The following is a 71,774-nucleotide window of genomic DNA, read 5'->3' as shown; positions in this document are numbered from 1 at the left end:
GACTCCAAAACCATTCAGTTTGCTGACAACACAACGGTGGTAGGCCTGATCACCGACGAGGATGAGACAGCTTATAGGGAGGAGGTCAGAGACCTGGTGGTGTGGTGCCAGGACAACAACTTCTCCCTCAACGTCAGCAAGACAAAGGAGCTGATCGTAGACTACAGGAAACGGATGGACGAGTATACCCCCATTTACGGGGCTGTAGTAGAGCAGGTAGAGGATTTCAAGTTCCTCGTCCACATCACTAAGGATCTATCATGGCCCACTCACACCAACACAGTCGTGAAGAGGGCACAACAATACCTCTTTCCCAACAGGAGGCTGAAAAGATTTGGCAATGGCCCTCAGATCCTCAAAAGGTTCTACAGCTGCACCATTGAGAACATCTTGACTGGCTGCATCACTGTTTGGTATGGAAACTGCCAAGCAGTTTCCATACCAAACGGTGATGTAGTTTCAAACCAAACGTTGATGCAGTTTCCCTCGGCTCACCTGCATCTACTGCTGCAAGTCCTTCAACCAGAAGGGCAGCCTGGACCGCCACATGCGGCTGCACATGAGCATCACACCTTCGGTTTGTCGCATCTGCGGCGAGAAGTACACCGGAGATGTACTGCTTAAGTTCTCAGGCTGAGAATTGTCTGCACCTGCTGATAGTCACGCAGCATCAAGGCGGAGATAGTAGAGTGAGAAACCACAGTCTAGACATGTTTTTATCATTTTAGATACTTTGTATCTAATTCAATGCAATAATGTTACGGTATGATCGACGGTAGGTTGTTCACACCACTAGTATAAAGAGCGTTGTCTCCTGTTTCGTCACACAGATCTTTACTATAGACTACTGAGGTATCTCTGTAATTGCATTTTATTTCTAAAGAGTTTTATACCAAGGTTCCTGTGTCTGTGTCATCTATCAGGAAGACTGATTGTTAAAGGAAACTTACATCACACCATGCAATGGACCACCCAACATTTGGCGAGCTTGCCAGGAGAGAGTGACTACGGTACTGCGTCTGGATGATCTTGTTCCCAATGTGCAGCGCATCAAATTACAAGGTAATGTTAAACCAGAAGTCTGAAATTAGAAAAAGCACTGTGTGGTTGATGACTCTTTCCAGTATGTAAGTGGCACCTCACTCATGGGGTTGATAATTACAGGAACAGTCAATACCTAAATGTATGTACAAACCCGTAATAGGATGTATATGTGATAAATGACACAGAATCCCAGGTGTAATAGTTAGAAATTCCTGAGGGTCTAATGGAACCTTGTGTCAGGAAGTTGGTTATAGATTAGGATGAACCAAGTCAGTACTGAGGTACTGGGTGACAAGTGATTGAAAGTGTTATATGCGCATGGTGTTCTTACCTGAGGGAAGGCACAGGTTTTATGTATGGTGTTCTTATCTGAGGGAAGGCACAGGTTTTATGTATAGTGTTCTTATCTGAGGGAAGACACTGGTTTTATGTATGGTGTTCTTACCTGAGGGAAGCTATTGGTTTTGTTTTGATATATGTATAATTGGTGTGATTATAGATTTGGTGTGGAACAATTGTTGTATGAGTTGAGTGTATTTGATAACAGTGAATGAAAGCTAGTCAATATCAAGAATTTCTATGTACTGAAAAAAATCTAGACTGGTACAGACAACAAATCTTTAAGACTAGTACAAGAAGGGATACATTTGCGAATTGCATATTGGGAAAGACATGTTGTGAGTTTACTCTTCCATTACATCCACAAGGGAGGAGAGAGGGAGACCCCTGTACTGAAGTTAAAATACAATTGAAGCCAATTGTGGTTATTTACCACACATATGTGGAACCATTTACAGTAGTGTGGTTAGTGAATAAATGTACTGAAACTAAAGAAGAAGAGGGGTTAGAGGAAATAGAACTGCGTTCGGTGTATCATCCTATGTTAGGTCCTACTACCCGTATACGGGGATAGAACTGGGTTTTTCTACAGTACCATACAGATAAGTCACTCAGTCCACATTACATAGAACCTGATTAAAACAAAATCACGGGGCGCCATGACAGATTCAACCAAAGGCAGTGCAGAGACAGTGGGTCCCACACCAATGAAGGCTGGGCCTGACCTCTCTGACACTGGCCTGACTGATGCTGGAGCTTTTCGTTGACGGTTCTGCATATATGGATCAAACTACAGGGAAGAAACATGCAGGGTTTGGTATTGTGACAGTTGATAGAACCACTCACATACAACAACCATTACCAGATACTTTCTCAGCTCAACAGGCTGAACTTTTGACACTAACCACTGCCTGTAAAATGGGAGAAGGGAAAGGGTTACAATTTTCTCTGATTCTGCTTATGCAATAGGTCCCTCCTGGTGTGGTGTCTGGAGGAGCAGGGGTTTCCACAATGCTAGTGGAAGTCCTATTCGGAATAGAACTATGGTTTTAGATCTCTTGGAGGCTATGATGCTGCCCTCTGCTTTGGCTATTGTGAAGGTTGCTGCTCACACTGGGGGGGAAATGTTGTGAGTATGGGTAACGCCATGACAGATGAGGCTGCTAAATTGGCTGCCTCCAAGTGTCATAGCCACTCTATGTTCTTCTCTGCTACTGTTGGGAAAGACACTGATGATTTGGCATCTTGACAGGCTTTGGATGCTGGTTCTCATTTGGTATGGCAACAGCGGGGTCATTTCCCTACGCCAAGAGGACCATTTGTCCATCTTGCCATGGATTTTATAGATCTTGCAGAAAGAAAAGAAAGGAAAAGGTACTGCTTAGTCCTTATTGACAGGTTCACCAAGGTGGGTGGAGGCATTTCCCACAACACACTGTGAAGCTAAGACAGTAGCAAAGCTACCAGTGAGGGAGATTATACCTAGATTTGGTGTTCCTGGGGTTTATCTGCAGACAATGGTACCCACTTCACTTGTGATGTAGTGAAGCTGATAGCCATAATGATGGGAGTGGACCAGAAATTTGTGTCCATCTACCACCCCCAGAGTAATGGGGTTACCGAGAGAGCTAACCAATCCATTAAACAAGGGTTAGCTAAGGCATGCCACTCCACCAAGAAATCTTGGTTGGATTGTTTACCAATGGTGTTAATGAAAATGTGCAGCTATGTTAATAAAGACCTGGGGTGTACACCAAATTCAATTTTGACAGGATATCCATGAATGTTTCCGCCCACAGACCCATGACTGACAGACATATAGACCTCACTCTAGCTGAAGGAGTACATGAAAGAGCTAAGTACTATTGTCAGATCTCTCCACTCTCACACTAGGAAAGCTCAGGAGGAGGTACCAGGTGAGGACCCCGACTATCTGCCTGTGGAGGTTGGAGACGGGGTCAAAATCCGGGTCCACAAGAGAAAATGGAACCAACCAAGATGGATGGGGCCATTCAAGGTAACCATGACAACACCAACCACAGTCAGAGTTCAGGATAGGTCTGACTGGCCCACCTGCCAGAAGTTGTTCACCCCACAGGAGATGATGGAGCCAGACACAGCCTAAAATAAGAGGCAGAAGCAGATGTGAGTCGAGACCAAAGACTTGAAAAGATGAAGGGCAAGACCAAAGCCATGAAGAACCAACTGTTTTACATGATCAGCAAGTTTATGTTGAAAACCCTTGGGGGTATAAGAGAGGGAAGACAACAACATGTGGTTGTTGGTGGTTGACTGTGTTGGCTCTATCCACACTACTTGTTTGTGTGGGTGATGCTGGACCTGTCAACACGTGGGTAAAGTTTGTTCGAGACTTAGGTAGAAAAGTGTCCCCAAACGGGACTGTGGTGTTAATGTTGTCTAAACCCAAATCCATGAGTGAGTTGTTTGTTCAATGAGTAGACCAATGGCAGAGACAGATCAGGCCTGTGGAACGTTGTATTTTATGAGGAGGGCAAAATAAAAGCAGAGCTGGGAAATTTGGAAATGTTATATTCCAGATTTGAATGGGTATCTTATCATTTGTAGTTCCTGTGTTGATAGGCTTTTGCTGTGTTTTGATTTTTTGTTGTCTTGGTAAATGGGCAGTGAAGAAGACCATGCCTGGTTTAACAGTATTGGCTTCACCTGCCTCATATGATGAACACTTTGGTGAATCCACTGGTGTTGACCCCAACTATGACCCTCTCGCTTGCCCAACTGACCCAGAGGATTATTACTATACTACCTATATGTGAATGGTTCCAGATGTCTAACGTCGATTTCTGTACATGGTTATATGAGACTAGGTAGTCTCAAAAGGGGGAATTTTGGGGGTTACCTTGGGGGTCAGGTGTGGGGCTACACCAATGCCATGATTACTGCATATATGTGATAACCTTTGTATGCTTGCAATGCGCAATGATGGAAAATTGAGATGTACTGCTTTAGTTCTGAGAATTGTCTGCACCTGCTGATAGTCACGCAGCCTCAAGGCGGAGATAGTAGAGTGAGAAACCACAGTCTAGACATGTCTTTCTCATTTGACATACTTTGTATCTAATCTCTGTCTGCAATTGCATTTTATTACTAAAGAGTTTTATACCAAGGTTCCTGTGTCTGTGTCATCTATCTGGAAGACTGATTGTTAAGGAAACGTACATCACCCCATGCAAGGACCACTCAACAGTTCCATTTACTGCCTTTAATGCCACTACTGCAGACAGCCAATGCCTCTCAGTCTGGGACAGGAAAGGAAAATGATTGCTGAGGCCATCAACAGCAGCAGTATTTCCAATCAGATTTGTACATACCTTAACTGTTGGGTTGTTTGTCAAGTAAAGTGGCATAAAAAGTTATACTGTGGAAAATTATATTTAGTATACCAATTAAAAAGACAAACAAACAAAGGACATGTTGGATTTTTTGTTTGATCTGTGGAGTAGTTTGGAAGTGTGTACTTAATGAAGTTGGTGGAGAGTTTCAGTCTTCTATGCTGACTCCTGAAGTCCAGAAAGCACATCAGACTGAACAGGCAATCGAGGGCAACATTAATATAAAAGACATGGATGGGGAAGCAGATGGTGAGGGGAAAGAAAGAGCAGTGTTTTAAATTACATTTACACCCAATAAACCAATTTTTCTGCCCGTAGTTGCATGATTATGAACTATAAACTAAATGCCATAAATTCTTCCTTAGAGGATTATTTGTCTGCCCCCCTTTTTATTATATCAGAAAGTCAAGTTATGAAAGTGATCTTTTCAACATCCTCAACTTTCAATCAATCAACTTACAAACTAACAAGCAAGAAGAGATAGTCTACTGCACTTTTTTCTCATTTTTGCTACTATAAGTAAATAAATACATCAGGAACTACAAGCACCATAAACATCTGTTTGACTTCAAAGTAATGCATTCTGGGAACAGATGTTATTTTATCGAGCGTCTTCTCTGTTCTCTGAGGGCTTGTCAATGAGAAGAGAACATCAATTCCCATCATGCAAATGAACTTTTTCCCTCGAAATTGTCCCGTCTGCCGTATCACGAAATGGGAAAATGAGAGCTACGAAAGGAGTAACCAGGCAGATGAAATTGAACATAAGTTAACGTGCACATAGACACATTAAATATGGAACAGTACCGCAGTTGTATTACGACGGTTCGTTATGACATAGAAGTTGTACGGTGTTCTGTCTTTCTTCGTTTTTGTTGTTAGCTACATGGACGTTGAACTAGCTGGCTAACGTTAGCCACCTCCCTGTCGCGAGCAACGCCGGGGTGGATATCTTCGTTTAGGCTTCGGCTCATCACCGTACTGCAGTATGTTACAGTGGCTAAAAAGAGGGCCAGGGCTCGGTTATAGCATTTGAGCGTTACCGCTGTGCAAAAACAGCGTCGGTTCAAACCATTGGTCAAAAATGCACAACCCTTTGCAAGCTATAATTAATTCCATATTCTATGCAAGTTAGCCAGCCAGCTTAGTCAGTAGTTAATATGATGGTGCAGTACAGAAATTAATTGCAAGTAACGTTTCAGTGCCCGTGGTACAGTGCTGCCGTTGTATTCCCGAAAAGGTAAGAAAAGTTGTCCTCTTTTGCTAAGTAAGCAAAGTTTCTTGGTTAGGTTATCAAACAGTTAATCTCCAAGATATCTGTCCACTAGTTTCCAACTTGGGGATCATACAAGGCAGCATGGAGCGAGGAGACACCATGGAGCGAGCTGGCAGCATCCAACTGGACATCCCTGACTTCAGCAACTCTGTGCTGTCCCACCTGAACCAGCTGCGTATGCAGGGGCGGCTGTGCGACATTGTGGTGAACGTGCAGGGCCAGAGCTTCCGTGCTCACAAGGTGGTACTGGCTGCCAGTTCCCCTTACTTCCGAGACCACATGTCGCTGAGCCAGATGAGCACCGTATCCCTGTCAGTCATCCGCAATCCCTCTGTGTTCGAGCAGCTCCTCTCCTTCTGCTACACCGGGAGGCTGTGCATGCAGCTGGCGGACATCATCAGCTACCTGACAGCTGCCAGCTTCCTGCAGATGCAGCACATCATCGACCGCTGCACCCAGATCCTGGAGGGCATCCATCTGAAGATCAGCCTGGCGGATGTGGAGGAGGAGCTGGGTGCCGGAGTGAGGCACAGGGGGGCTGGGAGCTTGGAGGCCAGAAGAGGAGGAGGGGGGTTAGGAACATCAGGGGGCTCGCGCTCCCTTAGCCCGCGCCACAGCAGCCCCAGGGTTCTGGGCCTTCGAGGAAGCAGTGCTGGAGGGGCCTTGGATATCCGGGAGGTGGGAAGCCCAGCGGGGGAGTCCATGAGCCCCCAGATGGTGGAGCACAGCGGGCTGGGCCCAGAGGGGCTGGCTAGGGGGGTGGTAGTGGGCAGCAGGCTGGGGAAGGAGCCCATACTGCGCATCAATCGGGCTGGCCAGTGGTACGTGGAGGCCGAGTCAGAGAGAGGGAGTGGTGGTGAAGAGGGGGAGTCAGTGCGGGTGGTGGACGGGTTGAGGATAAAGACTGAGAGGTTGGAGGAGTGGATGGGGGCCGATACCCAGGAGGAAGGGAGCGGGGCGGAGGAGGGAGCAGCCATGATGATCGACACGTCCGGGCGCAGCTCATTGGTGCAGGAGGGTTTTGTCACGGGGGCCAAAAGCTCTCAGCCCTCCAGCAGCTTCAGTGAGACAGAGAGGTGGGTACAAGTTCCAGGGAAGCAGGCCCTTCATGGTTTCATCTATGCCTTTATATAAAGGGAGAGTGTGCATGCAAGTTTTGAACTGCAGTCAAATTCAGTACGAAGTACCTCAGAAAAGCACTTTGGGTAACATTTAAAGTTGAGTGAAAATTCAATACAAAGTAGCCTACTATATGTATTACTAATGGAAGATGGGGTGCTAAGGTAAATGGCAAGGTGGAGCTACTCACTGAACTGAGGTTTACGGATCCAGTATCTCTATCCTGTTAGGTTTAGTCCTACTGGCAGTGTGGTGGTGATGGCCGAGAGACAGAGAGCCAAAAGTGAGTCACCCAGCAGAGCGGACAACCAGCGCCACACCAGCTCACAGGTATGTGTCACCCTCATCGACTGGTATTCTACCCTGGTGGTCAGCACTATGCATTCCCAAAGTCCACCATACATCGCTAGTCCTGTGGTTTGTTTGCCAGGGGGAGGAGCAGGCCGTGTTCGACATGGGTGGTTACGAGGAGTACCTGCGTGAGCAGGTGGGTGACCGCTGGTTCCGCTACAACCCTCGGCTCACCTGCATCTACTGCTGCAAGTCCTTCAACCAGAAGGGCAGCCTGGACCGCCACATGCGGCTGCACATGGGCATCACACCTTTCGTTTGTCGCATCTGCGGCAAGAAGTACACCCGCAAGGACCAGCTGGAGTACCACATTCGCAAGCACACAGGAAACAAGCCCTTCCATTGCCACGTCTGCGGCAAAAGCTTCCCCTTCCAGGCCATCCTCAACCAGCACTTCCGCAAGAACCACCCGGGCTGCGCCCCTCAGGAGGTGGCCCACAGTGCCTCCCCAGAGACCACCACCGTCTCCTCCCGGGGGGGCCAGAACGAGGAGGAGTCGCCCAGCCAGGAGGAGCCAGAGGGGGGTAGCAATGGAGGAGGGGCCTCTTTTGGAGAGGGTGCCCAAGCCTCGGTCTCCACCACTGGGCCTGATTGACTCAGTGGACCATGGAGGGAGATGGTTGGGGTATGGGAGAACAGGGTATTAGGTTTTTTTTGGGGGGCAGGCAGGCAGGCAATTAGGCTGTCATTTTGTGCTCTCCTGCCAGGCGAAGGAATATATATCTTGAAGTTGCTTCAAAGGAAAGGATGGAAAGGGAGTAGGTGATTTCAGAGGGTTTCAAGTCCATCCAGGGTGTTATTTTTATAAGCATTTTTCAAATCCCTTCAACTAAACAGCAGGGACGGGAGTTCCAGAATGATGCAAAAGAGTAGTTTGATAGGGCACTTTGTATTATATAGTTATTTATAAGTGATATGTCCGCTTTAAACCACATCTACCTTCATAACACAAACTGAACAGATAAATCGAACACATGAAGAAATGCCACACTCTAATAACTTCATACAACACTGAATGCCCATAGTTTTTATTTGACTGTCTATTTTCCCATGTTACAGTTTTATACTTTTGTATTACCGGTTTACAGGTTCAGAATGCAGAAAAATAGCAGGCTGAACTGGTCACAGTTTGGTCATATTGTATTAATATTGCCAAAACACTGTGCCAGTATAATAACTACATACATACATACATACTCTCCATCTTTTTCCTTTTGCCTTGAGACAATCTTGAGCAGTTGGGGGTCAATGATAGATAATCAGACTCTTCATATATGCTCATTTTAAGTGCCAGAATGGCTTTAAAAAATGCAATTGCACATGAATAGTAGACATGGCCCAGTGAACAAAAAAACTGTTAATTTGGTAGTAATAAGTGCAATGATGAAAATAACACAACCTTCTTGACAGATGTCAAGAAGACCGAAGGGTCAACATGGCTAAATGCTTTCGAAAGTGTAACATTATTTAATCAGTACAACAATTTTACAGATGTATTGTGAAAGAGGACTCTTGATCCATCTGTAATTTGCCGTTTAAAACCTCATATCTCTACATACTTCAACTAGCTGCTGAATGCATACTTATATACAGGAATGCAAAACACAGGAAACTCAATGGTCTTCAACCTCCGATAAGCTACAATAAAACTCAGTTACCTCTCACACATCACTACGCAATACAGGTCTGCTCCAAGCAGATTGGTCGATACACTCAGCAGAATTTACCGTATGTAATTGTTTTCTCATTTTTCTATGTTGTGTGTCCACGTTAACTACTTTTTTTAATGATTTTTTTTTAAGTGACAAGATTTTTTCCCCCGCATAGATCTCATGTCTTTCGGAACATTTTTGTATCTAGCTCTGACAATGTATCTGGAGGACATAGAGACGAGACGGGATTGTAATGGGGGACACTCGTATCCCTATCGGGGGACTCCTAAGGAGGAGCAGGATGGGAGACTAATAAGACCTTGCGGCTGTACTGTAGTACCACCCAAGAGAAAGCAGGAGGTCACTGACTGCCACGGATGGCCTGTCACCAGAGGATAGACACGCAGCCTGCGTGCTTGCTACAGTAGAATGTGCTCCTTTGGCAATCCATAAGAGGCATCCTGGCAACCAATGGAATTGAGAGGATAAGCCAAGGAACTTATCCCCCCCCCCCCTCGCATGGAGGCCAACATTACTATGCCAAGCACTTAAAGGAGGGGTTTGAAAGGATAGCATTTAAGAATTATGTAAAAGGTATATATCGCATATGCATATTTAAACACATTTGTTGCTATATAAGAGTAAAGAGAACCTAAACTTTCTAAGATTTTGAACACAGATATAATGGTAGCATAGTGGATTGGCTGTTCTCCCCCCCTTTTGGTTTTACAGAGCTGTGAATCATTTGTGGTTGTGACAGGAGTTTTTATGAATGGGTGTATGCAAGTGAAAAACAGCTACTGATTTGTCCACTGGTTATTTCTTATCCGGATTGAGAATGCATTACACATCACCACAATACACCTCAGTCTAGATTCGTCAGACAAAAACAGGTCAACATTTGTTCCAACAAATATCAGGTATTTTTGTTTACTGTTTTAAAGTTTACTCTCTTTGTAAGTTACGTTTAATATTATGGAGTTTAAAAAAAAAACATGCTTGGGCTAACTGCAGTGATATCTTACAGCAAGCTTTATTTAGCAAGTGTGCAAAGCTTAAATATACATGTTTTAATAAAATGAATCATATTTTATTGTGTAAATGAAAATGCCATTATGGCAGTAGCAATGCAGCTATTATCTTACGTCGAAACTAGGGATGCACAAATGTGGAAATGAAACCGGTTGCTTAGGGCCCAAGCCGTTAGAGTTTTTAGGAACTCTGTTGGGGTCTCAACTTACAGTTTTGAAATTTAGTTGAGCATCAGCTGTTTTTTCTCTTATGTCAGTCAATTATTGAGCGTGCACGAAGGGCACATGCCCAGGGGCCTCCCATTGATTTTGCCAGTCACTCTCCCTCAGATATCATATTAACGTGGCGTAAGTCATGGCAAAATCTGTAGAATTGCAGGAAATATGGTGTAAAAAGGAAGAAGGAAATCTCCACCCAATGGCAAAATGAGTGGAATAGCGTTGAAATTAAATAAAATCGCAGTCTTCTCTCTGCACCATGGCAAAATGTGTAGAATTGTAGCAAACTTGCTTTAAAACTGCTATATTTTCTCTGCGCCCAATGGCAAAAACAAAAATGTATTGCAGGAAATTCACTCAAAACATTTTTGTTTTCTCTACACCATCAAGAGGGTCCACTAAAATATTTTTATCCTGTGAGGTGGGGGAGGTGGGGGGGGGCCTCCCAACAGAATGTTGCTTAAGGCCCCCAAAAGGCTAGGGGGGAAATCTTGGTCAGTAACCAATATCTTTTTGTCCATGATGACTGATATAATTTCTGTATCAGCCATCATGGGAAAAATGGTATTACAGAAATTGTGTCAACAACTAGCTATTTATCAAAAGGCCTTTTTCATAATTGATAAAATACAATTTTTTGTAAAGGTCCAATATAGTTTCACCTAGAGAACACCAATCCCTGGGTGTTGGGAGTTGTAAAAGGTGAACAGTGCACCGTGTCATTTTATTTTAGCTCAGATTTAACACCATATAATATTGGTGTAGAATATTGTTTTTTTCAGCCATATTTGTCCTACACTGATATGAAGTCAGATATGTTTAAATTAGGGATGCATGATATAAGTATTTTAATACTCAATATTATGCTTGCAGCATGAAGATTCTTAACAATGAGATGGCTTCAGCTAACATTTTTTAAAAATGTGTCACGCTCACAGATCATGCCTCTAAGCCAGTGGTCACCAACCTTGGTCTTGGAGAGCTACAAGGTGTGCCGACTTTGAATTAAAACATTCCAGTGCGTACATAGCATTCCAAAGTAGAACTAAAGCGGAATCGTTTGAATTGACAGTTGATTTACATTAGATTTCAATCATCTTAGAGATTACATTACAGTTACAAACCTTGATGCCGGAAAACCTGGAATCCAGATAGGAAAGTGTTCCTGCATTATGTGTTAAAAAAAATTTTAAAAAACGATTTGATTTTTAAACAATTACTATATGAAAAAAGAACAAGACTCAATGTTTGGTTTTACAAGATTTTTTCCCCAGCAGGTACCAGGTTTGCCGGATTTCAATTTAGTTTGAATAGTACTCCCAGGCCTTTTTGGGGATTCGACCAAGATTGATTGTCATGCTGTTTTCTTTGTCTATTGCTTATAATTCAAATGGCTTTTGTTACTTTTTTAATAAGCTTTAACTGTGCAGAGGACATGTGTATTTGCAGTGTAAATATGGTTATTGAACCCTTGTATATGTATTGTTACTGCTGAATGTGGATCAATGACAGGAACAAGCCATCTCGTGTAGCCTCTCCAGTTTCAGCAAACAGATCTATGTCGTCTCCACTTACCTCGGTATGTCGTGTGAAGATTCTTACTAAGCTAGTGCGAGGGTGTCAATAATGCAAATATAGTTGATTTAAGTACTGCTCTGGAAAGTTCTGTTTTGACCCATCTATCCAACTGTGAAAAACAACATCTAGCTAAAAATGTTAAGATGTCAAAATCAGGAATCCAAACATTTCAGTTACTTGAATGAATTGTCAAGCTGAGGCCCTATTTAGCATCAATGCATGCCATCTTTGTCATAGGTTTTCAATGCCAAACTTGGGAAAGTTTCTTTATCAATATATTTGCTCCAAAACATGCCAAATAATGTTATTAGGTGACATTTAATATATTCTACATTTTGTGCTATTATGTCTTGGTCTTGCTGATCCATTGTCTTGATTCATTGTTTTTTTAAATATTTTTTTTACAATTGTCTTGTGTGAAATGTCTATACACAAATGCATACATGCAGTATATCCAATATGATTTTGACTGCAAAATGCTTACTCCAACTAATTATTAGGCTATGTAATTAATTGGCAAAAATATTTAATACTTAAGGCAAAATATTATTTGACGTAAAAAATATATTCATAAACAAAGAATATCTCAAAGGAAATGGAATATATTAAATGACGATATTTTACATTTTCACTGTCAAGAAATGTACAAAACCAGCTGTGGTCTTGCAAGATCTTGCAGGTTATATGTGAAGTTCCCTTTTTATTTTATTTTTTGCATGGTCCTGTTCCTGAACAAGAAACATGTCTTGATTATACTGTAAAGGGTAATGCTTTGGGTTGGTGGTATGAAGGGGGTTTGGTTTATTGCTTGGGGTCATTTGCAAGGCCAAAGGTTGATTTGTTAATTGCTTTTGATAATGTGAAAAAGGGTTACTTCACAATAACCACTATATCATTTTCATTATTAAAGTACATTCTCTTCAAAGGAAATAAAGCACTTTAAGTGTTACTGTGATTGGCTGGTTTTATTTTTAGTAAGGTCAGATTTAGCAGTTTGCGTACATGTGACAGGATGAGTACATGTGTGAATGGATGTGTACCTGTATGTAGAGGTCGACCGATTATGATTTTTCAACGCCGATACCGATTTTAACATGAGTCTTCAATATTCCCAGGTAAGTAGTTTCAGGTTGCAGTTATAGGAATTATAGGACAATTTCTCTCTATACCATTTATATTTCATATACCTTTGACTATTGGATGTTCTTATAGACACTTTAGTATTGCCAGTGTAACGGTATAGGTTCCGTCCCTCTCCTCGCTCCTACCTGGGCTCGAACCAGGAACACATCGACAACAGCCATCCTCGAAGCAGCGTTACCCATGCAGAGCAAGGGGAACAACTACTCCAAGTCTCAGAGCGAGTGACGTTTGAAACGCTATTAGCGCGCACCCCGCTAATTTACTAGCCATTTCACATCACATCGTTACACCAGCCTAATCTCGGGAGTTGATAGGCTTGAATTCATACAGCAGAGCTGCTGGCAAAATGCACGAAAGTGCTGTTTGAATGAATGCTTATGAGCCTGGTGCCCACCATCGCTCAGTCAGACTGCTCTATCAAATCATAGACTTAACACAGAAATACGAGCCTTAGTTCATTAATATGGTCAAGTCTGGAAACTATCATCTCGAAAACAAAACATTTATTCTTCCAGTGAAATACGGAACCGTTCCGTATTTTATCTAACGGGTGGCATCCATCTGTCTAAATATTCCTGTTACATTGCACAACCTTCAATGTTATGTCATAATTACGTAAGATTCTGGCAAATTAGTTCGCAATGAGCCAGGCGGCCTAAACTGTTGCATATGCCCTGATTCTGCGTGCAATGAACGCAAGTGAAGTGACACAATTTCACCTGGTTAATATTGCCTGCTAACCTGGATTTCTTTTAGCTAAATATGCAGGTTAAAAATATATTACTTCTGTGTATTGATTTTAAGAAAGGCATTGGTGTTTATGGTTAGGTACACGTTGGAGCAACGACAGTCCTTTTTCGCGAATGCGCACTGCATCGATTATATGCAACGCAGGACACGCTAGATAAACTAGTAATATTAACCATGTGTAGTTATAACTAGTGATTGTGATTAAGTTTAATGCTAGCTAGCAACTTACCTTGGCTTCTTACTGCATTCGCGTAACAGGCGGACTCCTCGTGAGGCAGGTGGTTAGAGCATTGGACTAGTTAACCGTAAGGTTGCAAGATTGAATCCCTGTGCTGACAAGGTGAAAATCTGTCGTTCTGTCCCTGAACAAGGCAGTTAACCCACCGTTCCTAGGCCATCATTGAAAATAAGAATGTGTTCTTAACTGACTTGCCTAGTTAAATAAAGGTGTAAAAAAATGACATTTGCGTCCAAAATGATCGATTTCCGATTGTTATGAAAACTTGAAATCGGCCCTAATTAATCGGCCATTCCGATTAATCGGTTGACCTCTACCTGTATGTATACCTTTTGAGTGTTTGTTTAAAAGTGTCATTTTAAGGATGGTCCTTTCACCAATCTACATATACTTAATCAATTACTCATTTGACAGATTTACATAAAAAAGTACTCACTCTTAAAAAAAAAAGTGGTCCACTGTCCATCCGATTTGGTTTATTTTACATTGATACAGAGATCAGAAATTGGCTGTTACATGACATGAATGACAAATCCGAGGTTGGTGTGTGTGTGTGATCAGGGGTCACAGGGGTCAGCCACCCGGCCGGTGAACACCATGGTGTTGATGGTGGACTCTCGGATGAGCAGGAGGAAGGGCCGGTTGGCCATAAACACCTCCTGGTTTAAGTTGATGGAGCGGCCGATGGCCACCACAGCTGTGGCAGCAACCACCTCACTGCCTTCCTCATTCACCTGCAACATTTTTTTCTTTGTTAAAAATAGTTTTGAAAGTTTATGATCATTGATTTAATGAAGTTAAACAACTATATTTTATGCTTGTTAATTGTTCAATTAGGCCTAGTGCCCCACCTGATGCACATTTGATCTGTTAAGCAAGTTGTTTTTTCCCCAGCTACTTTAAGTGATGATCCTAATGGATTTCATATGATTCTTATGGATCCTGTACATACCTCTATGAATGCTTTATGGAATGCATCTGAAATGTACAGATTATTTGCCTCGTCTTCCAGGATGCCTGAGAGGCTGGCGTCCCTGGGGCTGAAGAGGTCCTCGAGCCCCATGGCCTGAAGTTGCTCCTTCAGACTGAAGCTGTCTTCGATGCGGAAGCGTGGCAGATGCACCGACACCGCGGTCTCCCTCATGTTATCCAGCCAGCCAGTCAGCTTCTTCAAGTCCAGGTTCTCCTCCACCTTACAACAACAGCAGATGTTCAGTGTGATTGGTGGTATGGAGGATGAGTTGAAATGATCTAAATGTTTCATGAATAACCTTGGGAGTACAATATAATTGTCAGTGAACAGTGTAACTGACGACAGTAGGCACCCAGGACCCACCTCAGACAAGGGTGTTCCTTTCAGTGGTAGGATCAGCACCATGGTGATGCCCTCTCCGCGGTACGGCAGCTCCAGCAGCTGCACCTTATCTTCAGTGAACCTGCCGTAGCGAAACTTGGTCTCCTGGTACATCATGGACACTGGGCATGTCTTGGACTTACTCACGTAGAAGTCGGCCTTGAAGACTTTGTCTTTGTCGAATTGGCTTTTCCACTGACCCTGTGAGACAGCAAAAAATAAGGTGACAGTTCAATGAAAGGCAATGGGTTCCTGGGTGGTGGCCAAAATGAGACTTGTTTTGGCCTGTCCACCATAGGCAGTGCAGAACACAAAATGTGTGAGAAAAATATACTCAACACACCTTGAAATAGATGGTGTTGACCAGGACCAGCACAGTGTTGGAGTTCAGTGATCCCTCCGGCAAAGTGTTCTGAATCCTTTTTTCCGTCTTGTTTGAGATCCAATCGTTGATGGTCACCCGGGACAGCTCTGGCTTCTCCTAAAAGACCCATGTTCACAGAATTGCACTTATACCATGTCACATGCCTTGAGCTACTTTGGTAACTCTGGAATTGAATTACTCAACACTTTGCAGTAACTTCAGATAAATAACATGTAGTAATACCTCAGTACATCTAATTCAGTTGTTCCCACCTCTGGTCCTTGACTACCCCCAACAGTACACATTTTTATTGTACCACTGGACATGCACACCTGATTCAACTTGTCAACTAATCATCAGGCCCTCAATGAGTTGAATCAGATTTGTCTGAGGCAACAACAACAATGTGTGTTGTTGGGGGTACTCGAGGACTGGAGTTAGGAACCACTTCTCTAATTGATTACTTAACTCTGGTCCATAATAGTAACAAGTGACTTAATTAACTCTTGTACACACAGTAATTGTTCTTAAAGAGTGCATAATAACACATGCAATTTGTGATGTGTGAAAAGGCCAAATTAAGCAGTAGGCTATGAAAAATGCAAGAGGGAATGACCTTGAAATTGAGTGGCATGAGTTTGGCGCCATACACCAGCTCACTGATATTCTGGTAATTCTCACTGAATGCCAGAGACTTCTCTCCGAAAAGACGGTTGGCTGAGATCAGCTCTGTCGTCTTGTCTTTCTTGCGGTACAGGCGACAGTTTAGCTTGGCGAAGAAGAAATGCACTTGGTCCGACGTCTTCTCTTTGATCGTGTCAAACTCAAACACCTGAATTGAGATTGAGACAGAGGTCAGACATTGGGAGGCCTGAGCTGTTATTGGTTGTGGCAATAAATAAATAAAGAAATAAATAAAAATCACTGAAGAAGAGCAAGACAGACTGAGTCAACATATTAACTGACATCAAACCCACATTTCTAAGTTCCTCCTGCCTAATGTGTATGAAAGAAATGCTGAGTGGGTCATGCATGTAATTGTAAATGTATAGCAACAGCCTCAATCTTGATGGTTTTATACACGGAGTGTAGGAACACTTGCTCTTTCCATGACATAGACTGACCAGGTGAAAGCTATGATCCCTTATTGAGGTCACTTGTTAAATCCACTTCAATCAGTGAAGGGAGGAGACAGGTTAAATACGGATTTTTAAGCCTTGAGACATGGATTGTATGTGTGCCATTCAGAGGCTGAATGGGCAAGACAAAATATTTAAGTGCCTTTGATCGGGGTATGGCAGTAGGTGCCGGGCACACAGGTTTGAGTGTGTCAAGAACTGCAACACTGCTGGGTTTTTCACACAACAGTTTCCCGTTTGTATTATGAATGGTCGACCACTCAAAGCACATCCAGCCAAAAGGGGGTGCAACAAAATATTAGGAAGGTGTTCTTAATGTTTCGTACACTGTATTTTGGCCTTTTAATGCAGGTTACCAAGACCATTTAAAGAGCGACTGCCCCTAAAAATCAACTTCTCATTTTGAAAGCGGACTATGTGGCAATGATATGAGTCCGACACATTTATTCTAGTGTCCACAAAGTATAAAAAGGAGAATTTTGTCATAAAGTCAGTCTAGTCCAAAACAGAGTTGCGAGATGATAGGAAAAATCATTGTCATGGAATGAAGGGTACCTTAACAGTTTTCCTTGGGTTGGGTTTATCTCAATCCCGCCCACAGCTGGAAGCACCCAAATAATCATCCATTTGGAGTGCAGCTGCACACGACCCGATCGTAATGCCCATGGTAAATTTGTACACAATATTTTAAAAGGTCAATAGCTCCAAATTTCAATGACTTACAAACCTCAAATCAACTATATATATTGTCAAAATTCATATACAAATATTGAAAGTATTTAATGAGACAACTAAAAGATGTGCAACATGAAAATAATGTCCCATTTACATTGTGTAATTTATTGATGGTCCCTAACTAGCCCCAGAGATGGGTTTGACATCGGATAGCCTATTTTTCCACGGTCGCACACCAGCCGCCTGAAGCTAATTGGCTAGCACTACCTAGCCTAGGCAACGTCAAGACACTAGACCTGGTTCGACTATTTCAAGTTATCTAAAAGGGTGAGTGACTAACTGTGTAGTGTTTTGGCAGAAGTGAATGTTCAAAAGCTTGCCACGTGCGAACACACGAGACACCAACATTTCGCTTCAGACCTCTTACGTTCATAATCTGTTTAAGCGTGTTGTTGCAGGCGCCTAGTTTGGTCATGGCGAAGGCTGTGGATATGCTGATAGGGGACATGAAGATGTTGGCCTCGCTGGGTTTACCCTGGGATAGCTGCTTGAACAGGGACAAGGCGAAGCGACTGTTCGCCTTGGACAGCTCCCAAACCCGGGGATTGGTGTTCTCAGGGACTTTCTCTGGTTTAGCATCCGCTGTCAAGGTTTCATCCTCGGGGCTGCGGTAGACACACTTGGGCTCCAGGGGCACGTCTTTGGGCTTGACATGGCAGAAGTCTTTGAACGCCTGGGAGGTTGATGGCAAGGCGAGGAGCAGCCCCAGAATCCACACAAACTCGGACAACCTCATCCTGAGGGAGAGAGAGGGGTCTGGGTCAGGTTATATGAGGCTTATTCAATCCCTTTGGTCATTGGTCACAGGATAATTTAGATTTGGGAAACCAGCTGTCTCTGTCCAACTGATGGCATGTAAGGATCAATGAAGCACCGGGGGAAGGGGAAACTAGCAGACACTGCAGCTCACAAGGACTAGCGTTGGTATAGGCTGCAGTATGGTACTGTATACACATCTATTGTTTTAAGCTACCTTGAAATACTGGTACAAACCAGAGGAGGCTCCTTCAGGGAGGAGAGGGATGTCCTCATTTTTTTTAGGATGTCCTACATTAAGCCAAACCATTGGCTTAACTAGAACATATTGAAAATAACTTTCAACCTACCTCCCTTACTTTTTTAAGTCACCAGATGCCACTACAGCACACATTCTAACCAACATAACACCACTCAAATTAACTTCCAAAGTTCAACTGTCTCTTTGCCTAGTGGGAGGTCATTGTAATGTAGGGAAACACAACAAATAAAGCACACACCAGGGCTATCTCAATGGAGAAATTCATAATTTTAAAGAGTTTTCCACTCAGTTTGCTGTCCGAATACGTGATATTTGAATAAAGCTTAGGGTATGTTATGTTATCACCTTATTAGAAGCACCTTTTTTTCTTTAAAGTAGTTAGTCGTTTTATTCAGCACCTGTAAAAAAAAACATTGGATGCAAGTAAAACCTCTACTTTAATGGAATTCATAACTCAAGAGTAGCCATCTAAGTATGTACAGTGGGGTCCAAAATGATTGACACCCTTGATTAATATAAGCAATAAAATAATTTAAATACTTAGCTATATTGTATGCTAACATTTTTGAAATGGTATTATTTTATACTAGTACTGTACATGCTAACCTCTCGTTATTGGTAATCTGTAACTTTCTCACTCATTATTCATGATTCATTCAGGATGATACTTAATCATGGTAGCATCCACATTTTTATAAACGTATTCTATTCTTATGTACAATTAAAGTGACCTCAAAATGAAAATACATTATTTACCATTTCTTTTGGGCACAAAATAATCAGAAACACAACCAAAATGAACTGCAAATGCATCCAACAAGTTTGTAGAGTCACAAGCTTGATGTAGTCATTGCGTGCTAGGAATATGGGACCAAATACAAAACCTTTGACTACTTCATATGAACCTTCAGGGGTGTCAATTTTGACCCCTAGCTTTTAGAGAAAGAAAAGTATTACTTGTGACACACAATCTTTCCCGGCGCAATTGTATCAGTATAAAATAATTTGCCAATAATTTTAGGATAGAACATAGCTCAATATTTGAATGATGTAATAGTCATTATTGATCATCTTTATCAAGGGTGTCAATAACTTTGAATCCCACTGGATATGAAAGGGATTAAAATAGCAACTAGGAACCACACAATGCTAAAAGAAAATATTATGTTTTAAGTGCGAAGACTTACAATAGAACAACCTTTTCTGTTGAGAAGCTTTGAATTTACCCGTCTGTTTATTCAGCGACCCATTGACAAATACCTGTTGCTAAATACGTGCCATCTTTGAACATAGCATCGCCTCTTTCAACCAAACTAAACCCTATGTAACAATATTATGAATTGACAATGCCTTACCTGAGGTCTATTTTCCTTGTAAATGACTGTGTGTGTGGAACCTAAGTATCGGCGGCGAGTTGAGCTCATGAGTCCCTCATAGGGGTCAGTGTCCTGTAGCGCAAGTGGGGGGCTGGAGAAAGGAAGATTTACTCAGCTCAAACTTTGAAGTTTTGACTTTGAAGTATTGATCGATTCAGTTGAGTTGGTCCCACATGTTGATTGATCCAATGTTCTAAACACATCTTTAATAGTATTTGTTTATATGAAATAATACAATAATGCATCATGCCAATACACAGAGAATGGTCACAGTGAAGAATAAATAAGTACAGCCTCATTTGTACAATTGTACAGAAATACCACATACATGGTGCAATATTGATAATGAGAAGGATTTTTGATTTATTTCACCTTTCATTTAAACAGGTAGGCCAGTTGAGAATGAGTTCTCATTTACAACTGCGACCTGGCCAAGAAAAAGCAAAGCAGTGCGACAAAAAACAACACAGAGTTACACATGGAATAAACAAAAGTACAGTCAATAACACAATAGAAAAATCTATATACAGCGTGTGCAAATGGAGTAAGGAGGTAAGGCAATAAATAGGCCAATAGTAGCGAAGTAATTACAATCTAGCAAATTAACACTGTGATGATAGATGTGCAAGAAGAAATACTGGTGTGCAAAAAAAGTTAATAAAACAATATGGGGATGAGGTAGGTAGTTGGATGGGCTATTTACAGATGGGCTGTGTACAGCTGCAGCGATCGGTAAGCTGCTCAGATAGCTGATGCTTAAAGTTAGTACATCTAAGAGAAAGATGTTGCTCTACATCACATTAACAGCTGTCTGCGTTGTTATTTTTAGATCAGCTTTAATATTGCAGATTGTAGCTTCCATCAATGTAATTGTCTGCATCATTTCCAATCTCCCATTAAAAACATTGTAAATACACAGTACCAGTCAAAAGTTTGGACACCTACTCATTCAAGGGTTTTTCTTTATTTTTTACTATTTTCTACATTGCAGAATAATAGCGAACATATCAAAACTATGAAATAACATGTATGGAATCATGTAGGAACCAAAGTGTTAAATGAAAATATATTTTAGATTTGAGATTCTTCAAAGTAGCCACCCTTTGCCTCTGACAGCTTTGCACACTCTTGGCATTCTCTCAACCAGCTTCACCTGGAATGCTTTTCCAACAGTCTTGAAGGATTTCCCACATATGCTGAGCACTTGTTGGCTGCTTTTCCTTCACTCTGCGGTCTGACTCATCCCAAACCATCTTAATTTGGTTGAGGTCAGGGGATTGTGGAGGCCAGGGCATCTGATGCAGCACTCCATCACTCTCCTTCTTGGTAAAATAGCCCTTACACAGCCTGGAGGTGGGTTTAGGGTCATTGTCCTGTTGAAAAACAAATGATAGTCCCACTAAGCCCAAACCAGATGGCTTGGCGTATCTCTGCAGAATTCTGTTGTAGCCATGCTGGTTAAGTGTACCTTGAATTCTAAATAAATCACTGACAGTGTCACCAGCAAAGCACCCCCACACGATAACACCTCCTCCATGCTTTACGGTGGGAAATACACAGGCGGAGAAAATCCATTCACCCACACCGCGTCTCACAAAGACACGGCGGTTGGATCCAAAAATCTCAAATTTGGACACCAGACCAAATGACACATTTTCACCGGTCTAATGTCCATTGCTCGTGTTTCTTGGCACAAGCAAGTCTCTTCTTATTATTGGTGTATTTTAGTAGTGGTTTCTTTGCAGCAAATCGACCATGAAGGCCTGATTCACACAGTCTCCTCTGAACAGTTGATGTTGAGATGTGTCTGTTAAAATCTGTGTAGCATTTATTTGGGCTGCAATTTCTGAGGCTGGTAACGCTAATGAACTTAACTTCTGCAGCAGAGGTAACTCTGGGTCTTCCATTTCCAGTGGCGGTCCTCATGAGAGTCAGTTTCATCACAGCGCTTGATGTTTTTTGTGACTGCAATTGAAGAACCTTTCAAAGTTCTTGAAATGTTCCATATTGACTGACCTACATGTCTTAAAGTAATTATGTCATTTCTGACTGTCATTTCTCTTTGCTTATTTGAGCTGTTCTTGCCATAATATGGACTTGGTCTTTCACCAAATAGGGCTTACTTCTGTGTAACACACCTAACTTGTCACAACTCAACTGATTGGCCCAAACGCGTTAAGAAGGAAATAAATTCCACAAATTAACTTTTAAGAAGGCACACCTGTTAATTGAAATGCATTCCAAGTGACTACCTCATGAAGCTGGTTGAGAGAATGCCAAGATTGCCTTGATGACCGCTTTGCACAAAGAATCTCAAATATGAATTATATTTTGATTTAACACTTTTTTGGTTACTACATGATTCCATATGTGTTATTTTGATGTCTTCATTATTCTGCAATGTAGAAAATAGTAAAAATAAAGAAAACCCCTTGAATGAGTAGGTGTTCTTAAACTGTTGACCGGTAGTGTATGTAAACAAGATGTTTTTACATTTTAATACATTTGCAAAAATGTATAAAAACCTGTTTTTGCTTTCATTATGGGGTATTGTGTGTAGACTGATGTTTTATTTAATCAATTTTAGAGTAAGGCTGTAACGTAACAAAATGTGGAAAAAGGGGTCTGTATACTTTCCCGAATGCACTGTATATATACATTTTACGGACACAATGTATTCTACAATAGTTGTCTTTCCTTATTTTATTTTTTTCATCCTTCAACTACCCTCAACCCCTCCCATCTACAGTTGCAAGACAAAGTATGTGAACCCTTTGGAATTAGCTGGATTTCTGCATAAATTGGTCATAAAATTTGATCGGATCTTCATGTAAGTCAAAACAATACAGTCTGCTTAAACTAATAACACACACAATTATACGTTTTCATGTCTTCATTGAACACACTGTGTAAATATTCACAGTGTAGGGTGGGGAAAGTATGTGAACCCTTGGATTTAATAACTGGTTGACCCTCCTTTGGCAGCAATAACCTCAACCAAACGTTTTATGGAGTTGGGGATCAGAACAGCACAATGGTCAGGAGGAATTTTGGACCATTCCTCTTTACAAAACTGTTTCAGTTCAGCAATATTCTTGGAATGTCAGGTGTGAACCGCTCTCGAGGTCATGTCATAGCATCTCAATCGGATTGAGGCCAGGACTCTTTACTGGGCAGCTTTAACCAACACCTCCAATCTCGTCTCATTGATTGGACTCCAGGTTAGCTGACTCCTGACTCCAATAAGCTTTTGGAGAAGTGATTAGCCTCGGGGTTCACATACTTTTTTCAACCTACATTGTGAATGTTTAAATGCTGTATTCAACATAGACAAGAAAAATACAATAATGTGTGTTATTAGTTCAAGACCGTGTTTGTCTGTTGTTGTGACTTAGATCCGATCACATTTTATGCAGAAATCCAGGTAATTCTCTGAAGACTGTACAGTTTCTATTTGACATTTTTTTAACTGTGCTGTTTCACAAAAGTTCTGAACCTACTGTATATACATTTTACAGACACAGTACATTTGACAGTTCTTGTTTTTAGTCCAACCCGTCTTATCTCTTAACACCATCCAGTTTAGATTTCCATTTTTCAGCTGTGACGTTACACAAAAATTCTGAACTTTTCTATTCTCAGTTTCTACAGATCGTCAATTAAAGATAAAAAAAGTTGGTAAAATATTATTACTTTTCAAATCACCCAGCACTGCTATCTGCAGAGTTAGCTCCATGTGAATGTTGTAATTCTTCAGCCATTCCTGAACCTGCAACCAAAAACCAGCTACATATGGACAGTACCAAAACAAATGATCTAATGATTCTGTCTCTTCGTAGCAAAATCTGCTGAAATGGTTCTATCCCTATATAAACTCAGCAAAAAAAATGTCCTCTCGCTGTCAACTACATTTATTTTCAAACTTAACATGTATGAAAATAAGATTCAACAACTCAGACATGTGACTAACAGAAATTGAATAATGTGTCCCTGAACAAAGGGGTGGGGGTCAAAATCAAAAGTAACACTCAGTATCTGGTGTAGCCACCAGCTGCATCTCCTCATGGACTGGAATTGAGATCCTGGCTCTTCGCTGGCCATGGCAGAACTGACATTCCTGTCTTGCAGGAAATCACGCACAGAACGAGCAGTATGGCTGGTGGCATTGTCATGCTGGAGAGTCATGTCAGGATGAGCCTGCAGGAAGGGTACCACATGAGGGAGGAGGATGTCTTCCCTGTAACGCACAGCGTTGAGATTGCCTGCAATGACAACAAGCTCAGTCCGATGATGTTGTGACACACCGCCCCAGACCTTCCACCTCCAAATCAATCACACTCCAGAGTACAGGCCTCGGTGTAACGCTCATTTCTTTGACGATAAATGCGAATCTGACCATCACCCTTGGTGAGATAAAACCATGACTCGTCAGCGAAGATCACATTTTGCCAGGCATGTCTGGTCCAGCGACGGTGGGTTTGTGCCCATAGGCGACGTTGTTGCCAGTGATGTCTGGTGAGAACCTGCCTTACAACAGACCTAGAAGCCCTCAGTCCAGCCCCTCTCAGCCTATTGTGGACAGTCTGAGCACTGATGGAGGGATTGTGTGTTCCTGGTGTAACTCGTACAGGATGGCAACAACTGCCCCTGTCCCGCAGGTGTGATGTTCGGATGTACCGATCCTGTGCAGGTGTTGTAACACATTGTTTGCCACTGCGAGGACGATCAGCTGTCCGTCCTGTCTCCCAGTACGGAAATTGCAATTTATTGCCCTGGCCACATCTGCAGTTCTCATGCCTCCTTCCCCCCTCCTATCTTACCTGCCTATCCACTTTTACCTAATTTAGCACCACCTGGTGCACTAACCAAAATACAGGGGGTGGTCCGCCCAGGTCTTACCTATTGTGCATAGACAATGAATATACTACAGGTATATGTATGCCCGCGGGACTCTTGCCTAAGCACTCCCAAGGTGCCTTCCCCTCCTCCCCTGGGAACAAATGAAACAGAATATTAAACAATTTCACAAACAAACTAAGAAACAAAGGACATCAAATAAGCTCTATCTGAGCAACAAACTCACAGAACATACCACTTCCCAGCAATGAACTCCCAGCAAAATCAACCTCTAGCAAAATCTCTCTCAGCAATCCCTACCTGCAAATCTCTCTAGCAAAATCTCTGCAATGACCTCCCAGAAAAACTCTCTCTCCTGAACAGAACACTGGCTTTTATATAGCTTCAGAAGGAATGGGTAATTGGAGACAGCTGTGTCTTGACGAGGGGGCGGGGTCAGCTCTCCACTTAGCCATGGAGTCGACCAATCAGCTGCTTGAGGGATTTCAGGAAGCCATTTCCTGAAATAAACACATGCAAATACACAAACTACAACACATAATCTGGGGAACGTAACAGCCTACCATCTGTAAGCTGTTAACGAACGTTCCACAGGTGCATGTTCATCAATTGTTTATGGTTCATTGAACAAGCATGGGAAACAGTGTTTTAAACCCTTTACAATGAAGATCTGTGAAGTTATATGGATTTTTACAAATTCTTTGAAAGACAGGGTCGGGAAAAAGGGACGTTTCTTTTTTTGCTGATATACAGTGAGGAGAACAAGTATTTGATAACCTGCGAAATTGGCAGTGTTTCCTACATACAAAGCATGAAGAGGTTACTAATTTTTATCATAGGTACACTTCAACTGTGAGAGACTGAATCTAAAACAAAAATCCAGAAAATCATATTGTACGATTTTTAAGTAATTAATTAGCATTTTATTGCAGGACATAAGTATTTGATACATCATTAATATTTGGTACAGAAACCTTTGTTTGCAATTAGAGATCATACGTTTCCTGTAGTTCTTGACCAGGTTTGCACACACTGCAGCAGGGATTTTGGCCCACTCCTCCCTACAGACCTTCTCCAGATCCTTCAGGTTTCGGGGCTGTCACTGGGCAATACGGACTTTCAGCTCCCTCCAAAGATTTTCTATTGGGTTCAGGTCTGGAGACTGGCTAGGCTACTCCAGGACCTTGAGATGCTTCTTACGGAGCCACTTCTTAGTTGCCCTGGCTGTGTGTTTCGGGTCGTTGTCATGCTGGAAGACTCAGCCACGACCCATCTTCAATGCTCTTACTGAGGGAAGGAGGTTGTTGGCCAAGATCTCGCGATACATGGCCCCATCCATCCTCCCCTCAATACGGTGCAGTCATCCTGTCCCCTTTGCAGAAAAGCATCCCCAAAGAAGGATGTTTCCACCTCCATGCTTCACGGTTGGCTTCCTCCAAACACGGCAAGTGGAGTTTAGACCAAAAAGCTCTATTTTTGTCTCATCAGACCACATGACCTTTTCCCATTCCTCCTCTGGATCATCCAGATGGTCATTGGCACACTTCAGACGGGCCTGGACATGCACTGGCTTGAGCAGGGGGACCTTGCGTGCGCTGCAGGATTTTAATCCATGACGGCGCAGTGTGTTACTAATGGTTTTCTTTGAGACTGTGGTCCCAGCTCTCTTCAGGTCATTGACCAGGTCCTGCCGTGTAGTTCTGGGGTTATCCCTCACCTTCCTCATGATCATTGATGCCCCACAAGGTGAGATCTTGCATGGAGCCCCAGACCGAGGGTGATTGACCATCTTGAACTTCTTCCATTTTCTAATAATTGTGCCAACAGTTGTTGCCTTCTCACCAAGCTGCTTGCCTATTGTCCTGTAGCCCATCCCATCCTTGTGCAGGTCTACAATTTTATCCCTGATGTCCTTACACAGCTTTCTGGTATTGGCCATTGTGGAGAGGTTGAAGTCTGTTTGATTGAGTGTGTGGACAGGTGTCTTTTCTACAGGTAACGAGTTCAAACAGGCGCAGTTAATACAGGTAATGAGTGCAGAACAGGAGGGCTTCTCTTAGAAAATCTAACAGGTCTGTGAGAGCTGGAATTCTTACTGGTTGGTAGGTGATCAAATACTTATGTCATGCAATAAAATGCTAATTAATTACTTAAATCATACAATGTGATTTTCTGGATTTTTGTTTTAGATTCCGCCTCTCACAGTTGAAGTGTACCTATGATAAAAATTACAGACCTCTACATGCTTTGTAAGTAGGAAAACCTGCAAAATAGGCAGTGTATCAAATACTTGTTCTCCCCACTGTATGTATGGTTGCAAGAATTTTGTATAATAATTTTAATTAAAAAATTCTAAGTTTTGAATACGGTGTCGTTTTGTGTATCAGTTCATAAACCATCTGCCATGGAATCGTTACAATTGTCTTTAACCAATTTTGGTCTTTACAGTTTTTGCCGATTGCTTACACACTGGAAGTGAATGCTTTGACAAAAACATCAAAACCTTAACTTTTGTAACCATGCCGTAAACAAAAAGGCACCAAAAGTACAAACACATTTTCTGCTTTGCACTTTGTTTGCAATTAAGCAAAACACTGTTTCTTACATTCGACACTTCGTTCAAGAATGAAATCTCTTGCAAACATTGGGAAAACATGAAAAACATACCTGAAATTGGCAACACCCACACACAAAAACACTTATACTGTAATTGAACACCAATTAGTCTGAGCCTTAGCACTACAAATAGACCTCAGGTAAGCCCACCTCTTTGGTGAGATCTTTGCAAACAGAGGCAGTGAGAGCGAGAGGAAGAGAGCAATAGCCGGAGACATATTTCCGGAGACATTAGGGCCACGTTGGCGGATGTTGTCATAAATCACGGCCTGACGATGAGGGAGGCTGGGCAGAGTCCAGCCCAACCTGAGTCGCTACACGGTAGCATCCAGAATACGGACATTTAGACTGGAGAACAGGTATGTCTTCAACTTTCTACACTAGACTGTACATATGTAATTGTTGCACATCATTCTGCATCACAGTACAATACAATGTAGTCCTACAATATTAGGTCTATGATCCTCAGTGAACAAAAAAAACATATTGTGCTGTGAAGTACATGCAATATAGTTTTGATGTTAGTATGTAAAAAAATAACCTAACCAATGACTGCATATTCTTGTATTTTCTACAGAACTGCCAGACGACCTCCGGCAACATCTGTTCACCCATGAACAGGAACTGGCCATTGTCAATCTAGTGTTGGCGAACAACACCATCCGCCTACATCAACTACGAGGGTAAATCATTACTGATCCCACAACATTCCATAATATCAAGCGTGTCAGTATGTCGACACTGTTGCATCTTGGGTCAACACCAACTTACGATGAAGCAGCTGTACAGGGTTCCATTTGAGAGGAACCGTTTCATTTTGACATAGAAGTGAGATGTTAATGTCCAAGTGTTGCTTCTTATTTGGCTTGTGTGTAGAGTTAACACAATGAGACAAATTCCACAACAAGTGTGTAAGCAATCGCAAAAAACTAATGCAGGGCCAACAGACAAGTTCCTTACGGTTTCCCCCTCCCACTTGCCTCTTCCATATTTGCGGTAATGCTGCCCATTAGTTGTGTGTTTGTAGAAATACAAATGACAGCTAAAAAAGGCATCAGTTTCACAATATTATTTAATTACAGTCCCTGCCAGTAAAGAATCACTGTTGCACATAAGTTACATTTACTTCAAACTTCCAGTTAGTTTCCCCCCCCAAAGCAATTGTATTATACAAAAATGCAATCCAATTTTCACACAGTGAATTCTTTAACAAAAGAGAAATGGTATAACAGCTACATCCACATTGGAAAAATATTCTAAACATTCCTTAAGGGAGTAGAATATAAAAACAAACATTGTCTTCATCATGTTGAAGTTAAACATGTACCTTCACTTAATTAAGCAAATTCTTACAAGACAACTTGGGTCGTAGTAATCAAAAGCAATTACATTTCCCAAAGCAATTACATGTCCCAATTACAGTTCCCAAACCAATGAGTGTGTTCAGCGTGAACAAGAGAAAAAGAAAAAGAAAAGCGGTCTCTCCCATTGGGACATGGCCGCTCACATGGAAATCAACTCCCAATAATACCCATTGCCTGTCAGTGTGTGAGGTGTTACAATGTGGGTTAATGGTACATTTCATATCCACTTAAAAGTTAAGTGATCCTGTGCTACTTGTTTGCAGCGGTGGCAACAATTAAGCAGAGGTGGGCCACCGCTTTAATGAATATAGGGGGAACACTGATAGGATTTGCTAATAAGGACAACTAAATCCAAAGAAGTAATTCATTCCGCAGTATTTAGTAAAAACTCAATGAATAACTGAAGACATTTCCTGGACAAGAAAGTAACATTCTTGGAAAATAATTAAGTTACTCGTGTTGTCTTGGTGTATGGCTATCCTACTATCAAAATGTTACTGCGTTTACCCAATACGAGTCAATCATCACACACACACACACACACTTAATTTAAATTAGGAAGCATAAAATAAAAAAAGACTACCGGGATCTTCTCTCCACAACTTCAAAAAACGGACAACCTTCTAGAAGGGTTGGAAAAATAAAAGCCCCTTGGAAACGGCACGTCTTTCCTCTAATCAAACACAGACCAGACAATGCTACGACAGCCCAAACTATTTTCTTGGATTGTATGAAAGACACAAAATGGCTATGTAAACAAACAGGTGAGTTTCCCGGTATCAATGGATCTTAAATATTAACTTGCGTTGCCGTTTTACAAGTGTAGATTCTGGCACTGAACTCCTTTGTCTCAAAGGATAAGCGGTTCCTCGGCTCTGCATTGGCAATCAGCTGATTGACTCATCTTTGCACAGCTGATATGTAGAGACCATTTAATATAAATGCTGACTCTTGGAGTTTAATTAACAGCGGGAAGTTGATGTACTGTATAGACAAACCTGTAGGTTTGCATCTTAAACGTTGAAATAGTCAACCTGCTGGAAAGCTCATCACATTTCTTAAGCCTCAATCAGTGCGCTCAACAATAGAACAACTGAGAACAGACAGTATTCAAAAGATAGCAGTGAAGGTATGGAGTGAAGAGAATTCCCATTCAGACACATTAAAAGGATACATTTTCCCACCAATTTGTTTTTCGAAAGAAGCGTATACTTCAAAATGAAAACGTACATTTATAAGGACATATTTAAACATACATGTTTAAGCTTTAATATTATATTAATTTGCACTGATGCAAAATGTTCACCTTTTTTCAAACACTTAAATATGAAAAAAATCATTGAGCAACAGACAGGGCTTTGAACCACAGTAGTTAACTTAAGAGGTAATTCACTTTCCCAGTGCGGGCAATGGCAGTTCCTTCTGGTTAATACCTCGGATCGAAAGCAGTTCTTAGAAACCACAGCATGTTAAATGGACAAACTCCACCACTTTTCTACCTCCTTTTCATTATCTCCAGCACAATACCATTGTGAACATATGTGTAAATGGTGCATTTCTACATTTTATTTTTTAAAGTTACATTCTACCCGAATGACATCAAAAGCTACATTTTAAAAAGTGATTTTCAAACACTATGCGAGTCGCGGTGACACAGGGACCATGAAAATATCCTCCCTTGGCTATAAACTCATTGCCGGTTTTAAAAATCAATGTTTATTTTGTAGTTGTAAAAAAAATAAAAAAAATAAAAAAAACTTTTAATCCTACTCTGATGTCCCAGAGAAGCATTTTTTAAAGGACCTTTGTCATTTTAACCACAGGTCATAGAAACGTGCTGTTTACACATATGTAGACACTGGTTTGGTAATGATCAATGAGGTAAAAAAAAAAGTGGCAGAATTGCCCTTTAAGCAGTAGCCTAACCCATGAAGCATGGCAATAACAAACCATTACATTCTTTTGAACCTTCCACAAATTCTGTCTCTACAATGCATTACAGCAAGGGTTTTGTATCCAATCTTTACGATTGTTCAAATGTCAATAGCGCTTTCCCAAGAAATAGTAACACCAAAAATCAACAATAGTATAATGTTACATAGCGATTATACATTTTTAAAAAAGGGTCCCACCAAAATTGGTGTTAAGATGTCTCGAGAGACCAGTTTATATTGGTCTACAAAATAGTAACAAACACATCAAATAAGAGGTGAATAACTGAATAAATGTACAAAGAACGTACATTATTAGTCCAATTCCTCAATAGGGAGTCAAGTCATGGTAAAGATGTACGTTGAGCCACGTTCAGAGTGATCCCACAAGTTGGTAAATTAGCATCCCCTAGCGGCTAACACACCGACAACTCTCACCCAGGTCCTCAGAGGACTTTGACGTTCTCTGTAAAAAGGTGTCTGCACACCTTCAAGACAAAAAAGTGTGCATTATTAATCCACATTCAGAGAGCAATGACTCAGCCTTTTATGAGGAGACATGTTGCCTTGATGACGCTGATGGGAGGAACATACAGCATGTCCAAATACATCAAGCCGTCTGATACAACCGTACGTCCAAATGCAATTGGAAGGATTGTTGGAGTTGATTTTTACTGAATGGTTTGACAGATATTTGTAAGCACTGCTCTTCAGATAACAGAAGTGACGCTCCTGGCATTAATGCAGGCTTAGTGGTACCAGTGTATTCTTGGTACGTCTCAGGGCTGTCAAAGCCACAGAGGTCAAACAGGTCAGTGTGATTTAGACCCAACTAAGCACATACATGATCAGTGTTTCCCCTGTGATTTTTTTTGCGCAGTTGTGCCAAAGTTGGGAGGGGGAGGCGATGGTATGGGACGGTCTCCGACCAAATGTTGAGGCCGTCCTCTTGGTCACAGAGATAAAAAATAATAAAAAAGTATGTTTTAACGCAAATTTCCTGCAATTCTACACATTTTGCCATGGCTTATGCCGTATTAAATTAACATAGGGGAAACACTGCATGATACATATATAATAGTCTTGTGATTACACCAATGGTTGTCACTGACCACAATTTCCCCAGACATTTAAATATGTGTCTGTGTATGTACACAGCATAGTTGACTGCAGTTCTGTTCAGCCCCCAAACTACAGATGCACATTTTCCACAATGATACATACTTTCTATTTTCCTATGAACTTCTATTACTACTACAACCACCACCACAATGGCTCTACACTACAACGCAATTAATTTCCCACTATGACAATAGTTTGAAGTCACATTCGTGCCAAAAACCCGATGATACAGAGGTGAGTAAAGCGAGATAACGTAGTCATTGATAACAAACATGCATGATGCCATGCCAACTTATCATAATGATTCACAAAGGGATTTTGTCATCATATCCTTGAAAATCTGTTTTAATTTATAACAAATACGATGAGGTATGAAGGGACCATTGGTTATGGTTAGCATGAAGAGTAAAGCAAACCGCATTGAGTAATCTACATTATGGTCTGATTAACAGTCATTTTCTGTAATATTGCTAGCTAGAATGCTAACAAACAAATCTAATGCTCTGAAGTTAGTACAGAAAACGGTTAAACGAGTGAATGCTCAAAAAGATAGCAACCATTGAGGTCCAATGAATATTTCAATGTCATGTGCACAGAACGTCTATAAGAGAAAAATGGACTGAAGTCAATGTCATTGTCTGGCTTTGCAAAAAGCCAACACAGTATATAGGTTGTGCACATACAGTGTAAGCTGTTTCACATCTCAAATAAAAACCTCAAAGTGAGATGTAACTAAAAACATGTATAACATACTTAAATATTTCCATGAAGACAAAGACTTGATTAAAACAAGTGACTATTCCAGTCGTTTGAATATCTTGTGAATTCAAATGGAATAGCCCAGCCACCATTTCACAATGAAACTTAAATACATTCTGTGAATTCATTTTTACCTAGAAGGCAAGCAAACTTGTTCTTAATTTCATAGTCTGCGTGTATTTGACAGTAACATTATCCGCATGACTTATTTATTGTTAAGTTTCATTTTTTAGGGATACATAAGCGGTGAATACCATTCAGTACCAGGTAGTTAACTAAAGATGTTGAATTACTTTAAATAAATGCAATAACTGGTTAGTACTATTTAATATTTCTACTGACGAAATAGAAGTAAGAGAGTGTAACCGACAACACAAAAAGGTGACGCTAGTGTCAAACGTGACTGCACTATTCCAAATAGTTAAATATTTCAAAATATCAATTCAAATTGCAACATCAATGCAAGGGGTGCATCATAATGCACATTATCCAACTGCAAAACTTGCTGCACTTTGAATTCGTTCAGCACTTATTTGGCAGCGACAAATGTCACTTTGTCTCCTCCCACCCTGCTGAGGTGGTTCTGCGGTTGTTGATCCAGTGATACGAACTGCTTAGCTAACTCTAGCTCTGCCATAGCCCAGTTCAGTGGCCTGTCCCCACCTACGCACTGACCCCCCCCATCCAGAAATGATTAACCCCTCCAGGAAAATAACAGAAACCCTTTCACTAGAGCAACTTCTTGGAAGTTAAAATAAAAACGACACAAATGTCCGCTGCGGTTGGTGAAAAAGGTGATCAGAGGAGTGGAGTTGAGGAACTGAAATAGGAATTTGCCTTTCCTGTCATTCACCGTGTTATGGGTATGTGATATAGCATACCGTGACACATTGGTGGAGGTGAACCTCCACCCAATTATATATTTTTTTTAACTAGGAAGTATACAGTAGATTGATGAATAAAAACAGTGGCTGTTTTAACCCTGCTCTGTACATGATCAACTCTATTATGGCCTTAGGGAGCAGCCATGGCTATCTTCGACTACACATTCTTAAAACAGAATGCGGGTTGTAAGTTTTACCTTTCAATGTTATATCCATCCTCAGGATGAAAATACATATGAATAAATACATATCCTCAGTACAAACAATCCTTAAAGCTATGAAAGTGCAAAAAATACACTTTGTAGATCAATGTCTCAAATTCTAGCCATGGTTAATGTCTGGCTTCATTCCTGTTTCTTTTTACTCCATCTTCCCATCTCTGGCCACCCAATCAACAGCAGACGAATGCTTGACACGTGACTCCCTCCCACCCAATCCCTCGCTGCATTTAAATTACCCCCCCAAAAAGAAAAGGAAAACCGCTTGAATGCCAAGCCTAAATGTACACTGAGTATACCAAACATTAGGAACAGCTTCCTGATATTGAGTTGCAACCGGTTAAGCCCTCAGAACACCTTCAATTTGTCCGGGGACGGACTCTACAAGGTGTCGAAAGCGTTCCACAGGGATGCTGACCCATGTCGACTCCAATGCTTCCCACAGTTGTGTCAAGTTGGCTGGATGTCCTTTGGGTGTTGGACCATTCTTGATACACACGAGAAAATGTTGAGCGTGAAAAACCCAGCAGAGGTGCAGTTTTTTGACACAAACCGGTGCGCCTGGCACCTACTACCATACCCTGTTCAAAGGCACATAATTTGTTTTGCCCATTCACCCTCTGAATGCCACACATACACAATCCATGTCTCAATTGTCTCAAGGCTTAAAAACCCTCATTTAACCTGTCTCCTCCCCTTCAGCTAAATTGATTGAAGTGGATTTAAGAAGTGACATCAATAAGGGATCATGGCTTGTCATGATCATGTCATGGAAAGAGCAGGTGTTCTTAATGTTTGTGTACTCAGCGCATATCCTTTTCCCTGTTTCACATCAGCCTCATCCCAAAGCATGGATGGCAGAGGCTGTAGTAAATCTCCTTTTCCAGAGTCTGAAGGCGGTTGTGGTGGTGGTGGTGGTGGGGGGGGACCAAAAGAGTTCCAGGCCACTGAACTAACAAAGGGATGCCTTTGTCTCGTCTAGTTTCTTACAGTTTCAACAAAATCTCAATTACTTCCCAGTTGAAAAGTGATAACTCAATATCTTCAATTTGTAGCATCTTGGCTTTATAAAACTTATTCACAGCCAGTTGTCAACAAGTATTGTTTCTATGAAATGGAGAGCTTTTGACCAGATGTGAAAGTGCTCCTTCAACAGAGCACCAAGTATGAAATCCTCAAGTGGCAAAAGAGTGAAACTTAACGAAACGCTCTATATGTTTTGTCTGCGAATAACATTGCAACTCAGCTACAAGAACTTACAATTAATTCCAAATAGAAAGTCTGCATTTTAGAACTTGTATATACGCTAAGCACGAAGATTGTTGTTAGGGATGCCACTAAAAATGTAGCACATTGTGAAGCTAACGACAGATGTTATGTCAATGCGATTATGGGGGCCTTGTCTATTTGAAACCAAGGAACTGGCCTCGTCTTTATATTCTTCTTCTAATCAGTATTGGGTTCACGGAGCATAAATCTCAAAACCCTTGGTTTCCAAGGCAGTGAGAGATTGTATATGACAAAACATTCATCCACAGAATAACAAAAATTAACAAATGAAAAAAATATCAAATTCACGGCAGATACTGCTTAGTTGTAGACAAACTAAAGTTGCGAGTGTGCAATTTGTGTTGTATCAAATGAAGCGCCGTTGTCTATGCAGGCACTACATCCACATTTGCATATCAGTGGCTTTTTCAGTTACTTAAGATATTAATAGCCCTTATATCCCAAATCCCTGTAAGAAACCTAGAACGGTCTCTCACCATTGTAAGCGAGGAGAGAGACTGCGCCTCTCTCCACATGTTTTGTGATGAGAGTTAAAATGCTCTTAGTGGCTTCAACCAGATCTTGCCAATGTGGATTTAGGTAGGGCATACCAGACAGTTTGGAGGACCTGGTTGTGTGTTCCACTCTAAATGTTGGAAAGGTTTAAGCGTTCAGAGGATGAGGGGTTCCCCAAGGCTCTGTGTGGTTAACTGACTGGTTGGTTGTAGCAGTGGTTGTAGTACCAGACTCCAGTTGTGTGGCTAGGAACACGGGTGGACCGCGATGTTCTCCTGTCGGTCAGTTCCCCCGGTGGTGGGGAGGTCTGAGGACAGGCTGAGGGACGAGGTCTTGCTGGTCAGGCAGGACAAAATGCTGCCGGCCGCACTGCCATCCAGCAGAACACAACTGGAACCGTTATAGCCCTCACTGCAGGGAATAAAAGGTCAGAGAGAGACAACATTATGAACAAAACATTTTGTATTATTGTACAGTATCAGTCAAACGTTTGGACACACCTACTCATTCAAAAGGTTTTAATTTATTTGTTACTATTTTCTACATTGTAGAATAATAGCGAAGACATCAAAATCATGAAATAACACATATGGAATCATGTAGTAACCAAAAAGTGTGTTAAACAAATCTAAATATTTTCTATAATAAAGAAAAACCCTTGAATGAGTAGGCTAAAACTTTTGACTGGTAGTGTCTGTGCAGCCAAGCTCCCCAACCTGACAGAGCTTGAGAGGATCTGCAGAGAAGAATGAGAGACCTAACCTAACAAAATGAGCAGGGAAAAAAATCAAGGGGTCTGAATACTTTCTGAATGCACTGTATACTTCCATTCATTTTTGGTAACAGGGACCTTCAGACGAGTCTTGTGGGAGTCCTAGAGCAAAACAACCGACATGTTCTGTACGTGTAGCCCAAATGGTTTCCGACGCTACAGACAGAAGTTGGCAGACCGGCAGAGAACACCATCGTGTTTGTGAGAGAGTCTCACCTTTCCACAGATTGGTCATAATAGTTTCTAGGCCAAACCGTTCAGATGCTACAGACGTCGTTGTGAGAAGACAGACTTTTGGGATGTCTCATGGTCCGACAGACACCGCTCTAGCTCTGCCACCTTTCACTGCAGATGCGGAAGTGCGACATTGGCGGATGCGATGGATTGAGACACATCCAAAGCAAAAAACTGGTTCTAGCTTAAACTGACAGATTTTGATGTGGATTTTTTGATTTATTATGCTAAGTAGATGGAAATCAACTCTAGGGGGTTAAGGGAGATTTATGGGGCACACTAAACGGTTCCTTATGGCACAGCAGTTGAAATAAATGACTACTAGTCTCCCAATGTGCGGTTTACCTGAGAACCAACGAGTGCTCCTCTCTCTGCATTTTGTTCTCAGTGGGCTTCAGCTTGTATGCCCCGCTCCCATCATGAGACACATGGTTCTCCTGCAAGGGGACAATGGCACCACTGTCAGTTCACCACAATAGTGACTGGGAGACTGGAAGCTTGTATGTTTTGGAGTCTACATCAATATTGTCTTGGTAGAAAAGCTTTCAGGCTGCACCTGTTCGGCTCGCTTGTGTTTCACTCTGTCTTATAAGTGGGATAGCAGTAGGTGACATTAGCCCAGGGCTCCTTCTGCCCTGCTCCTGTTCGCAAAGCCTTTTTTTAGAGATCAAAGCAGGCTGTGTGTCTCCCTCTCCTGCTTCACTCTGTCGCTCTTTCTATCTACATTTGGCCATTTCTGTGCCCCCTTCTCTCTCTCTCTCACCAGAGCTATCTGGCGGGTCCTCTTGCCAATCTCCCTCTCCACATGGTGGAGCTCCAGGCTCAGCTGTTGGCTGGAGACGCTCCCCGACGACCACTCCCCCGGGCTGGGTTGGGCCGCCTGGGCAGTCTGCTTGTTGATCTGCCGATTGACCTGCTGGAGCTCCATCGTCAGCTGCTCCCTCTCCTGGACTGGCCTTTCACTGAGGTGGGCCTGAGGGGGCTGGGTGTACGGGGCAACACCCCACCCTGCACCGTTCCCATAGGGGTAGTCCGCTGTGGTGGACAACAAGAGCAGGTCAGACTCTGACAAAATGGAGTAAACAGAGCAAAAACCCTAAAAAGGTGTGTATGTGTTCTCCCTGTACCTGTTGCAGCGGTGTGTTTGGGGCTGTTGGTCCCCTGTGGGGGGGTCACGGCCTGCCCTGGGCCGGCCATCTGGTAGCCCGTCTTGGGGGTGCGGGAGATCACCCCGAAGCGCGACACAGTGGGCAGGGAGCCGAAGGGGATGATAGGGTCGTCGTCTCTGGCCTCAGCCGACCTGCGCTGGCCCTCCGCACCTTTCCCCTCAGTGTTCTACAACACCCAGAGTTATTATGGTACCATTATAAGACGTACAGACCCACTCCACTGAAACTAGGAAAACTGTAGTTGAAAGACTTTTGTGAGCTTAACTGTGTTCTGAATAAGTCAAAGCACTTCTTCTATAAGTGACCTTTGATCAGTCAACGAGGACAACCAATAGAACAGTAAATGCAAGATAACCATCTTGTCCAACAACAAAAATGAAACATGACATTTTGGCCTTATTACAAGAGATGAGCTTTTGGAAACTGTTTTGAGCTTGGCCGAGCTTTAGATATTCAGATTTGGAACTTTATTAAGTGGTCAAGCTTTACATCAACAGAACACAGAATGATTGATTGATGACTCACCATCCTCTCCATGGTGTCTTTAGACTTCCCCTCCTTGCTGCCAATGTAGGAGCCAATGGTGTCACATGACCAAGGAGAGTACTGGCTAGCGTAGTCTGGCTCACGGTACTTTGCAAACACTTGGGAGTTCTCCATGTACTGCTGTTGCTGACACACACAAACACACATTATTATTAGCTAACTCTTCCTTTAAGTGACTAACTGCTGCGGTAGTACGTGGGGCGAGATGCCACTGCGTACTACCATAGAAACACTAGACGAGTGTAGCCTCTTACCTCCTGTGTGTAGTTGGACTCGTAGGTGTGTGGCAGCGTGGGCGAGGGGGCAAAGGGTGGGGGAGTGACCTGCTTCCTGTCCTCCAACTGGGCCATGATCTCCTGGCGTCGGCGGTGCAGGTAGTCCAGAGTGGGAGGGGGCTGGGGCCGACTGTATTCCTCCTGTACAACAGGACATGTGGACACCTTTATTGTAGTGCACTTTTTGCAGCTTTGGAAATATATTTTTTTGCAGTGGATTTATCCTGGACAGTCTTATGAGGATTTTGACCGGTCAATGTTTTTAATTTGCTGTTTTATACTCTTGTGAATTCAATGGTTTTTACTAGATTACTTGTAGTTGTTCATGTTGTCTGTCTGTAATTTTTTTGTAATAACTTGGTGCTGCCTATCTTGGCCAGGGCGCTCTTGAAAAATAGATTTTAATCTCAATGAGCCCTTTCCTGGTTAAATACAATGTAAAAAATGATACATTCTTGACACTTCCCGATATGTAAAATATATAAATATGTGTTTTTATTACGCACGCAAGACTGTATGCTAAATGGCATATCTTGTGATAATCGGCTGAGTAATGTCACTACTCAATCTGGATAACGCTGATGACTAAACTCCTAAAAGGTAATTGCATAGGTGTTTAGAGTTATGGATATTGTGATTTAGAAAGAGCCTAGTACTGCAGATGTGTGCTTACCCGTGTGGAGTAGGGCCTCATGTGGGAACCAGCGGGCTGGTAACCCTCGGGAGGGTATCTTTCTCTGGAGGCCTCGTCCGCAGGCATGGAGGAGAGTTCCTCCCGGTGGGGATAGGTTTGTGGTGGTGGCGGCGGGTAGGAGGGGTGTCGACGGCCGTCGTAATGAGGGGGAGGTGGGTACCCATGGGGGTTGGCGTTGGAAAAGTGGGGACCCGAGGGCTGTGGGGGAGGGGGACACTCATGCTCCTGTGGGTAGGTGCCGGGGTAGGGGGACTCCGGGTAGGCAGGTGTGGCCAGGTCGTTAGGGGGAGGGAGGTTCCGAACGTAGCGGGGCTGGGGAAGGTACTGGGAGGACTGGTAGGGGTAGGGGGGGTTACCTGAGAGGACATAGAAGAGCGTGGCAACAGGATTGGTATTAGATAAGCACAATAGAACCACACTGGGAGATTTACAAGACTAATTGCTCCCAGAGAGAAACACTTCCTTTCGTCAGCAGACGCGATACATAGGAAATCACGGGAAAAAGAGTGGTCTGTTCTGCCTTACCTGGGGGGTACTGGGTGGACTCGTACTGCATGGCTGATGGTGGTGCCCTGGGCTCAGGGGGGTAGAAATGTTCACCCTGCTGTGAGGGGTACATGGGGGGCCCCCTGGGCACTGGCTTATGCATGGCCAGGTGGTCCACTGCCATCCTGGGGTGGGCCATGGACCGATTGGGCACGGGATCCAGTCTGGAAAAGACAGAGAATTTCAGTGTGTGTGTGAGTACGTGTAACAGACGCTGTGTGTGTCCATCTACTCACAAGTCAGGGGGAGAGCCGGGGGCACTGTGGCTTCCCTGGGACTGGGGCTTCCGCATAATGGGCTCATAAGAGGGGTCGGCACCGCGGGAGATGAGCTGGGGCAGGGCGGAGCCTGTGACTGATGCCACCATGCCATTGGTCAGGCCCTTGTGGGCCAGCCCCTCCATCATCCCCACCTCCTCGGGCAATAGGCCCACCTCGTTGAGCTGCGTCAAGGATAGGCTGAGGGGCCGTCGGGCGGCCAGACGCTTGTTCATCTTACGATACCTTCAGAAAGGAGGAGAAATACGTGGTTAGTGAAAGAGGTTGACATGATTGTTGTCACACTTTCAGAGCGGATCTGTGCAATGAACAGTCAACGTCTCATTGACATCAAAACATAAAACAAAACATTAACTGTTAAGTAAAGTTGGGAATATGCCCAACGATCCCCATTGGGAGTGGCTCACGGTGGAATACTCACTTCTCTAGCTCGTCCTGAGAGTGGGCGAAGGTGCAGCTGGCTCCTCGAGGACAGCCCCCCTTCTGCTTCATGTCCCGACACATGTACGTCTTGTATTTACTGTGCTGGGGAGGCTGGGGAGGAGCCACCACAAGGGCATGTTAATAATGGAAAATACAAAAGGTGTTATTACTGTTAAGATCACAAAGCAGCAGACAGTCATTGACTGATATTATTAGCTTTAACAAGTATCAATCAAGATGCAAACATTGGTCATATGCATTAGGCACCAAACAGAAGGAAAAGAACCTGACAAACAGGAAGGGACTACCTGGACTTGTCCAATAAGAAAAACACTCCTTACATTTTATGTTGCAAAACATTTTCAGTTGCGTTGCCCTAATGAACACGACCCTGGGATTATCAATAATTTCAGCCCTATTCCACTGATATGCTTTGGGGGATTGAGTATCTAGAATCAGACCTGTTGCGTGTCGCTCCCCTTCTTGCTGTGGTTCTGGATGAAGTCCACCAGGCCGTGCACCACCGTTTTCACCGCCACCAAGCCCGTGTCGAGCAGCTCCCACGTGGGGGGAGGGGAGTCTAAGATGGAGGACAAGAAGGGGTATTTTTTGGGGTCAAAATGCATTATACTTGGAAGAGCACTGGGGACCCGGTCTAATAGGCCCTGTGAAAGTGATGGCAACTTGCTTGCACGGCAGTGTCGCATACAATTTGGATTCCTTTTACTGATACATAACTTTTAAAGTGAGCGCGTTGAGGGCTTTTCGCACTGCCGAGCCAAGCCAAACAAAACTGTACTGAGTGGACAGTGTGTACAGAAAACATCCGGGCCACCACAGTTTGGTACGGGTCGGAACGATAGTTTGAAAAGGGTATTGATGTACTGTGAATGGACCAACCTGGGCTGGGGTCGATGTTGGCAAGCAGCTCCAGGTGTGGTCGCAGACGGTTCAGGTTGGCCGGGTCGCCTGTCCTCTGCAGGGCGATGGTCAGCTCCTGAACGCTCTGGGCAAACGACGCTGGCGTCTGCAACTGACACACACACACACAAAATCTCTGTTCAAATACACAGCAACACCACTAGGGCTCACATTTAAGTTACATCAAAATACACACACACACACACACACACACCTCCTACATACCTTGTCGATGATGGACTGCATGTGGGACTTGTGCGACTGGTCCCCATAGAGCAGAGAGGACCACTGGTCAGGGGCAATGCGGAGGCCACCCTCCATGGCGATCTGGACAATCTGGGAGTCATGTTCGCGCCGCAGTGCCTCGTATGTCCGGAACTCCTCCTTCAGCTGCATCAGGGACGAGTCCTCGTCTCGCTTGGTCACCTGAAGACACAAGGTGACAGACAGGACATCACGGTTGTGTTCATTAGGCACCAATATGAAGAACATGCACTGAAAGGGATTTTTTTATTTATTTTTATGGTTTCAGTTGTGTGCCCTAAAGCAGTAGGCCCTGTAGAGGAGCTGCACCACATGGCCTATGTTGGTCTTAGAACCGTGTTTAGGTGTATGTTTGTAGGTAGTCAGACCTACCTTAAAGCAGGAGGCCCTGTAGAGGAGCTGCACCACATGGCCTATGTTGGTCTTAGAACCGTGTTTAGGTGTATGTTTGTAGGTAGTCAGACCTACCTTAAAGCAGGAGGCCCTGTAGAGGAGCTGCACCACGTGGCCTATGCTGGTCTTAGAGGCCTGGGGGAAGCGTGGCTCTAACCTTTGGACCACAAACAGCACCAAGACCTTCCTGGACAGAGCGGAGCCGTCCTCTAGAGCCAACAGCACCAGCTTCAGAGCCTCCTCCTGCATCGCTACAACAACACATGCATAATATTTTCACATGCTTCCGATAGCATTCATTTTCTCAGTTGTTCAGGGCGGATGTAATTGAAACATTTGTCATTTGGGCCGTGTGTGTATGTGTATGAGTGGCTTGCTCGCTATTTTGCCCGCCTGTGCTTGCGCTTCTGTCCGTTTGTATGTTACCTGGGCCGAGGAATTGGCAGCCTCTTGCTCTGACTGCAGCCCACAGGTTGGAGGAGAGCTGCTGTGGGTTCTGGTGCTGCAGAATGAGCTCAGTGACGGTGCGCTCCCCTAGGGACCTGGCCGCCCGCGTGGCCCTCACCCGGCCCTCCTCCTCCACCAGCTGACAGTGCACCAGGGTCACCAGCTTCCTCTGCATGGGCCGGCTCAGAGAGCTTTGTGCACCGCTGGTGCTCAACCCTACACCCGGAGAGAGAAGAAGAGGGGTGGAGTGTGAGAGAGGCTGGTGTTGTATCCATAGCAACTTACAACCAGTGCAACAGTAAGGGAGGAATTGCGAAACAAGTAAATACACAAGGATCAAAGCAAATGGATAAGGATGAGAGGAAAGTGTGAGGCTGTGAGAGAGAGAAGAAGCACCATTCAATACACTGTTTATACCGTATGCCAAGCTATTCCCAAAATATAGTGCTGTGAAAAATAATTCTCTATTTTTGCATATTTTTTATACTGAATGCAATCAGATCTTCAACCAAAACCTAATATTAGATAAAGGGAACAAATAACAATTACATACTTATTTGATTTATTTCATAAACAAAAGCAATGCAACACCCAATTCCCCTGTGTGAACAAGTAACTGCCCTCTTACACTCAATAACTGTATGTGCCACCTTTAGCTGCAATGACCCCAACCAAACGCTTCTTGTAGTTGTTAATCAGGCTCTCACGCCTCTTCCATGCAGAACTGCTTTAACTCAGTGACATTTGTGGGTTTTCAAGCATGAACTGCTCGTTTCAAGTCCTGCCACAACATCTCAATTGGGATTAGGTCTGGACTTTGACGAGGCAGTTCTGCATGCAAGAGTGGGCCTTAATTTCTCCACAGCGATGTGAGACTTTTTTATTTAACCTTTATTTAACCAGGTAGGCAAGTTGAGAACAAGTTCTCATTTACAACTGCGACCTGGCCAAGAAAAAGCAAAGCAGTGCGACAAAAAACAACACAGAGTTACACATGGAATAAACAAAAGTACAGTCAATAACACAATAGAAAAATCTATATACAGCGTGTGCAAATGGAGTAAGGAGGTTGAGAACAAGTTCTCATTTACAATTGCGACCTCGCCAAGATAAAGCAAAGCAGTTCGACACATACAACAACAGAGTTACACATGGAGTAAAACAAACATACAGTCAATAATACCGTAGAAAAACAAGTCTATATACAATGTGAGCAAGTGAGGTGAGTTAAGGGAGGTAAAGGCAAAAAAAAGGCCATGGTGGCGAAGTAAATACAATATAGCAAGTAAAACACTGGAATGGTTGATTTGCAGTAGAAGAATGTGCAAAGTAGAAATAGAAATAATGGGGTGCAAAGGAGCAACATAAATAAGTAAATAAATACAGTAGGGAAAGAGGTAGTTGTTTGGGCTAAATTATAGATGGGCTATGAACAGGTGCAGACTGATCAACAACTACCGGAAATATTTGGTTGTAGTCATTGTAGATACATGTGGCATAACCAGTTAGAGTGTAACGGGGGAAATTACTTTTTCCACACAGGGGGATTGGGTGTTGCATAACTTTGTTAATTAAATAAATTAAACAAGTATCCATTTTTCTGTTATTTGTAAACTCAGGTTCCCTTTATCGAATGTTAGGTTTTGGTTGAAGATCTGATAGTATCAAAAGCATGCAAAAATAGAGAATCAGAAAGGAGGCAAATACTTCTTCACAGGCACTGAAAACTAGTGCACTAGAATAGAATGTGGATTGTCATGATACAAAGGGGGAGTGTGTGAATCTGATGCTATTAAATATGATATGTTGAGAAATTAATGCAGGGTGAATAGAAGCTTTTTCCATAATTAATGAGCCATGGTTGTGACGGTGAGCAGGATGAGGTGGTGTCTGACTGACCTCTGCTGTTGCTCAGTGGTTTCAGGTACAGAGCCAGCTCCTCCACACAATCACTGGCTTCCTCATAGTGGGCTATGTCCTCTGGCCCCGTCAGCAAGGTGGTAGGCTGCCGTTTGGGCACCTGAGGAGACAAAGCAGACACACCATGGTCACAACACACACGTTTAAATATAGTTTCCATTTCCATTGTGTGTGTGTGTGTGAGAGAGAGACACTGCATATAAACGGACTGAATTTAAGGGACAAAAAAAAGTACACACTATATTAATGTTTTGATTAATAAAAGTGTACAACCATTCCAATGGGTGTATCCTAGTAGGCAGTAGGAACAAATCATCTGATCAACCACTTGGTAGATGCAAGGTGGAGCATGTCTTGTCACAGGGCAAACCACACCAGTAATGGTGGTGCAGGGGCCAGACGTGATGAAAGAAAAATCTAAATGGAGGATAGATGGTGTGATGGGGCCAAACGCTCCTTCGGACCATTAAACAATCCGGAAGAGAAGCACTGTCCTGCACACTTGCCTTCACAAACATCTGACACGTGATCGAAAGAACAGTCTCTTGCAACTTGATACACAAGTGCAAATTACCACTGTCAAAAGAGTGGAGCGATGGAGGAATAGGAAGACCTTCAACTAGAGGTCGACCGATTCATCTGCATTTTTGGATGCCGATTGCGGCCGATTACATTGCACGAGGAGACTGCGTGGCAGGATGACCACCTGTTACGCGAGTGCAGCAAGGAGCCAAGTTAAGTTGCTAGCTAGCATAAAACGTATCTTATAAAAATCATCAATCTTACCATAATCACTAGTTAACTACACATGGTTGATGATATTACTAGTTTAACTAGCTTGTCCTGCGTTGCAAATAATCAATGTGGTGCCTGTTAATTTATCGAATCACAGCCTACTTTGCCAAACGGGGGATGATTTAACAAAAGCACATTCGAGAAGAAAGCACAGTCGTTGCACTTATGTACCTAACCATAAACATCCATGCCTTTCTTAAAATCAATACACAGAAGTATATTTTTTTCAACCTGCATATTTAGTTCAAAGAAATTAATGTTAGCAGGCAATATTAACTAGGGAAATTGTGTCACTTCTCTTGCGTTCATTGCACACAGAGTCAGGGTCTATGCAACAGTTTGAGCCACCTGGCTCGTTGTGAACTAATTTGCCAGAATTGTACATAATTATGACATAACATTGAAGGTTGTGCAATGCAACAGCAATATTTAGACTTAGGGTTGCCACCCATTAGATAAAATACGGAACGGTTCTGTATTTCACTGAAAGAATAAACATTTTGTTTTCGAAATGACAGTTTCCAGATTTGACCATATTAATGACCAAAGGCTCGTATTTCTGTATTTATTATATTATAATTACCTCTAGTTTCAACCTGGTCTCAGAGTATTTTGTATTATTCTGTACGTAAATCCGATACATTCCATTTAGTATGATATGTTACATTTCGAATGGTATGTATTCATGTGTATGCCCATCACCAATTTCAAATATGTTAAATTACAAATCGTATGATATGTTAGAAATTTGCAATAAGTATGATATGTTATGAATTCTAGCTCGTCGAATAGCATTAGCTTGCTTGTTAACGTTAGCTAAGGTAGTGGTTAGGGTTAAGTTTAGGAGTTTGGTTAAAGGATTAAGGTTAGGGTTCGGTGAAGGGTAAGCTAAAAGGGTTAACTTCTTATGGCTGCGATCAACATCCGGGGAAATCAACATCGGGATCAACACCCGGGGAATTTTCAGAGCGACAAACTAAAAATACAACGTTGTAACATTAAATATTCTTGAAAATTCAAGTGTCTTACATCTTTCAAAAGATTAGAATCTTGGTAATCAAACTGCGTTTTCCGATTTAAAATAACTATTACAGAACAAATGCCATGCTTTTGTTTGAGAAGAGCGATCAACAACAACAAACTTTTTCTGCCATGACAGTTGACACATTCACATCTGAAGGTAAAATTATGACTTACATTCTGATATCTTGCTCTTATTTCTCCTCCTAAGGGTCCCAAGTGATCAAATTAAGTGCCGTTTTCTTTGATAAAATTCATTTTTATAGCCTAACATGAAACATTTTGTAAACCGCTTGTGTTGTGAATTCCATCTCTATCTACTTTTGACAAAGCATTCGACGTAATTACACACAGTAAACAATTGTTTATCTAGTCATGGTTGGTTTCATTGCAATCCTCTGGATGTTTGCAACACAGCCAAACGTGATTGTTTTTGCGAGGCGTATTGACTGAAATTAACCGATTTGAAGACAACAACCAATGACCTTATTGCGCACCAATAATATTAGCGAAGTTTCGTTGATTGACTGTATTTCTGTACAATGACTACTGATCTTCTTGAAATCTAGCTTGGTAGATAGCCAATGAGCTGAGGTAAACACCAGTATGCGATGGTTATGGGTTGAACCACCATCCCTTGTTTGTAAACGCACGCGTAACGAACTTCATTCGCCATTGGCGATCAGTCTTGTTGCAGTCACACTCGTTACGCACAGCAGTATTTTGGAAAGTAGTATTTTGGAAGGTGTTTTTTCGACGATTTCATTGAAGACATCATGGCGAATAAATCAGGAAAAGCGAACTCCAAGTAAACAGATTTGCACCAGATTACAGAAGAAATTGATCGAGAAAGTGAGAGATTTGTTGTTTGAAGAATCTTTGAGTGAGCATAGTTATGATTCAAACACTGAGGAGATGTTTCTGCAAGGAGAGGACATAATTATGGACTGGTAAGTGCTAATGCTGTTGTTTGAGATATAAATAATGAGATTTTTTTGTGCAAAAATATGATTGTTATTATTTTTATTTTTTTTGCAATTTATAGAAATATAATCAGTAATTAAATGTATAAAGTACACATTGGCTATACATGGTGTGTGTGTGTGTGTGTGTATGACCCATAACCTGTGTTTGTTTGTGTGTGTATATATGCATGTGCATGTGTGATATATATATATATATATATTCCATGTCAGATATATGATATATGAATTAGCCATTGGGTGCTGTTGGGGGAGGGCAGGCCCACAACAATGGCAGGAATTGAATGTAACAGCACTTCACCTTAGTGACTGTTCCCTCTGCTCTATACAATACATATATGTTTATTTTACGTGATGATAAAAGGCTCATACATAACACATATTTTTTCAGTGTTTTCTTTCACAGTGATAGTGACTCCGACTGGGAGCCCCCGGTGCCAAGGTGCCCACCCCCCACAGAAGCGGGTTCATCCAGCCGGACCCCTGCGGTCTCCGGCTCCACACCTACCCCCGCCCGGCTATCTAGAGGTGTGAAGACACTTAACCTCTTGAGCTTATGGCTGAATACTGCCCCCGTTGGAGGAAGTGCGTGCCCATAGTAAACTGAAAATATTTTTTCCAAAATTGCTAATATATGCATATAATAATAATAATAATTGAATAGAAAACACTCTAAAGTTTCTAAAACCGTTTAAATTATGTCTGTATGTAAAGCAGAACTCTCAGGGCAGCCTTTCTCCCAAACTCTCTCTTGTCAAGAGAAAAGTTGGGTCAACTTTGACGTCATCGCCCCCACCCTTCCCAGGCAGCTACCGATCTGGGAACAGTATGTATTTGTTCAGCGCGATGTCTGCTTTCAATTGGCACGTTCATTGTTTGAATTTCGCGCTCCCTCATCCTTTGGCGGGCGAAAATGCCCGGTTCACTCTCACATACATGCACTCTATTGCGCGCGGCCGATTTGGGGAACGTTCTTTTCCAATAGACACCAGTTGAAGCCGGTTCGTTTGTTCGCGATGATCATTGTTTTACATGATAAAAACATAATTTTGCTCGATTCTGCACTTAGTTTGACCAGTTTAGTCGACATATAATATGTAATTTTGAAGATTTGATGCGCAAGAGTGCGGGACCAGAAGGAGCAGAAGTTATTTTGGGTGCATTTCAGCTGAAGCTGTTAGCATATGCTAATACAAAGACGCACAACTTGAAACCAAACGATGTATTGGGTAAGTATGACTCCTTCTACGTCTTCTGATCGAAGAACATCAAAGGTAAGGGAATATTTATGTGGTTATTTTGGGTTTCTGTGGACTCCAAACGTAGAGGAGACACTGCTAATATCTGAGCGCCGACTCATAGCATAGACTAGTGAACGAATTCTGTAACGTTAAAAATAAATGTAACACAGCAGTTGTATTAAGAAGAAGTGTATCTTTGTAACTATATGTAGAACATGCATATTTAGTCATGTTTATTGCTTGTTATCTGATGTTATCTGTCGGAGCTATCATAATTTCTCCGGACATTTTGAGTAGCATTTTTTGAAATGTCGTCATTGTAAACAGAGATTTATGGATATTAATGGCATATTATTGAAAAAAAAAAAATGTACAGTGTAACATGTAATATTACTGTCATCTGATGAAGATTTTCAAAAGGTTAGTGAATTATTTATTTTTTAATCCTACTTTTAAATTTTATATTTACTGGGACAAAATGGCCGCCGCTTGCCTTTTGTTTCGGTGGTGGTCTAATATAAATGTGTGCTATGTTTTCGCCGTAAAACATTTTAGAAATCTGACTTGCTGGGTAGATGAACAAGGTGTTTATCTTTCATTTGAGCTATTGGACTTGTGTAGGTGTGGAGGTTAAATATTTCTAAGAATATTTTTTCGCATTTTGCGTTATGCTAATGAGCTTGAGCCGTAGTCACGATCCCGGATCCGGGATGGGTAGCATCAAGAGGTTAACACAGAAGCGGAGGAAGGGGAGTGTGGAACCTGCTGGCAGAGAGGTAGAGGGGCAATGGCACTCTGTGCTGGAGGAGGATGTGGAGCCACGTCCTCCAATATTCAGACCAAAAAGGCCTTCAGGACCTCAGCTGGACATGACCTCGAAATACAGCCCCATGCAACTTTTTCAACTGTTTTTCACCCCAGCAGTTGTTGATACGCTGGTGTGCAATACAAACAAGTATGGGGCTAGGAAGCAAGCAGGAAAGAAAGAGGCATGGAAGCCCATTTCCATGACAGACCTTTTCTGCTACCTTTCACTTACATGGGGCTGGTGAAGTTAAAAACCCTAAAGGATTACTGGAAAACATCCCCACTCTATCAATTGCCTTTCCCCCCCACTGTGATGTCCTCTAAAAGGTTTCTAAATATCTCACGGGCACTTCACATCAGTGACCCAAAAGTTGATGAGGAGAATGACAGGAGGAGAGGCACCGTAAGGTTTGACAGGCTCTGCAAAGTCAAACCTCTCTACCCCAGCATGGTTGAGGCCTGCAAGATCCATTTTCAGCCCGCCCAGAACTTGTCCACAGATGAGAGGATGGTAGCCTCAAAGGCCAGAATTGGCCTAAAACAATACATGCATAACAAACCAACAAAATGGGGTTACAAGCTGTTTGTTTTGGCTGAAAATGTGCATACACATGCAGTTTTTTTGTTTATGAGGGGAAAAGCAGTTTTGCGACCGGTAAGGGACTCAGTTACGATTCCGTGATGGAGTTATTGGATTTTCAACTGCTGGGGAAGGGCTACAAACTATTTGTGGACAACTTTTACACAAGCCCTACCCTGCTTACAGACCTGAGGAAGCTGGAGGTGTGGGCTTGTGGCACCATTAGGACCAACAGAGTGGGCTTTCCGAAGACAAATGTAAATGACATGAGGGCTGAGCGGGGTACCATGCGATGGATCCGTGAAGATGACCTGCTGTTTGTGAAGTGGATGGACACCAGAGAGGTGGTGATGTGCTCCACTATCCACAAGTCCTTCAGTGGCGATCACATCCTCAGGCATGTGAAGGACACTACTGGGGCATGGACCACCAAAAATGTCCCCATTCCTGCAGCTATCAAGGACTACAACAAGAGCATGGGAGGTGTAGACCTATCAGACGCACTGATAGGGTACTACAATGTTCTCCATAAGACAAAGAAATGGTACAAGACATTGTTTTACCATTTCATTGACATAGCTGTGGTGAATTCCTTCATCCTGCAGAAGGACATGGCGAAGAGCTGTGGACAGCCCCCCATATCACAGCTAGCCTTTCAGGGAGCTGCTCATCCAGGATCTTGCTGGCTATAGCACGAAGTCCACTACATCACATTCTGCCCCTCTACCTCTGCCCCCTCTACCTCTAGTGGTGTTCATATGCCAAAGTTCATAACTGCAGGCATGAATGTGCCTCAGGGCCAAAAGGGCACAGCATGGAGGAGTCGTTGTGTTCTGTGTCGCATGAAGGCCCCCATCACCTGCACCACTTGTTCAGTTTGCCTCTGCTTTACAGCAGAAAGAGACTGCTATGGGACATGGCACCAGCAGCAAAATATTGTGTAGAGGACTGAGGGTCTTCCAAAGGGTCTACCCCCGTTTAAAAAAAATATATATATATTTTTTTTTTAAATTAAACATTTTTATAAAAACATTTGTGTGTTAGAATTGCCTTTTGATATGTTGTATATAGTTATTTGCACTGTTGTATATAGTTATATCATTTCACCAATTCGGCCACTTGGGTACATTTGGGCAACTTGTGTGGGACACCTGGGTGACTTCATGCTAAATGTCATGTAGCTCACCCATTCCTGAAGTTATTCGTCTGAAACTTTGCACAACTACACTTGCCCTCTTGTGTTATCCATCAAAATTATCCCCAGCATCCTATCTGACTGTGTGGCTATTCTAGTACATGTGAAAAATTATGCTACAACAACAAAACAGAAAACGTATGCTCTTTCTTTCTATTTTCTTCTATCAGATCTATTGTTATATTCTCTTACATTCAATTAACATTTCCACAAACTTCAGAATGTTGCCATTCAAATGATACCAAGAATATGCATATCCTTGCCTCTGGGGCTGAGCTACAGGCAGTTAGATTAGGGTGTCTCCAGGCAAAAATTGAGAACAAGGGATGCAGCCATAAGAAGATAAGGACAACAAAGTCAAGGCATTGGAGCAGCCATCACAAAGCCCTGACCTCAGTCCTATAGAAAATTTGTGGGCAGAACTGAAAAAGCATGTGCGAGCAAGGAGGCCTACAAACCTGACTCAGTTACACCAGCTCTGTCAGGAGGAATGAGCCAAAATTCACCCAACGTATTGTGGGAAGCTTGGGGAAGGCTACCCGAAACATTTGACCCAAGTTAAATAATTTAAAGGCTATGCTACCAAATACTAATTGAGTTCATGTACATTTCTGACCCACTAGGAATGTGATGAAAGAAATAAAAGCTGAATGAAACACATTCTTAAAATAAAGTGGTCATCCTAACTGACCTACGACAGGGAATATCTACTAGGATTAAATGTCTGGAATTGTGAAAAACTGTGTTTAAATGTATTTGGCTAAGGTGAATGTAAACTTCTGACTTCAACTCTATGTGTGGAATTATTTATTGATTCAGAATGGCCCTCCCAAAAAACAACATCCGTAGCTTGCTCTCGAATAGCAAATAGAGGGTACGTGCGGTGAAATTTACAAATATGCCTGGTAGGCTACACCGGTTGTAAAGCGGATTAATGTGCTTACATTTAAGAACTGAGCAATCAATAGCTGCACGAGACCTCTTTTAAACTGTGGCCAGTCAAACTGGTTTCTAACGCGATTGTGCAATGACTGGGATTGTAAGAACACGTTTCACTAGGCTCTGTAGGCGTTGGGCTCTCCAACTCTGTCCCAGGAGTTCTAGGCCTATAGGCTATGCTTAGAGTTATTTGGACACTTTAGTTGGGATACGAACCTTATCAAAACATCTAGGCGTATGGGCTAGGCTACGTGATGCATTCAACTATTTAAACAGCACACGCTTTTTCTTACCACACACTGGGCATCAATTATAATATTCTCACCCATCAGACCATTCTCAATTTAATCTAGTCTATAAAATATACTAAATATTATGTGTGAAATTAGTTTTGATTTAGAACGGGCCATTATCATGCACCTGTCAGAACAGGGGCAGGGGGAAAAAAGACATGTAATCTGTATGCACTTGAATCGCGAATGGAGAACGCTTTTCTCGCGGGTCGTTTTCATGCCAGCCAGGTAGGCTACTCCAGTTGTAAGCGATGTGCTTAGTTTTAGGAAAGTTTTAAAATAAATATAGTAGGCGTAGCCAATAGAAAGCTGATGGAATCTTATTTTTAATAGAGGCCATCAAATTTGTTTTATCACACAATTGCATCACATTACCTATAGAAATGTTGTGCAACATGGGCTTATAGGAACACATTTCATTCCATGCATCAACCTGCTATGAGGAGTTGGCTCTCGTTTTACAACAGGTGATCCTATCCCGCTGAAACGCAATGCCAGGGCTCTCATGGAGTGTTTGATTTGATCGCATTTGCATTGCTGTCAGAGTGATAAGAGAGACAATAGAGTGCTGAGTACCATGCCATTAGTGACCGTCCGTTAGCAAGTTTGGTCGGCTACTAATGATGGTCATGACTCGGGACTTGCCAGTGTGGCACACACCCACCCTTTCCCTCTCTCCCGCTCCCTTTCCTCAATCCATCAGACCTCTGATGTTTGGCAGCTGTAAGAGGAGTAGTGCCGAGGGAGCAAATGAGTATCAGTGTTTGCTGAGTCATTGGGTTTGCCAAGGAAGAGGAACTCTGACACACACACACACACACACACACACGTGCGTCATCCCTCCCAACATGACATGCAGGTCTCCACCAGGCACTCCCAGCTGCAGGAAAGTTCTAGATCATAATTTCAGCAAACCCTTAACTAGCCGCAGTTGCTGGCTGTGCCTGCTCCCATTTTGAAATCCAAAAGCCCCCTTTCTATTTATAGATATCTATTAATGTGTACACATTGTGTAGGCCTACTTTTAGTGAATTCATTCATATCCCATGAGTACAAAGAGCAGGATCTGGACTGAGGACTGTGGAGAGTAGCAAAGGCAAGGAGTTGGCAGTAACATCTGTCACATACTACCTCTGCCAAAGCTATTTGGGCCATAATAACACAGTATTTTTCCTTGTCACATGGAGATAGTATGCTGAGTGCCTTCAACACAGGGCAAACCAGCACTTCATTTAAACATCCTATGGGAACTATTATCAACCAATGAGGAAGTGAGGCCAACTAGCATGGTGGTTGATTTATGAAACATGGTGGCACACCCTTTTACCAGAGGTTACATTTTTTTTAGCTACATCTCTTTTTGAAAAGTAACTGGACCCCAAACAAACAGCCTTCGAACTGGAGCTCAAAGGTTTGCTTTCAGTTTCTCTGCAAACAAGTGCAGTTTCATGCAGACACACACTCCCATTCTAAAAGGCAAAATTTGCGTTAGAAGGCGAAGGGGTAAAACTTTTTCCAGTTAACTGCTGAGGGTGTAAGACTTCCTGTGTATTTGTTTTAGTTGAAGGGTAATACTTTTTAGCGTGTGTTTGGGTCAGTGTATGTGTGTGTGCGCACGACACGTACAAAAGTGTTCTCTTTCAGTCGACATCTCACTATTGGATACGCCCCTTGTGTCCTATTTGCAGAAACCTTATTCAACCACTCCTAATAGGCCAATCAGAACTTTGTAGACGTGAACCCCGCATATCTATATAGCATCCGCAATGCTCACGCAACCCGACTTCAACTGTATATTAGTAGGCCGTGTGTAAAGACAAGATTAAATTAAGAATATATTACCAAGTGCTTGTCAAATTGTGAATGAGAGACTGATGAACTGTGTGCAGCATGCACAAGAAACAGAGCAGAGTGCATGCCTTTCATGGAACTAAAAAAAAAAATCATCATTAGTCGCATCATGTAGCCTTAGAATGTATTAGAAATAGAAACATAGAGCCTAAGGTTTGTATCACAACTAAAGTTGCATGAATAACTCTAAATTAAGCATATGGGAGGACATGTTTCAAATGATCACTTTGTTAACTGCTCAACACAGAATAGCCGCATATGCGCATTACTTTGGAAATCGTTTGGGGGGGGGGACTTTCCATTTTATTCAGCTATGTTCAATTATATTCTTCTTACTGTAAAAACAGATAAAATAATGCCACAGGAATTATAAGCAAATATTGTCTGGTAAATGAACTAGTGCAGCCCAAAGCAATACGGCATAGCCAGATCAGGGCCTAATTTAAGGACGACTCAGAATTTGCTATTCGGTTCTTCTGAAATAGGCTACATTTTCTTTACATCATAATGTTTCTTTAGACCTGCCTAACATAAATAATGGCTTTACTGTGATGGTGTAGGCTATATTAAATGGATTCATTATACTTTTTAGAATGTAAAATGTTCCAAAAGGTCCGCATCAGTGGCTTGTAGGCTGTGCTGGGAAGCTCTTAATTAAAATAAACACTTTTAGCATTTAACGGTCAATTACCATGAGACCGGCAATTTTTTTTGCATGACAATTCCCGGATGATCAATTGTCATGACAGCTACAGCCATAAGCACGACAACTGAAAACTAGAGGAAACTCTGACCACAACATCAGTGGGCTGATATCTAAAAATCTGAATGGCTGTCACACAGTGTGCTGAGTCCCGGCCACACGCTACGGAATCCTGCTTCAGGATCCATGTTAGCCTCCCACCTTTCATGTGTGCACTCTCTCCTTGCCCTTCCTTCTCAGTTGTGGTCTCTCTGGCCATCTCACCTTCTCAGAGGTTCATCTTTGTGACATTGTGACTAACAGTAGTCCTTCCTGTATCCCTTTGAATGCGTCACAGTAGCTAAATAAAACAACCGCTGGGGACAGTAAACATCTCATGACAGGTAGGGTGTTAGGGTAGCCTAGTGGTTAGAGCGTTGGACTAGTAACCGGAAGGTTGCAAGTTCAAATCCCCGAGCTGACAAGGTACAAATCTGTCGTTCTGCCCCTGAACAGGCAGTTAACCCACTGTTCCTAGGCCGTCATTGAAAATAAGAATTTGTTCTTAACTAACTTGCCTAGTTAAATAAAGGTAAAATAAAATAAAAAAACAGCTATTGTCCCTCATGTGCAACATTGGTTGAGTTATGAAAACACAGCCACATGTTTTTTTTGCCTAACCAGCAGCAAGCTAGTATCATATTTCTGATAAAATCTCACAAATATGATACAGTGGTATTGTAATGAGCAATGGGGATTCACTGACTGTTTGTGCATGACAGATATTGATACATCAAACAGATATCATCATGCAGAAACTGATAGATAGCATGTGACAGATAATACCCTTTTGTGGCCCTGAAAGACAAACTGATTAATGGTTTTGACAATGTTCGGCTTCAATTTGTACAGGAAAAAAAACTGACAGTGCATTCGGAAAGTATTCAAACCCCTTGACTTTTTCCACATTTTGTTACATTATAGCCTTACTCTGAAATTGATATTTTTTTCTCTCTTTTTTTTTAAATTTTTATTTTTTTAAATCCTCAAATCTGCCCATAATGGAAAAAGCCCAAACAGGTTTTTAGAAACTTTGGCCAAAACCCCCCAGAAATACCTAATTTACATAAGTATTCAAATCCTTTGCTATGAGACTCGAAATTGAGCTCAGGTGCATCCTGGTACCATTGATCATTCTTGAGCTGTTTCGACAAGTTGATTGGAGTCCACCTGTGGTAAATACAATTGATTGGACATGATTTGGAAAGGCACACATGTCTATACAAAAGGGCCCACAGTTGACAGTGCATGGCAGAACAAAAACCAAGCCATGAGGTCAAAGGAATTGTCTGTAGAGCTCAAGAGACAGGATTGTGACGAGGCACAGATCTGGGCAAAGGTAACAAAACATTTCTGCAGCATTGAAGGTACCCAAAAACATAGTGGCCTCCACCTTTCTTAAATGGAAGAAGTTTGGAACCACCAAGACTCTTCCTAGAGCTGGCGGCCCGGCCAAACTGAGCAATCAGGGGAGAAGAGCCTTGGTCAAGGAGGTTACCAAAAACCAGATGGTCACTGACAGAGCTCCAGAGTTATCTGTGGGGATGGGAGGACCTTCCAGAAGGACAACCATCTCTGCAGCACCCCATCAATCAGGCCTTTATGGTAGAATGGGCAGACGGAAGCTACTCCTCAGTAAATGGCACATGACAGCCCGCTAGGAGTTTGACAAAAGGCACCTAAAGGACTCTCAGACCATGAGAAACAATATTCTCTGGTCTGATGAAACCAAGATTTAACTCTTTGGCCTGAATGGCAAGCGTCACGTCTGGAGGAAACCTGGCACCATCCCTACGGGGAAGCATGGTGGTGGCAGCATCATGCTGTGGGGATGTTTTTCAGCGGCAGGGACTGGGAGACCAGTCAGGATCGATGCAAAGATGAAAGGAGCAAAGTACAGAGAGATCCTTGATGAAAATCTGCTCCAGAGCGCTCAGGACCTGACTGGGGCGAAGATTCACCTTCCAACAGGACAACAACCCTAAGCACACAGCAAAGACGACGCAGGAGTGGCTTTGGGACAAGTCTCTAAATGTCCTTAAGTTTCCCCAGCTAGAGGCCGGACTTGAACCCAATCTAATATCTCTGGAGAGACCTGAAAATAGCTGTGCAGCGATGCTCCCCATCCAACCTGACAGAGCTTTAGAGGATCTGCAGGGAAGAATGTGAGAAACTCCCCAAATACAGGTGTGCCAACCTTGTAGCATCATACTCAAGACTCAAGTCTGTAATGGCTGCCAAAGCTGCTTCAATGTACTGAGTAAAGGGTCTGAATACTTAAGTAAATGTTATATCAGTTCAGTTTTTGCAAAAAAATCTGAAAACCTGTTTTTGCTTTGTCATTATGGGGTATTGTGTAGATTGATGAGGGAAAAAACATTTTTAATACATTTTAGAATAAGGCTGTAATGTAACAAAATGTGGAAAAAGTCAAGGTCTGAATACTTTCCAAATGCACTGTAGCTCTCCCACAAGACTCAAAATATGAACCCTTTAAGACTTAGGTACAACAGCCAGAATAAGATAAAGACAAGTGAAAGTTATTTTGTCTCTAAATGTAATTGGAAAATTGCATTGACTGGCAGAATAAATCTGTCCCAATCCAGAATCGGGTAAACTGCTACTACACAAGATAAATGAAAGAACACCAATTTCCCAAACCAGATATTTTGTTTGTCAGTCATCACCAGTCCATGTATGAGCATAAACAATTGAGTACCGTTCCCACGCTACATTAACATAACCTACATTCACCTCATCAAGTGATACAAACTGTCATTAGGAGAATAGGGGAGAGAATAAGGGGGGCAATTGTCCCCACATTTGCGTTGGACCTGTCCCAACAGTAACAATATTCATAATCTTATGAATGTGAACGTGACATTGAGTGAGTACCTAGCCTAGCATCTCATCTGAGTAGCACCTACCTAGCCTGTCTCACCTGATTAGTACCCGAGTTGTACCTGCCTAGCATCTCATCTAAGTAGCACATACCTAGCCTAGATTATGTCTCACCTGTCCTCCCACCAGCTGCAGTAGGGCAGTGTTGACAGGCAGCAGCTCGATGTCGGAAGCGATGGCCGTCTGGTCGAAGGGGCAGGCCTTGCGGTGCAGCTTGTTCAGGCACATCTTGCAGACGGTGTGTCCACAGCCCAGGCTGATGGGCTTGCGGACGCTCTCCTCGAACAGCTGGGTGCAGATGGGACACAGCAGGAATTCCGTCCATTGCGGCGCTTGTACAGGCATTGTAACCCACAGAGGTCACTAGGGGAAGCACAATGGCTTCGACAAAACGCCTTCCCTTTCAAATAAAAAGGTAGATCCTTCAGTGCGTTGCCACGTAGGGTGCGTTTTCTTTTCGAAAACAAAGTGACGCAAAAGATGTGACAAATTCCACTGGAATCAAAAACTCTTCTGACCATCAATTTTCTTCTAAATGTTCAGACATCATGAACATTCAGTACGTGGTATGACCTGAAAAGACAAAGAACAGTCAACTGCATACACCAAACCCAAAGAGCAAACAGATTAATCCCATGGGAAGAAAAAAACATCCAAATTTGCTTTAACTACCTAACTATGCTATGGCCAGCTAAAAGCAGCAAGGGTGCAGCAGATTCACCTGTCTGCCCTTTCAGTAAAGGACAAAACCAGCAGGACGTCAATGAGACTCCCCTGTTGTCTTCACTGAGGTCTGGGAGCGTTGGGATATCCCCCAACAGCAGTCATGTTCACTAAATGCCAGCAGGCTGATGAGTTACTTAGTGGCTATTTTAAGACCCTTCCTCTGTCCAATAAAAAGTGCTCATCTGAAAACAGGAAGTTTGGGGCTTCAATGGGGAGAGACTGCTTCTTGTTGCTGTGTACGAACAGGTTACCATAAGTGAATAGCCACATTTCAGCTGCAAAAGTGAAACCCTGGGCTAGATGTTATACCATTATTGATGCGTAACGAGTGGAAAGAAACATAATTTCGACTGTCTCATCACATACCAAAGGGAGTTTCACATGATTAATATTAGGCAAACCTTATGCAACGTGAGCATGACTATCAGGAAACAACCAAATGGTTCACTCCAATAAATCATTGTCTTTATGTAATCACGTGGCAAACTATGATTCACTTCACAAGCATGTCTGAGCCTGTAGACAAAAAAAACACTTCTGCTGCTATGTTGCTGTGACCCATTAGTGCGTATCAACTCTTCTTTTCCATTAGAAATTATTTGAATATCAAGATAGATGCCAATACAAAAGTCTGCTGTGTAAACCTCTCTTATACAAGCAGTGCTCTCAAACGCACCGAAACAAGACAACCCAACCAACAACAAAAAAGACTCACCACAAGAAGTATGGATGATATGATGGAAATGCATCTGTTGCAACATGAGTGGACAGACAGAGAGGCTAATCACTTAGTTTGTTGCGGATTTCCAGAGTATAAGATAGTCTACTCCATGATGCTGGTACTGGTTAGCTAGTCTGCAGAGATAGAAACACTGTGCGCCTAGTGTTGCCACTTTCTCACCTGACATGTGAAAACAATGAGGAAGAGGTTCTCAGTTGATTTATGCTCCCGGAATCAAAAACAAACCTAACAAAATAGCCGATTCGAATTTGCCTAAAATCTGCACGTATCCTTGTATCTGATTCAAGATGGACGTGTGTAACATTCAAATTATATATTTTGTTCACATACGTGCCCGTGCCACCACCGGCCCGTCACTAAGGCATAATTTGGTCTTGTGGCCAGTGTCAAAAAAGTCACAACCGATGTCTTCGACCTGAACAAGGATTTCACAGGATGAAAATTGCCAGAGGGGTGTACTCAGTGGGTGAGTTACCAATCAGAGTAGGGCTGTGGCGAATGTAGCAACATACGCCACATGAAATAGGAGCAGGAAACACCCTCACAGTGTTGCAATCTCTGGGTTGGTGCCCCGGAGATCTTTGTGGGCTATACTCGGCCTTGTCTCAGGGTGGTAAGTTGGTGGTTGAAGATATCCCTCTAGTGGTGTGGGGGCTGTGCTTTGGCAAAGCGGGTGGGGTTATATCCTTCCTGTTTGGCCCTGTCCGGGAGGTGTCATCGGATGGGGCCACAGTGTCTCCTGACCCCTCCTGTCTCAGCTTCCAGTATGCTGCAGTAGTTTATGTGTTGGGGGGCTAGGGTCAGTTTGTTATATCTGGAGTACTTCTCCTGTCCTATCCGGTGTCCTGTGTGAATTTAAGTATGCTCTCTCTAATTCTCTCTTTCTTTCTCTCTCTCGGAGGACCTGAGCCCTAGGACCATGCCTCAGGACTACCAGGCATGATGACTCCTTGCTGTCCCCAGTCCACCTGGTCGCGCTGCTGCTCCAGTTTCAATTGTTCTGCCTGTGATTATTATTATTTGACCATGCTGGTCAATTATGAACATTTGAACATCTTGGCCATGTTCTGTTATAATCTCCACCCGGCACAGCCAGAAGACTGGCCACCCCACATAACCTAGAGAGGAACCAGGCTTCGGCCTTTCTAGGGAATTTTTCCTTTCCACCATGCTTCTACACCTGCATTGCTTGCTGTTTGGGGTTTTAGGCTGGGTTTCTGTACAGCACTTTGAGATATCAGCTGATGTACGAAGGGCTATATAAATACATTTGATTTGAATGGCCCAGGATATGAGTGTGTGTTAAGCCTGGGAATTGGCTGTAACAGGTGACAATGGAACAACAGGGGCTTTTCCTCAGTCCGTGTCTGACAGACAGCGGGAAAGTACCATCTTATAAATTCAACTATATACTAATCTACACCAAGAAGAGAAATATTCCTATGTGTTTCTGGGAAGGTTGATAGACATTGTGGTCACTGCCTGGGACTGCTCTGGTTCCACTCAAAATGCAGTAGCAGAAGGCCATCTGTCATTTCCTTTAATACTTCTGGACAAAACAAAATGGTGTAATAGGTAGGCTATGTCTGCATGTGATCTAACAACACAAGACCTAATAGATAAGTGAATGCAGTGCAGCCTTGTCCATAAACTACAACTACTTGAAATAGGGCAATTGAGGGAAAGGGGATACCTAGTCAGTTGCACAACTGAATCCATTCAACCGAAATGTGTCTTCTGCATTTAACCCAACCTGAATCAGACAGGTGTGGGGGGGCTGGCTTAAATCGACATCGTCTGGCGCACAGGGAGCAGTTGTTGTTGGGGGTCAACTGCCATGCTCAAGTGCAGATTTGTCCACCTTTCCGGTTTAGGGATTCAAAACAGTGACCTTTCGGTTACTGGCCCAACGCTCTTAACCGCTCGGCTACCTGCCGCCCTTCCGAGGTCAACTTCCACACAAATCTTCCATTGACATCAATAGTTAGGTTTCCATCCTATATGCAACAGATTATCATGCAAATATTATAAAAGTCCACTTTATTTTTTTAATATGCACGTTTTCCCACAAGAAGTTTGTTTCCACCAAGCTGACTTGCTGCGGATACAAGGCTGTGTGTGATGATGTAAAGTTAGTACACATTAAAAAACAAATTCAATGCGTTTCTATAGCATTTTTCACTATATTGATGGTTTTGTCACACAAACTGTTGCAATAAATGGCAAACTTGTCCAATCTGGTTTTCACGTATGCCCTCTAGACAACAGTTTGCTGATAAAGTGGACACTGGATAGGTTAGGTTATATGATGAGTTGGAAAAGAGCAAGATCATGTGTATTTGTTAATTGGCAGCTAAGCACTGATCATCATGTTACTAGCATACAAATTAACACCCCGGATATTTATTGGAAAAGAGCATCAAGCTCATCACCGTGCACTTTCACCACCCTGTGAAGTTCATTATTATTTGTAGCATCTGTAGCCTAATAAAGTGGGCATGCTTTTTCAAGTCGTAGTGGGAGGGCCACACAACATAGCACTGCGTGACTGCAAATTTACCTCAACATGGTTATTCTATCAACAATTGCGCAGAAAATCGCTTCCACCGCAATTTGTCACATAATTCAGTTTACCGACACAAAAAGATCCCACCATGTCGAACGAACAAATTCTCTGTCAACATTTATAAAATTGCATCGGCACTTCCTGATTCCATCACCATGAGCGTGATTTTTGTTGTTGTTGTTGTTGGTATGACTTTACTCACATAATAACTGGACATTGGAAATATGGTTACTGTAAGACAAGGCACAATAGTTTGAATTACATGGAACTCAAATCAGAGATTTGAGGTCTATGCTTTCATCTTTCACCCTCATCGCAGACTGATGCGACACATCCTGCAGTGACTTCTAGCCTAGACAAAATACAGCCGCTGTCTTAGCTATGACTCCTTCACCATAACCTTAAGTGAGGTTACAATTACATGACTAAATTTACACCCAACTCCCCCTGACCGTCTGGCTGTTATAGCCTGGCCTACATACTGTGTGGTTACATTTCACACAGTATTTAGTCCAGACCCTTTTACTCACATCTAACTTACGCAATTGTGCATGTTCCAAATGCCATATAAATCATGATGTGACACTGACAGATTAATGTTCAAGAGGTATCCTAATTGCTGGTCCCTTTATAACGTTCCCTTTATAGCCAATTTCAACTAGACAGGAACTAGTGTGATTTGCTATTCGGCTGACTGTATTCTATCAGTCCCAAACAAAGTCAAGTAAGGCCTAGGCCTAAGTCATAGTGGAAACTGTGGCCACTGCAGACATACCATACAGTCATAATGAGGATGCAGATGCAAACACTCACAGCTACCAAACCATTTTTTTTTTACCATGACTCATAATAGCTAACAATAAGGAACTGCATATAGTCTTACACAACCACTACTCACAGGCCTATTAATTACCCTACACAAAATCCATTCAATCCAGACCAGTATCTGTGATGCATTTTACAATTTTATCATCAAAGCCACCATTTTTCCTGAATGTAAAAAGCACTATAAGTAACAAGTAGTTGCATTTTTGTTTTGTTTCACTGTTCACTCTGGTTATGCTGTTGGATATAAGAATACTACAACCTGGGAACTCAGTTTGAATAGCATGGGCACTTCCTCTGTTTTCCACTTTCACAGCAGTAAGATCAAATGTTGTTAAGTTGTTAGGCCTCTGAAAATGTATTAGTTAAAAGCATTTAAACATAGCAAGCAAATATATCACTACGGTGCAATGGAAACAATGCAAGAGTAGCTAGCTAGCTACTGAGTTATTTCAAATTAGGCTAGTTAACGTTACTAGCTAGCTAAAAAAGGTACCCATCGCAACATTTGGCAAAAGCCCATATAACCTAACTATTTGACTAGTTATAACGCTGTGTCTATCTAGCCCGTTCGATCTAGTTAGAAATATTAGCTACAGAGAACTTGCTATAAGGGTAAGGTAGTAATACAAATTCAGTGGACACATGTAAACGTTAGCTAGGATAGCTAACTAACGTAGCTAAGTTACGAGCAAGCTAACGTTAACGTATTGACACGGCCAACCAGTTAAGTAGCTAGCTAGTAATCACAATTACAAATTAATATTTTTTAATCTACTTCATGCACCTAGGGTCCTCAATAAACCATGAACAATATCTAGCTCGACAGCTAGATTGGACGGCTAGCCCGGTTAATTAGCTAACGTTAGCTTAGCTGCTAGCATAGCTAGACGTAAATTTGCCGCAAAAATAAAACATGTCGAACATAAACCTTAGCTAGCCAACGTTTGCTGTTTATAGCTAATGTAGTCCCGCCGGTAGAATATACTTACAATTTCCAATAAAATGCCATCAATCTTCAGCTGTTTCTATGATAATATTATTGTATTTCCTCGGTGTACCTGGAGCCTGGCAGTAACGAGCAAGCGAGTTACTATCTTTTAGGTACGGTGTGTGTCAGACAGCACCCAGAACAGTAAGGAAAGGTGCAAGACCTGAGAAAAAAAATTGTAACACATAGGCAGGTTACTATAACACAATTTCTAAAAGGAAAAGGTTGCAAATTTGCTTTACTGTAATTTACATAATAAAAACATTTGCACATGCATATCACTTTTGTTGTACAGAATATTTTGCTGGAAATTGCACTGATTGGTTATTGAAAGAGCCATGCATAGTCCATCCCAGACTCCACAAAGCATATCACTTGTTGAACAGAATATTTTGCTGGAAGGTGCACTGATTGGTTATTGAACGAGCCATGTATAGTCCATCCCAGCCTCCACAAAGCATAGTCATATGACTGTTAGACTGCACTGTTACATGCTCAAAGTTATTACAATGTATCAAATACAATGATTTTACTGTTTAACCAATTGGAGAGAACTTGCTTTGTGCATAGGCCTACCCTGTTTATGTTGACCATCTGCAGCACACACAACAGCTGTTATTTTATTGTTGCTCCTTACTTGTTATTTTTCTATTTTTTATTTATTTTATTTTAGTAAATACTTTCGTAACACTTTTTTTTCTTAAAACTGCATTGTTGGTTAAAGGCTTGTAAGTAAGCGTTTCACTTTAACTGCCTCAAGACTATTGCAGTGTTGACCATAAAGATAGATAGAGGACTCATCTTTATATCTGTACCATATAGCATCTGTGACAGCATGAGCAGCACCATTGAGGCTACAACCCATAGGAGCCCCAACTAGTGGACTACATTGAATACTTTAAAATCCGGGTTAGGGAGGGTTTGGCAAGAGTAGGCTGTCGTTGTAAATAAGAATTTGTTCCTAAATTACTGGCTTGCCCAGTCAAAATATTTTTTTTGCAATATACACAGTGCATTCGGAACGTATTCAGACCCCTTGACTTTTTACACATTGTTACTTTAACCTTATTCTTCAATGGATGAAAAAAATATTTTCCCTCAATCTACACACAATACCCCGTAACGACAAGGCAAAAACAGTTTTTTCATTTATTTTCGCAACAAAAAAACAAGAACAAATTAACACATTTGCATAAGTATTTAGACGATTTTCTCAGTACTTTTTTGAAGCACCTTTTTGTGAGTCATTACAGACTCGAGTCTTTCTTGGGTATGACGCTACAGTGTTGGCACACCCATATTTTTGGGAGTTTCTCCCATTCTTCTCTGCAGATCCTGTCAAGCTCTGTCAGGTTGGATGGGGAGCATCGCTGCACAGCTATTTTCTCCAGAGATGTTAGATCGGGTCCAAGTCTGGGCTCTGGCTGGGCCACTCAAGGGACATTCAGAGACTTGCCCCGAAGCCACTTCTGTGTGGTCTTGGCTGTGTGCTTAGGGTCGTTGTCCTGTTTGGAGGTGAACTCTCCCAGCCCCTGCCACTGAAAAACATTGATTTGACCATGCCTCACTGTAGGGATGGTGCCAGGTTTCGTCCAGACGTGACGCTTGGCATTCAGGCCAAAGAGTTCAATCTTGGTTTCATCAGACCAGAGAATCTTGTTACTCATGGTATGAGAGTCCTTTAGGTGCCTTTTGGCTAATGCCAAACGGGCTGTCATGTGCCTTTTACGGAGGAGTGGCTTCCGTCTGGCCAGTCTATCCATAAAGGCTTAATTGGTGGAATGCTGCAGAGATGGTTGTCCTTCTGGAAGGTTCTCCCATCTCCACAGAGGAACTCTGGAGCTCTGTCAGAGGGACCATCGGGTTCTTGGTCACCTCCCTGACCAAGGCCCTTCTCCCACGATTGCTCAGTTTGGATGGACGGCAACTCTTGGAAGAGTTTTGGTGGTTCCATACTTCTTCCATTTAAGAATGGAGGCCACTGTGTTCTTGGGTACCTTCAATGCTGCAGAAATGTTTTGTTACCCTTCCCCAGATCTGTGCCTCGTCAAAATCCTGTGGCACCTGATGTAGACATGTGTGTGCCTTTCCAAATCATGTCCAATCAATCGAATTTACCACAGGTGGACTCCGATCAAGTTGTAGAAACATCTCAAGGATGATCAATGGAACCATGCACCTGAGCTCAATTTCGATTCTCATAGCAAATACTTCTGTAAATAAGGTATTTCTGGGGGTTTTCTCGCTTTGTCTTTATGGGGTGTTGTGTGTAGTTTGATGAGGAAAATGTGTTTTCAATCCATTTTAGAATAAGGCTGTAACATAACAAAATGTGGAAAAAGTCAAGGGGTCTGAAACATTCCGAATGCACTGTGTATATATATACAGTACCAGTCAAAGGATTCTACATTGTAGAATAATAGTGAAGACATCAAAACTAGGAAATAACACATATGGAATCATGTAATAAACAAAAAAGTGTTAAACAAATCAAAATACAAATTTATATTTGAGATTCTTCAAAGTAGCCACCCTTTGCCTTGATGACAGCTTTGCACACTCTTGGCATTCTCTCAACCAGCTTCATGAGGTTTCACTTTAGCAGTGATAAATTCATGAACTTCTTTGAGGAAAAGATTATGATTATTAGAAAGCAAATTACGGACTCCTCTTTAAATCTGCGTATTCCTTCAAAGCTCAGTTGTCCTGAGTCTGCACAACTCTCCCAGGACCTAGGATCAAGAGAGACGCTCAAGTGTTTTAGTACTATATCTCTTGACACAATGATGAAAATAATCATGGCCTCTAAACCTTCAAGCTGCATACTGGACCCTATTCCAACTAAACTACTGAAAGAGCTGCTTCCTGTGCTTGGCCCTCCTATGTTGAACATAATAAACGGCTCTCTATCCACCGGATGTGTACCAAACTCACTAAAAGTGGCAGTAATAAAGCCTCTCTTGAAAAAGCCAAACCTTGACCCAGAAAATATAAAAAACTATAGGCCTATATCGAATCTTCCATTCCTCTCAAAAATTTTAGAAAAGGCTGTTGCGCAGCAACTTACTGCCTTCCTGAAGACAAACAATGTATACGAAATGCTTCAGTCTGGTTTTAGACCCCATCATAGCACTGAGACGGCACTTGTGAAGGTGGTAAATGACATTTTAATGGCATCGGACCGAGGCTCTGCATCTGTCCTCGTGCTCCTAGACCTTAGTGCTGCTTTTGATACCATCGATCACCACATTCTTTTGGAGAGATTGGAAACCCAAATTGGTCTACACGGGCAAGTTCTGGCCTGGTTTAGATCTTATCTGTCGGAAAGATATCAGTTTGTCTCTGTGAATGGTTTGTCCTCTGACAAATCAACTGTAAATTTCGGTGTTCCTCAAGGTTCCGTTTTGGGACCACTATTGTTTTCACTATATATTTTACCTCTTGGGGATGTTATTCGAAAACATAATGTTAACTTTCACTGCTATGCAGATGACACACAGCTGTACATTTCAATGAAACATGGTGAAGCCCCAAAATTGCCCTTGCTAGAAGCATGTGTTTCAGACATAAGGAAGTGGATGGCTGCAAACTTTCTACTTTTAAACTCGGACAAAACAGAGATGCTTGTTCTAGGTCCCAAGAAACAAAGAGATCTTCTGTTGAATCTGACAATTAATCTTAATGGTTGTACAGTCGTCTCAAATAAAACTGTGAAGGACCTCGGCGTTACTCTGGACCCTGATCTCTCTTTTGAAGAACATATCAAGACCTTTTCAAGGACAGCTTTTTTCCATCTACGTAACATTGCAAAAATCAGAAACTTTCTGTCCAAAAATGATGCAGAAAAATTAATCCATGCTTTTGTCACTTCTAGGTTAGACTACTGCAATGCTCTACTTTCCGGCTACCCGGATAAAGCACTAAATAAACTTCAGTTAGTACTAAATACGGCTGCTCGAATTCTGACTAGAACCAAAAATTGGATCATATTACTCCAGTGCTAGCCTCTCTACACTGGCTTCCTGTCAAAGCAAGGGCTGATTTCAAGGTTTTACTGCTAACCTACAAAGCATTACATGGGCTTGCTCCTACCTATCTCTCTGATTTGGTCCTGCTGTACATACCTACACGTACGCTACGGTCACAAGACGCAGGCCTCCTAATTGTCCCTAGAATTTCTAAGCAAACAGCTGGAGGCAGGGCTTTCTCCTATGAGCTCCATTTTTATGGAACGGTCTGCCTACCCATGTCAGAGACGCAAACTCGGTCTCAACCTTTAAGTCCTTACTGAAGACTTATCTCTTCAGTGGGTCATATGATTGAGTGTAGTCTGGCCCAGGAGTGGGAAGGTGAACGGAAAGGCTCTGGAGCAACGAACCGCCCTTGCTGTCTCTGCCTGGCCGGTTCCCCTCTTCCCACTGGGATTCTCTGCCTCTAACCCTATTACAGGGGCTGAGTCACTGGCTTACTGGGGCTCTCTCTTGCCGTCCCTGGAAGGGGTGCGTCACCTGAGTGGGTTGATTCACTGATGTGGTCATCCTGTCTGGGATGGCGCCCCCCCTTGGGTTGTGCCATGGCGGAGTTCTTTGTGGGCTATACTCAGCCTTGTCTCAGGATGGTAAGTTGGTGGTTGAAGATATCCCTCTAGTGGTGTGGGGGCTGTGCTTTGGCAAAGTGGGTGGGGTTATATCCTTCCTGTCTGGCCCTGTCTGGGGGTGTCCTCGGATGGGGCCACAGTGTCTCCTGACCCCTCCTGTCTCAGCCTCCAGTATTTATGCTGCAGTAGTTAATGTGTCGGGGGGCTAGGGTCAGTTTGTATTATCTGGAGTACCTCTCCTGTCCTATTCGGTGTCCTGTGTGAATCTAAGTGTGCGTTCTCTAATTCTCTCTTTCTCTCTCTCTCTCTCTCTCTCGGAGGACCTGAGCCCTAGGACCATGCCCCAGGACTACCTGACATGATGACTCCTTGCTGTCCCCAGTCCACCTGGCCGTGCTGCTGCTCCAGTTTCAACTGTTCTGCCTTATTATTATACGACCATGCTGGTCATTTATAAACATTTGAACATCTTGGCCATGTTCTGTTATAATCTCCACCCGGCACAGCCAGAAGAGGACTGGCCACCCCACATAGCCTGGTTCCTCTCTAGGTTTCTTCCGAGGTTTTGGCCTTTCTAGGGAGTTTTTCCTAGCCACGTGCTTCTACACCTGCATTGCTTGCTGTTTGGGGTTTTAGGCTGGGTTTCTGTACAGCACTTTGAGATATCAGCTGATGTACGAAGGGCTATATAAATACATTTGATTTGATTTTGACACCTGGAATGCATTTCAATTAACAGGTGTGCCTTGTTAAAAGTTCATTTGTGGAATTTCTTTCCTTTTTAATGCATTTGAGCCAATCTGTTGTGTTGTGACATGGTAGGGGTGGTATACAGAAGACAGCCCTATTTGGTAAAAGACCAAGTCCATGTTATGTCAAGAACAGCTCAAACAAGCAACGAGAAATTACAGTCCATCATTACTTTAAGACATGAAGGTCAGTCAATCCAGAACATTTCAAGAACTTTGAATGTTTCTTCAAGTGCAGGCGCAAAAACCATCAAGCACCATGATGAAACCTGCTCTCATAAGGATCGCCACAGGAAAGGAAGACCCAGAGTTACCTCTGCTGCAGAGGACAAGTTCATGAGAGTTACCAGCCTCAGAAATCGCAGCCCAAATAAATGCTTCACAGAGTTCAAGTGACAGACACATCTCAACATCAACTGTTCAGAGCAGACTGCGTGAAGTAAAATTCTGAGTATGTGTAAATGTACTTGGTGATTAAAGGTGATTCTGATATCCTCAACAACACTTCCCTTTCAATTTTACTGAAAGAGGTGTGATTGGCAATACGGTTTGACAGTAGGTCCAGTTCTATGTTGAATGAATAACTAGATTTACAAAATGATTAGAAAAATAAATGTGAATAGTGATTAGGGAAATTGTCTGCTAAGTTTTGGGAGCTTGAATTAAATACAGCTACCAAGACTTGAGGCTTCTAGGGGCTCCGCATCCACCTGGTGCGTGAGGTCACATATTTGTGAATAACTGGTCTGTGGAGCTACTGAAATAACAAGAGCAGATGAGAGAATAACTTTACAACCGTTAACTCAAAATAAGAGCCTGTCAAGCTGTTTATAATGATGGATAGATACTGCCTATTGTCATAAAACATCTAATCAAATGGCTACCCAGACTATCCCCCCCCCCACCCATTCTACGCTGCTGCTTTCCTCTGTTATTATCTATGCATAGTCACTTTACAATTTGTCAATCGCTTTGTCTCAATTGAGAATACTTTTTTTCAAAACAACTTCAATCTCTGAAAATGTTGTTTTTTGTTCACACCAGATTTGAATTTCTTATTAATTTAAGCAAATTGTGTGTTTTGGCACATGTGCAAAAGAGTAAGTACAATTGTTTACAATTTACACAATATCTACATGCACATGACTTTCTGACCAAAAGTGATGAGTTGATTCTCAGTGAAATGATCAGACTCTTCACAACTTCTATGTTACGGTTTTCTAGGTGTGAAGGATAGTCGGACCAAATTGCAGCGTGTAGATTGCGATCCATGTTTAATGAACACGAATAAACACAAAACACTACAAAACAAAGAACGTAACGAAAACCGAAACAGCCTATACTTGTGTAAAGAAATAAAGAAATAGAAACAACGACACTAAGGACAATCACCCACGACAAACTCAAAGAATATGGCTGTCTAAATATGGTTCCCAATCAGAGACAACGATAAACACCTGCCTCTGATTGAGAACCACTCCAGACAGCCATAGACTTTGCTAGATAACCCCACTAGCTACAATCCCAATACATACACACCAGAACCCCAAGACAAAACACACCACAATACAAAAACCCCATGCCACACCCTGGCCTGACCCAATACATGAAGAAAAACACAAAATACTTAGACTAGGGCGTGACAGAACCCCCCTCCTAAGGTGCGGACTCCCGAACGCACCTCAAAACAATAGGGAGGGTCCGGGTGGGCTTCTGTCCATGGTGGCGGCTCCGGCACGGGACGTGGAACCCACTCAGTCAATGTCTTAGTCCCCTCTCCTCGCGTCCCTGGATAGTCCAACCTCGCCGCCGACCATGGCCTAGTAGTCCTCACCCAGAACCCCACTGGACTGAAGGACAGCTCGGGACTGAGGGGAAGCTCGGGACTGAGGGGAAGCTCGGGAGTGAGGGGAAGCTCGGGAGTGAGGGAAAGCTCAGGCAGGTAGGTAGATCTACCAGATGGGCACAGGATGGGCTAGACCGTGAAGGCGTACTGGAGATCTTGAGAGCAGTGCTGGCACAGGACGTGCAAGGCTAGGGATGTGCACAGGAGGCCTGGTGCGTGAGGCTGGCACCAACTTCACCAGCCGACTAACACGCACCTCAGGACGAGTATGGAGCGCAAACCCCGGTGCCATCAAACCCCGACACGTTCCGTCGGGCGAATTCCATGCAAAAAGCACCAACACAGCAACTCCCTCATTTCTCTCTCCTCCAATTTCCCCATTAACTCCTTCACAGTCTCTGTTTCGCTCACCTCCAACACCGGCTCTGGTTCTGGTCTCCTCCTTGGCTCCTCACGATAAACAGGGAGAGTTGGCTCAGGTCTGACTCCTGACTCTGCCACACTCTCCCTGAGCCCCCCCCCCCCAATACATTTTTGGGGCTGATTCTCAGGCTTCCTTCCGAGTCGCCGTGCTGCCTCCTCATACCGGCGCCTCTCCGCTTTCGCCGCCTCCAGTTCTTCTTTGGGGCAGCGATATTCTCCAGGCTGAGCCCAGGGTCCTTCTCCGTTTAGGATTTCCTCCCATGTCCAGAAATCCTTATAGCGCATCTCCTCTTTGGGCTGCTCCTGCCTGTTGACACGCTGCTTGGTCCGTTGGTGGTGGGTGATTCTGTTACGGTTTTCTAGGTGTGAAGGATAGTCGGACCAAAATGCAGCATGTAGATTGCGATCCATGTTTAATGAACAACGTGAAACACGAATAAACACAAA

The 71,774-nt window shown here is 42.7% G+C and overlaps 3 protein-coding genes across 6 annotated transcripts; 1 reads left to right on the top strand and 2 right to left on the bottom strand.

Moving 5' to 3' along the window:
* Positions 1–5,405: 5,405 nt before the first annotated feature.
* LOC112250697 (zinc finger and BTB domain-containing protein 37) lies at positions 5,406–9,864 on the top strand. Its single transcript, XM_024421061.2, has 4 exons — positions 5,406–5,994; positions 6,083–7,106; positions 7,380–7,479; positions 7,580–9,864. Exons 2-4 carry the CDS (start codon positions 6,112–6,114, stop codon positions 8,093–8,095), a joined length of 1,611 nt encoding a protein of 536 aa, XP_024276829.1. The 5' UTR covers positions 5,406–5,994; positions 6,083–6,111; the 3' UTR covers positions 8,096–9,864.
* A 4,706-nt stretch (positions 9,865–14,570) lies between these two features.
* serpinc1 (serpin peptidase inhibitor, clade C (antithrombin), member 1) lies at positions 14,571–20,195 on the bottom strand. Of its 2 annotated transcripts, XM_024421059.2 has the most exons (8): positions 20,077–20,195; positions 19,067–19,119; positions 18,071–18,440; positions 16,446–16,661; positions 15,809–15,946; positions 15,448–15,666; positions 15,064–15,303; positions 14,571–14,845 (listed from the first exon to the last, which is right to left on the bottom strand). In XM_024421059.2, the coding sequence occupies exons 1-8, from the start codon at positions 20,143–20,145 to the stop codon at positions 14,669–14,671; spliced, it is 1,482 nt and encodes a 493-aa protein (XP_024276827.1). In that variant the 5' UTR covers positions 20,146–20,195; the 3' UTR covers positions 14,571–14,668. The 2 variants fall into 2 exon arrangements, with proteins under 2 accessions (XP_024276827.1, XP_024276828.1); XM_024421060.2 differs by lacking the exon at positions 19,067–19,119 and having other exon boundaries at positions 20,077–20,165.
* Positions 20,196–34,528: 14,333 nt separating this feature from the next.
* rc3h1a (ring finger and CCCH-type domains 1a) lies at positions 34,529–63,938 on the bottom strand. Of its 3 annotated transcripts, none has more exons than XM_024421057.2 (18): positions 63,714–63,938; positions 57,977–58,435; positions 44,495–44,615; positions 42,575–42,811; positions 42,224–42,399; positions 41,717–41,917; positions 41,471–41,603; positions 41,032–41,150; positions 40,569–40,681; positions 40,106–40,372; positions 39,849–40,033; positions 39,303–39,679; positions 38,609–38,770; positions 38,334–38,474; positions 37,767–37,974; positions 37,403–37,674; positions 36,985–37,076; positions 34,529–36,044 (listed from the first exon to the last, which is right to left on the bottom strand). In XM_024421057.2, exons 2-18 carry the CDS (start codon positions 58,205–58,207, stop codon positions 35,879–35,881), a joined length of 3,201 nt encoding a protein of 1,066 aa, XP_024276825.1. In that variant the 5' UTR covers positions 58,208–58,435; positions 63,714–63,938; the 3' UTR covers positions 34,529–35,878. The 3 variants fall into 3 exon arrangements, with proteins under 3 accessions (XP_024276825.1, XP_024276824.1, XP_024276826.1); XM_024421056.2 differs by having other exon boundaries at positions 38,334–38,480; positions 63,714–63,933; XM_024421058.2 differs by lacking the exon at positions 36,985–37,076 and having other exon boundaries at positions 35,910–36,044; positions 38,334–38,480; positions 63,714–63,934.
* Positions 63,939–71,774: the final 7,836 nt, after the last annotated feature.

Source organism: Oncorhynchus tshawytscha, linkage group LG05 (assembly GCF_018296145.1).
Source record: "Oncorhynchus tshawytscha isolate Ot180627B linkage group LG05, Otsh_v2.0, whole genome shotgun sequence".
Classification (NCBI taxonomy): Eukaryota; Metazoa; Chordata; class Actinopteri; order Salmoniformes; family Salmonidae; genus Oncorhynchus; species Oncorhynchus tshawytscha.
This window is presented reverse-complemented; position numbering and strand designations above follow the sequence as displayed.

Coding starts and splice junctions, on each gene's coding strand:
- LOC112250697 (XM_024421061.2), top strand. CDS start 6,112: ATGGAGCGAGGAGACACCATGGAGCGAGCTGGCAGCATCCAACTGGAC. Junction 7,107..7,379: donor AGCTTCAGTGAGACAGAGAG/GTGGGTACAAGT, acceptor CTATCCTGTTAG/GTTTAGTCCTACTGGCAGTG. Junction 7,480..7,579: donor AGCGCCACACCAGCTCACAG/GTATGTGTCACC, acceptor TTTGTTTGCCAG/GGGGAGGAGCAGGCCGTGTT.
- serpinc1 (XM_024421059.2), bottom strand. CDS start 20,145: ATGAGCTCAACTCGCCGCCGATACTTAGGTTCCACACACACAGTCATT. Junction 16,662..18,070: donor CGCTTAAACAGATTATGAAC/GTAAGAGGTCTG, acceptor ATCTCAATTCAG/GTGTTTGAGTTTGACACGAT. Junction 15,667..15,808: donor TCAACACCATCTATTTCAAG/GTGTGTTGAGTA, acceptor GCTGTCTCACAG/GGTCAGTGGAAAAGCCAATT.
- rc3h1a (XM_024421056.2), bottom strand. CDS start 58,207: ATGCCTGTACAAGCGCCGCAATGGACGGAATTCCTGCTGTGTCCCATC. Junction 41,918..42,223: donor ACAGGGCCTCCTGCTTTAAG/GTAGGTCTGACT, acceptor TTGTGTCTTCAG/GTGACCAAGCGAGACGAGGA. Junction 37,975..38,333: donor AAGACACCATGGAGAGGATG/GTGAGTCATCAA, acceptor TGGGTGTTGTAG/AACACTGAGGGGAAAGGTGC.